At 36.3% G+C, this 72089-nt stretch overlaps 3 protein-coding genes across 3 annotated transcripts; 1 reads left to right on the top strand and 2 right to left on the bottom strand.

The window, feature by feature from the left end:
- Positions 1-23890: 23890 nt before the first annotated feature.
- LOC111894977 (dof zinc finger protein DOF3.1) lies at positions 23891-24697 on the top strand. The gene has a single exon (XM_023891062.1). It carries the CDS (start codon positions 23891-23893, stop codon positions 24695-24697), a length of 807 nt encoding a protein of 268 aa, XP_023746830.1.
- Positions 24698-36821: 12124 nt separating this feature from the next.
- Positions 36822-37960, bottom strand: LOC111895002 (uncharacterized). The gene is made up of 3 exons (XM_023891091.3): positions 37622-37960; positions 37380-37537; positions 36822-37051 (listed from the first exon to the last, which is right to left on the bottom strand). The coding sequence occupies exons 1-3, from the start codon at positions 37697-37699 to the stop codon at positions 36952-36954; spliced, it is 336 nt and encodes a 111-aa protein (XP_023746859.1). The 5' UTR covers positions 37700-37960; the 3' UTR covers positions 36822-36951.
- Positions 37961-40024: 2064 nt separating this feature from the next.
- On the bottom strand, positions 40025-43615 carry LOC111894968 (nonsense-mediated mRNA decay factor SMG7-like). Its single transcript, XM_023891053.3, has 5 exons — positions 43269-43615; positions 42811-42903; positions 42141-42704; positions 41952-42074; positions 40025-41877 (listed from the first exon to the last, which is right to left on the bottom strand). Exons 2-5 carry the CDS (start codon positions 42871-42873, stop codon positions 40171-40173), a joined length of 2457 nt encoding a protein of 818 aa, XP_023746821.2. The 5' UTR covers positions 42874-42903; positions 43269-43615; the 3' UTR covers positions 40025-40170.
- Positions 43616-72089: the final 28474 nt, after the last annotated feature.

A 72089-nucleotide genomic window follows, 5' to 3' on the forward strand; every position in this document is an offset into this window, starting at 1 on the left:
CAATCAATCTATTTAACAATGTAAAGATCATAGACAAACTTAGTATGCATACTTGGTGTATGGCATGACTAGTGTTTAGAAAAACATAGTGTACATGCTTGGAGCATTGGACAACTATTGTTTTAATTCATGTATAAAATTGATAGTTTGAAACAGTATGCAATGAATGATGGGTAATCAATATGGTGATAAATAAAAGTGTGTTTATTTATATTCATAAGTTCTGAGACCATATTGGATTCGATTATTCTTGTGTTTCATTTGCATGTTTTGACTTCCAGAATAATTAGGTCGTTCTTCCTGAATGACTAAGTTATTCAAACCATCCACAGTCGGTCATATGTTGGAAGTAGATATGAATCAAGACTATCATGGGTTGTCTTGTAGTGGTCTAAGATGTTGGACAAAGTGGTGCTACAACACTCATGAGTGCTCATAAGTTCTGAGTATTGGATTCAACCCACGCTCATTGGAATCACTTCGTGGATTTTATCACGAGTGATCATGAGACGATAATATCTTATATTCTTCAAACCTAGAGATATGAGTTGTTACTATGAGTTGGTTGTACATTGATTGCATGAAACCGCATTCGGTAACTCGATGTTATAAAATGTGCCTTTGTGTATGATTCAACAAGTAGTAGAACAAGCCATATGAGTCAAAGTTTATCCATTCCTTTTACCTTTGGGATAAAAGCGATATATGTGGGCCCCTAGATGATTTAATGATGACACATGTGAGTGCTTGGCCAAGCCAGGACTGATGTCATTTGTTCAATCAGTCAGTCGTCTTAAATCGGAAATCGAGAAACAACAAATGGACAGAGAGAATGATTATAATACATGTCTCAGTCCATATGATATCTAGAATGGAGGAATATATGATCCCTTATCTAATGGACACGTCATTGATAAAGGTTAGAGTTCATCGATAAGGTTAGAGTTCGACAATGACTTTTGAGAGCTTCGATTGCCAGTTAGGTTTTGAAGTCATACTCAATAATAGTTTTAGACTTATCCAAGTGGGAGACTGTTGGATTAGTGTCTAAGTCCATAACTATAATTGGTATGTACTTGACCTGACTCGGCATGGTCCATTTGGGTTGCATGGCATCGGAACATTTGGATAAACCATTTGTGAGAAGAGGACATTTGTGACATATTAATATATTATAAGTTCTTATATATTATAATGAAATCATGTTATTTAATTAGTAATTTGGACTTAATTTAGTGATCAAAAGAGACTAATTAAATATATGGGGATTGATTGTGTGAATCATTAATTCTTATATATGTGGGCTTATGATCCAAGATTCCTTATGTTGGGTTTAACCCATGTGTTAACCCATGGATACTCCATGGAGGTTAAAACCCATGGAGCATAAGGAATGGGTAAAGTCATGAGTTACATGGTGTAACCCTAATAGCCACACTATATAAATACCCCATTGGTTGGTGAAATTGGCACTAGTGTATACACAAGAGGGCAAGCCGATTTCTAGAGTTCATGTGTCTTCTTCTCGTGGTTATTCCATGTGTTGGTGATGTTGTGTGAACCATTTGAGGTGTCACATTTGGGGCACTAGGCTCTCAAGCTTGATGGAGTCAAGCTACATTAACAAGGTATGTATTCTATCTATTTTATTACCCAAGTTTCAAAAGATTGTATGCTAGTTAGGGTAATACTTTGGAATATTCATATTTGCATGTATAATAGAGAAAACATAGATCCAAGGTATTTAGGGTTGCATGTACACTTAGGAATGTTAGAATGCTCAAAACCCATCACTTTTCCCTTTTTACCACTGTTTCACTCACAGTCTTTACCATCAATTCTCTTCATTTTCTTTACCTTGAGTTTTGTTGCCTTTTCAGCTTGAGAACATGTAACCTTGTTATGTCCTACCTGCTTGCATACACTACACATAATTTTTTCCCAACCTTTGACACAGTGTGTCTTGCACCCCTTTCACTTGCATCCTCTGTTCTATAAACTTTAGGTCTACCTGGAATTTTTCTCTTTAATGGTGGTAAAGGTGCTATGAATTCAGTAGATGGCCACATATTGCTACCATTCATCTCACGCATTGGATACTTGTAAGTGTTCCTATAAATTGCTCCATAGTACATTAGATCCACATAACTACCAGCATCTCTATTTAGGTATCAGATAGTTGCAACTTAATGCACACATCCATACCATTTAGTTGACACACTCTACATGAACAAGTCTTCTTATCTAGATCCACAACATACTGGTTTAAACTAGTTGGTAAAACCTGCCAATACCTATTTAAATTGTATTGAAGTTAGTATACAGTGTAAGTAATCAATTAATATTAAAAATTAAATTTAATACCTTTGATCTCTTTACAATTGATTTAGTGGGATTGTAATAGCTGAACAAGGTTTATTAGCAGGCCATGAACAACCTTTGATGGTTAGATTGAATTTCCTCTCCATAACATACAATCTAATTTCTTGTAACATTGTATTGGTTTTTTTATTGCATCTCTAATGACATTGTTAGAACATTCAAATAATCCATTTTCAACTACATCACACATCCTGCCCTATTGAAAGAACACTCTACACCATGATTTTGGGTTCTTTTCCATAAGGTAATCAAATGATGTAGGATTAAGGAGTTACATTTCCTTCATGGTTGCATTGAATAAAGGCTCAGTGGATGCCTTGCATGCCTTCCAAAACATCCTCTCATAATGTACACCAATGAATCTTTTCCTAAAGTTGGCAACAATATGCCTTGCACACCGTCTGTGTTCAGCAATAGACAATACCTCCTTCACCGCCTCCAACTACCCCTACACAATTTAAGATCAACTATTAAGATAATACAAATTCATTAAGAAATTACATTAAGTTGTATAGTAAGTTGCATACCTTATGTTAATCTGACATCACGATAAAACCAAAGCCATTTTCCATTTCTAGGTCATCTTTAAGATTCTCCAAAAACTATTTCCAATTTTCTTTGTTTTCCACACAAACAACTGTCTATGCTATTGGGAAAATATGATTGTTAGCATCTCATCCTATGACACATATCAAATCTCCACTACATAACCACTTTAAGAAATAACCATCCATGTTTATTACTTTTCTACAACTGTCTTTCCAACATTGCTTCAGCCCCTCAAAATATATATAAAACATACTAAAATATGTCTTCCCATCAGACATACTGTTGATATCCATTATGACAGCTAATCTTGGATTAGATCTTCTTATCTCCTCACCATATGAGCGAAGTTTGGCATAACGCTCAACTAGTGTGCCTTCAATTAGTTCAATTGCATATTTCATTGCTCTCCTACACCGTTCCATACTCACATCAATTCCAAATTTCTGTTTCACTTCTTCCTTAAGTAGCCTAACACTCATTTTTTTGTTTTTGTAAGAATTGTGATGTGAAATGGCTACCAATCCATGCATAGTTAACAACTGACCCCATTTTCAAATTTCTTGCACAATTATGCTCATCTCTACGAGACTTAAACTGGAAAGAATTTTCTTCACTCATCCATGAAACCCGCAATCTAAACTTGCACTGCCCTGAACAACATTTAACTAAAAGTCTCTTACTATCATTTTTTCTTCTAGCACAATTGATAACCTCTAGCAACAGCATAATTGCACAAGATATGTTTGAACTACTTAGGAATTTCAAATCTCATTCCTAACACAGGCTTTTGCTTTTTCCAATGAAAAATTTCATTAAAATTTGTTACCTCCTCAAGAATTGGTGCATTTTCACCCATCTGATCATATGGATCCTCATGAGGTGAACTGTCTAGAGTTGGTTTCTCCTTGGGGTAGAGCTTGTTCAAAAACACATCATTCAAAGTCTTGTTTATTGGAATGCAATCAACATTTGCAATTTTATCGTCCAAATTACCTTGCACTTGCATTTCATCTAGATCAATGTTACCTTCTATCTTAGTATGCGACTCTTCTATTTGTTCACCTACACCAAAAAAACTTGTCCTTGGGGTGCATACTTCAACTTGCTCATCAAGAATCCATTGATGGACATTGACAGTAACATGATCCATGTAAAGAGAGATTACACAACCACAATCATACCCTACTTAGATCAACTCCTGGTAGTCTTTTTTAGTTGCTATTATCCTCAATCCATCACGGAACTCAATATTGGGAATGAAAAAAGTAAACATTAATGCATGTATCGTTTGCGAATCTTTGAATGAACAAAATAAATTCATTTTTGTCCATTCCAACAAAATCCACATCCTCAAACCTCTGCTCTACTCCATTCTGTCAAAATGAAGATCGATCTTCATGTAGACGGCCATAGCAAGAATCCAATGGAGAGTTTTTGCGAGCAATAATAGAAGAAAATAGAAGAAAGAGACTACACAAGAATGTAGCTTCTAGAGGAGGGGTTACATATCTTATTTAACAAGATAAATTAGGTGGCATCTAATTTGGCGTATGAGTTGGCTTTTTATGACATGTACAACATAATCGGCTGATTGGGAAGGGCGACACCAGGTAACCCCTTCACTTTCAAGAAAATGGCCTTAAAAGTCGATAAAGTAAATTCATACCCTTATAAAGCCAAAAAAATAACACTACGGACCTTTTAAACCAAAATGTGTAAGTTCGTGGGGCTATAGTGACATTTTCCTTAAATCTAAGGTCCAAATAGTATAACCCTTAAAAATGTAAATGTTTTATAAAAAAATCATGACATGATCAAGTATGATGTGACATTGCTATGGACTTTGTCACACCCCCAAACCGGAATAGCGGAAACGTTCGGGGGTGGCTGACGTCATGCGTAGTATCCCAACTATTGTATCATAGAAAGCATAGTAAACACAACCAGACATTGAATACGTATATGAAAAAGGTTTACATTGTTTAATACACACGTGTGTGCAGCCATACACTCGGGTGTGCGCCCACACACTCATGTTTGTAGCCATACACTCGGGTGTGCGGCCACACACTCATGTGTGCAGCCATACACTTGGGTATGCGGCCGCACACTCATGTGTGCAGCCATACACTCGGGTGTGCGGCCACACACTCGTGTGTGCAGCCATACACTCGGGTGTGCGGCCACACACTCATGTGTGCAGCCATACACTCGGGTGTGCGGCCACACACTCATGTGTGTGGCCACACACTCCTTTTGATGGAGTGTTTGGCCTATTTGCAACCCTAAATCTTAAACCAACCCATCCCTAATTCAAACTTTGGTTGTACTCCACCCTTTACATGCTTAAATGAGCCCATAATCAGTGCTAGGAGTTAACAGAAATGAGTTTAACTTAGATTAACTGACTAGATGTACCGGGGAAAAGTTTTCGGGTTGTCACATCATCCCCCCGTTAGAGGGAATTTCGTCCCGAAATTCAAAAATAAGAATATAATTCATGGCCTTGGAAAAGACGGAGGTACTTAAGGTTCATGGGAATTCCAAAAGTCACATCGGACTGAAACTTCTTTAGATACGATACGTGGGAGGCGGAATGGAATTTGCTAAGTTCTTGTGGTAACTGGAGTTCGTACGTTTACTGGACCGACCCTAGCAAGGATCTCTAATGGTCCAATGTATCTTGGATTTAGCTTTCTATGCTTTTCGCAGCGTATATGGGCTTTCCAGGGTGAGATCTTCAACGGACACGCCCACCAATTTCAGGTCTCATGAAGGTGCTATTGGGGTCTTAACTCTTGACTAGATACGTGTCGCCCACCTCAGCCCAGCACAGAGGGGAGCTGTACTTACGACCATAGAGGGCTTCGAACGGTGCAACCTGGATACTGGAAAGGTCACCGTTGCTGCAAGAAAGTTTGATTAGGGGTAGATGTGTATCCCATGACACATCTTCAATTATCCGGATGGTTCTCTTACTTTGTCCTTCTCTTTGTGGATAATACTCTTCGTATGAATACTTTCGAATTTTGAAGAGAGATGAATTCTTTGAAGTTTGCATCTGGTTGTCTTCACGAGCGATGGGAGTTTTGTGATCGAACGATTTAAGACAAAAGGGTTTGGTATAACATAGACTCAGTCGAACTAAACAGGATGACGTCGTAGAATCGCGCGTTAAGGTTGTCTAGGAAGTTCCTTTCGTTAGCACATTGGTGCCTCTAGGTGAATAGCTCTAGTGTTTGTTGTGTTTGATTCAAATTTAACATGTACTACTAACACGAGGGTTCTGATGTCTTGAAACTATGACTTTCATGAAATGGTTCTTACTAGATCTCTCTTTGATCGTTTGGTGTACACAAGCCGTGCATATTTACAACTGAACTTAACGTATTCACTAAATTGTCATAACTTACTCATTAGGGGCTTTAAATCTTATAAGAATGTCATGATTTAATTTGGACGAGGAAATAATCACAATTATGAGCAATTATAGGGGTTTTCGAAAATGTACCAAAACACAACAGGTTTCTTTGATGCCTCCTCATTCCCTGAGGTTAGACTCCTCCTGTTCCTCATTGTTCTTCTCTGTTGGGCAGTCTCTTTTGAAATGCCCCATTTCGCCACATGCACCGCACACTTGAACTATGCTAGCATCGGTAGTGGAAGTGATGTATTGAGTCGGGGACTTCGCGAAGCGAGCTTCCTTGCCATCCTTATCCCTTGGACAATTTCTTTTGAAATGCCCTACACTACCACAGAGGTAACAGGTTAGACTAGCCCCAACATGGGTATTTAGAGTGACGAACTTGACTAGGGTCCTACATCTGCTGGAGGTGTGCCCCTTCCTGTTGCATCTGGTGCAATGCAACACTCGACAGAATCCATGATGATGGTAGCTGCATTTGCTGCAGTGCGGGAGGTTTCCGAAGTAGGGTGTGGTTGGTGTTGGAACAGCAGGGCTGACTGGGGTATTGACTGCCCCAATTCGTTGCCTTTCAGTAGGTCCTTGGGTTGAACAAGTTCCTTTGAACTTTCGTTTCAGGAGGTTAGGTTGGGGATAAAGGGTGTCCTTTCCAGTAGGCACTTGTTGTTGAGGTTGGTTAACACCAAGGTTTGACCTGCCATTAACACTTCTACTCGCATTTGTTTTGTTAGCGTTAAGAACAGCTAGGGCGGCTGCTACGGCTGCTGTGACAGTATCTTGGAACATAGCTGAGTCCATATGGAGGATTGGAGCCTTACCAGTGGGTTGGTTCTGCTTCTTTGGGGGCATGATCTGCTATATGTCAAGAAAAGAGTTTGTGAGCAACAATGGTTGCCTCTGGATGTATCCTAAACGTTTATCTATGCACCAAGATTTGTCGTTTTTTATTCGACCCACATCCCCATGATGTGGTCCTAGCAAGAATAGAAAATGATTTGAACACAATAAGTTCACATATAATAACTTACGAACTCCTTGCTATTCAGCTCATTGCGCTGGTTGGATAACTCTCATATTTTCGTCGACTCTAGATGATATGGAGATTTAGCTATAAGGATAGTTCCGGGGATCGAGTCGATACGGGATTCAACTAGAAACTCGGAAGAAATCCTTTGAATTTCTTTGGGGAAGACATCAGGAAAGTTGCAGACTTCGGAGATGCTCTCGAGGTCCTTAACTTCTTGTGTCTCGTTGTCAACATGAGCCAGGAATGCAGAGCATTCCTTCCACAGCTGCTCCTAGGCTTGACGCAGGAAATGATACAAAGGTTCAAAAAATCTTATCATTGAGGCCAGTGAGGATTTCGTTGAAGGGAAGATTGAGACAAATCGCTTTCTCGAAGAAAAGGATATCAGCACGATTTGAGGCTTAACCAGTTCGTGCCGATTAGGATATCAAAGCTGATACGAAATTGATGGGGAATAGGAATAATCATCTAAATACATCTCATGATTCATGTTTTGAGGACAAAACAGTGATGGGACCTTGATAAATTTGCTTACTTTTCATTCTATCGATCTAAGGTACACTTTTGACAATGAAAATCTTTAACTGGAATATGATAGTTGCCACCATTTTCGATATCAAGATTACATAGAGTTTGAAAATTTTGACCTAGGAGTAGGTCTACCACAACAGAAAGAACTAGCAAATCGGTACTTGCAAGGCAAGAATGTCTACAGAGAAAGGAGCTACTTGGAACATAAATAGGAAATCTATTATTTAGACCAAAAGGAAAGACAAGTAGAATATTTCCTACTAGCGATGGGCACTTCTAGGGCAAAACCTTAGGTTAGTCAACTGGCGCTCCATTTCAAGCAGGCGACTCTCCTATACTGATTGACGTGCTCGAAGCTCTACGACTTCAGCTCGAGTTGCAGCTAGCTCTCGCTGTTGGGCTTCGTTGTCTCTCAAAATCCTCTTATAAGCAACCTTAAGACTGCGAATACGATTTGTGTTGGCATCCGATTCTGCCTCGAGTTCCACAGTTCGTTGAATGGCCACCACGTTCATTTCAACATTGCGGGCCACTCAGCGGACTATGATTGGAAGGGCTCTATCTGCGGAGCCTCCTCCGTCTACATTGTAGAAGTGGCGATCCCCATTATATGGGCGGGGTTGGCCTTGTTCTTGACTCCGCCTATCTAGGCTTCCGTTCCACATAGGCGTTGGGCCTTCGAGTACGAGCTGAGGGTTGGGATTTGGTATTGGGGCTACTGGGGGTAAGTTCTCGACTTCTGGTTCTGAGTCAGTCTCTTCAGGAAATGGTTCGGCAATGCGATCATCAAAAGGGATTTCATGGTTTCCTTTTGGCTCTGGTTCGATCCATCCATCATCTCCTTGGTTAGGAAAGTACGGGTCGCCAGGGAGATGGAATCCGGCCATGCTATCTACACGAGATAAGGGGTAGAGGGATAGTTCTTAGGCATCGAATCTAATAATACTTCCAAGGTATTATAGTTTACATGATTGATTCTCGAGGGATGGATTCTTGGGTAAGTTTTCGGCTTAGTCGTTATAGCATCCTAAAATACTCATATAGTATTTTAATCCTTACGTTTGGCTCTAGAACTCCTCTAGTATATAGGTAAGTTTTAGACTTGCTGTAACACCATAGTCACTCCCAAGCACATGTTGGTCATGTCTCGACTGAATATAGTTGATCAGGCTATATTCACCCTAGATATGATTACATAACTGCCCAGGTTTAACCATGATGTCCAACATCCAAATACTTTTGTTTTGTTCTACTTACGACACGGATTTGATACTCGGGTATGCTTATATAAAAATACTTGTATTTTTTAAAGTATACTTTTAGTTTAGAGCACTTAGGCCCCTTAGTATTTATAGTTGTATTCCAAGTAAGGTTCGGTATACTTAGTTCGCTATAAACAAGGGCTTTGATACCAATCTATCACACCCCCAAACCGGAACGGCGGAAATGTTCGAGGGTGGCTGACGTCATGCGTAGTATCAAAACAATTGTATCATAGCAAGCATAGTAAACACAACCAGACATTAAATACGTATATGAAAAAGGTTTACATTGTTTAATACATAGTTTTGTTCATATCAAAAGTAAAATAGTAAAGACGCGACTCTAATGCTCCGACTTCTCCGAACTCCTGGAAGTACCTGATGATGGGTTTTTAGCATTCTAACACTTCCTAAGTGTACATGCAACCCTAATAAACTGGAATCTATGTTTTCTCTATATACATGCAAATTTCTTTTTCAATGTTATTTCCTAACTAGAATGGCATGAGGAATATATAAAACATAAAACTAGTAGAAATACATACCTTGTTGTTGCTTGGATTCCTTCAAGACTTTGTGAGCCTAGCACCCCAAATGTTGTGCCTCAAATGCTTCACACAACACCACAAAACTTGGAATAACTTGAGAGAATACTTCTTACACTTGAAAATCGGTTATGCCCTTTCTAGGAACTCTCTTAGTGCCGATTTTGCATGCTATAGGGTTTCTTTTATAGTGTGTCATAATTAGGAGTTACAAATGTAAACCCTAATTGTCATGACTCTTCATTTCTCATGACCCATGGTTTTGTAACTCCCATGGACTATCCATAGAGCTCCATATGGTTATAACCAAACCCATAAACCATGGATCATTAATCCACCATAAAAGAATTGATGATTGTCATAATCAACCCTATATATTTAATTAGTCTCACTTTGATTACCAAATTAATACTAGATTAATACTTGATCAATACTAATTAAATAATACTATTATTAATATATTAGAACTTATAATATATTAATAATCACAAGTGTACTTTCTCTCATTTTTTCTATCCAAGTATTGCAATGCCATGCAACCCAAATGGACCATGCCGGGTCGGGTCAAGTACATACCAAATAAAGTTATGGACTTAGACACTATATCCAACAGTCTCCCTATTGGATAAGTCTAATACCTATATTTGCAAATATGACTTCAAAATCCGACTAGCAATCGTAGCTCTTTCAAAGTCTCTCGGAACTGAGATGATGATGATACGCCATTTAAGATAAGTGATCATATAATCCTCTATTCTCATGATATCAGTCGGACAAACACATGGAACATGGTCTTACTTTTTGTCCAACATTTGTTTCTCGATCTCTGATTTGTTTCGACATAGAACTAAATGGAACACATCAATTAGGTTCTAACCGGGCCCGGTACATAGGTCAAAACCAAATCATCGAGGGGCCCAAATATCGCTTCTATTTCTAGAGGGAATAGATAAACTTCGACTGATATGCTTGTACTAACTACTTGTTGAATTATTCACAAAGGCACGTTTTATTACATCGAGTTACCAATGCGTTTTCGTACAAAAAATGAATAACCAACTCATAGTCAATAACTCATATCTCTAGGTTTGAAGATTTATATGATATTACCGTCTCACGATCACTCGAGATAAATTCCATGAAGTGATGCAAGTGAGCGTGGGTTGAATCCAATACTCAGCCCTTATGAGCACTCATGAATGTTGTAGCAACCATTGCATTGTCTAAATCACATTAGACAAATCATACAAGCCAAATTCATGACAGTCTTGATTCATATCTACTTCCAACATATGACTGACTGTGGATGGTTTGAATAATATGATATATACCATAACATAATTATTCTGGAAGTTAAAACATGCAAAGTGAAACAAAAGAATAATACTAATCTTATATGGCCCCAACACTTTGAGTTTAAATAAAAACACCTTTTATTTAAGCACCATATTGATTACTCATTATTTATGTTTCGATTAATCAACTTTATGCTTGAATTAAAACATTAGTTGTCCGATGCTCCAAGCATGTACACTATGTTTTTCCAAACAACAATTATTCCATACTCCAAGTATGCATAATATGTTTACATATGGTCCTCTGTTTGTGAAATAGATCAATTGACAATATTCCAATGATGCTCATTTCACAATTCCAATCCTTGTTGTAAATGCAAGAATACCAAACTCTTGCCATTTACTGTAATCTGTTAGATTCTAAACTTATATGCAATGATCCCCTTGTAATGACTATGCACAGAAGTCACAAAGACTTGGCAACAGACATTACAAAGTATTCCAATGGAAAACAATTCCATGGAAATGAAGTCTCAAATTCAAAGTACATTCCTTTGAACATCGTTCTTAGCATTAAGTTCTTTAATCGTACACAGATTCAAAGAATAACTTCCACCTATGGAGACAATTCCATATTACCATTTTGACCATCACTTCTGAACAAGAGTTGCCTCTTTTTCAAAATATTTCAATATGGTCCTTACTCTATACTTCTAATTGTCCATGAGCAACCAATATTTGGTAAACCTCAGATTGTCCTCGACAACTTTGCTTAATCATTTTAGTCATTTCCAGTTCTATTCCTTTTTCCATCTTAATTCCCTAGGCATTTGGAAAATTTAGAATGGATGAATATTATATCACATGTAATCAAACCTATACCCAAAGCATATGGGACATGATTTATGCTATAAAATTTTTATTTGCCATGTTTTCATAATTCGAACTATGAAGAGGGATGTCGTAATCATAATCGAATTTTGAGAACGCAACATATATAGAATTTCCTTATGTTGAACCATTCCAACATAGCATTCATATATATTATTGACTAAAGTAGATTAAATTCTCAATCTAAGCTTGTAGAATTGGAGTGAAGTATAAAATCTTCTCCCTTAATTATAGCAAAACAACTTTTTCAAGGCGAATTGAAACTTTTGTTTTCTATAATTAATATTGCTAACTTGCAACACTTAACATAATAATCATGCTCCCACTAGCATAATGATTATTATCTTACTAGCATAACACTTATGCTCCCACTAGCTTTGACATGTATCTAGAGATCAGATGGACTTTTAGAAACCAACACTAGATTGACTTTTCTACCAAAGTTCAGATTTCTGATACGCAATTTCTTTAATAAGACTTTATCAAAACCATACACCTTTCCTTAGATAGCTCACTTGTGTGTCTAAACAATTATGAAGAGGGATGTTGTAATTATAATGTTTAGACCTTTTGTCATTCTCACAATTGCTATCTACTCAAAATCTACTTAGTGAAAGAGTTTCCTTACCATCCTTTTCATGAATCGAAGAGAAACCTTATGACACTTAGATTTTTATGGTGTATGTGTTCCTATCCATGTGAATTTGTCATAACCATAATCACAAGACAAGGTTTAGTGACAAATCCAAACTCATATAGACTGAACTTGTTCAATCTTAATTTCTTGCCACCTGGTAGCACAATGCCCACCATTGCTTCCGGGTTGTTATGCAAACAATTGAGAACTCATAAAACTCACAAGCATAATCAACTTTTAACTGGAATAGACACATAAATAAGAATATGTCAACACGATAGGTTACAAACCTCAAGTCGTGGGCTAGTGATTAACAAAACTCTTGATTAGTTCTTAAAATTATTTTAGAATCTTTTAGACTCCCACTGTCCTCTTGACATATAAGACTTCTCTTTGTCAAGAACCATTCCTTGACAATACAAATATTCAAGAGCTAGTGCGGATTCTTATCAAGTTAAACACTTCTCACTATTGGTCTTAGTTGGTCTTTGTTTTATCCAAAACATCAAAACTTACCAATCTCAAATGTACAAGAATAGTAAACATCTTGCTCTACATTTGACAAGTGTTATGAACTTTCTAAAGACTATGTCAATCAAGTTACAATCTTGGAGTATAACTCCAGGATTTGTTTTTGTAACGAAGTATGAATTATCTTTTGATTTAACCATTTCAACAATTCACAATTCCTCTCCTCAGGCAACAAACACACTAAGGTGTCCTTAGAGGATCAATTGTGATATGTTTCCATAATAACTAAGATAACCATAAAACAAAATACACAAGTACTCTCCCATCTCTTCAGATTTGAGAAACTTTTATCTTTCTGCCTTATTTGATTCTTCTTATTCATTCTGCCATACATTGAAACTTTTCCAATGTTTCAGAATTACACTTAAACTTGTAAGCATAACCATATTTACTAAACTTTAGTAAATCATAACGAATAATCTTATCTACCTTTGTGGTGGACCTGACTAGTGCACAACTTAATGTACCCGATCCTTTAGTCCTTCGCTTGACTCACATGCGAATGTGAACAAGGAATCGGTCTTAATTTACCAAAGATGAAATTCTCATTCATCACACAATACAACTTGCATGATTTCAAGTTTCTATCCAACTGAAACTTGGGTGATGAGAATCTTTCCTTATTTGGTAAATTATGACACTACCACTAATGAAAGAATCAAATCCATTTACCTATATTGCTTATCAATGGAAACATATAAGCAACAACCTTTTTCACAAATGCCATTGTAAGGATACTTAAAATTAATAAAATCAAAACCATTTTCTTTTATTTTAAAACTTTTCGGAAAACTTATCCTTACAATCCATATGGAAAACTTGTTGTTATCTATTCCTAAGAAATATATCATAACTCTTAGGTAACAACTCAAAATTCTGATCATCGAACCATGCGATCGAAATCCATCTTCACGATCAGAATCAACATATACTTCCTTTAAGTTTCTTCACTCTTCTTTGATTCTTAAAACATCAATATGTGACCCAGTCAAATCATACAATAAGAATCTCAGAATAGAAACTGAATAAAGTTAGATAATGGACTTTACCTAAAGTAGAGTCAAACATTTGACTTTACTATCCTTATGGACTTTTAGGTAAATTTGGCACCTTCGCAACCAATGCCCTTCCTTTGGCAACAGAAACATATGGACTCTTTGGAAACGGTACACAGACTTAGCCTTTCTCTTTACCATTTGGTCAACCGATTTGACTATGGCCAATCCCTTTCAATTGGGAAGAGAAAGTTTTTCTGGACTTCCAATGTTACCATTGTCAATGTCCATGGAAGTTTGGGAAGTTGATATTCCAATTAAATTTTGCTTTACCAATGCTCCAAATCATTGCTGATTCAGCATCATCAAGCAAATAGGTAAGATCATTAAGGGTCATGTCGTGATCTGTCATCAGGGAGTGACTGAAGAATCAAGTCAACAGCCAACTACCTTGAGACTTCGACACCCGACTCTCCTGACTTGTCAATATGGGACTTAATCTCCAAGACCTAAGCACATATAGACTTTGTTTGCCAATAGGGATTGAGTGACTTAGAACTTATCAGGTCTTGAAACTTGTGGGATAGGGAGATTTATTGGAGGAGGTGGAGGAAGTGAAGTATGATTTCCAGTCCCACTAATGCACAACAAAGGGATTGATCTTTCATCTTGGTTGCCATTTAGGATATCATCTTCATTAGGAAGCTTGTTCCTAAAGATTTGGGAAGACCATAGCTGTCTAAACTAGACATATATAATGGGAGAAATTCAAGTTAGTTGATTTAAAGTCCTTAATATAACACACAATATGAAATATTAAGGCTAGGATCCAACAACCTATTTACAACTGGAAGAGGGATGCCGTAATCCAAGTTATAAAATAGTTGAAGGTAGGTAAATGACGATTTACCAATTTCCACCATAAGAACGAAATATTTTATTAATAGGTTTTATTGGTTTTGAAACTCCTAGTTTTTTTGAGATACATTGAACTTTTCAATGGCATGTTTGAATCTCGATTGTGCCCTCTCAAGTTTGTGACTGGGATGCCGAGGATCACAAACAAGGTGTGAATAACCATACAAATTGACTTGGTACCCTTAACTTTATCACCTAATCGATGTGTCGGTTAGCCACACAGCTCCACCGATCTATATAAATGTCAAGTTACCCCTTGCCACACTTACTAGTTCTTGTTAGTGTGTCGGTTAACCACACACGCTCCACTAACGACTTGGTAAGGTACAAAGTGTAATTTTATGGGTTAGCACCAAATTCACATTTCCTAAAGTAACTAAGATTGGGAATTATTAAGGTATAGTTACTTTATAATTTCATTATACTTTTAATGAGGATTAAGGTCCTATCCTACCTTTTTCGGCTAACGACCATCCACCAGTCAAGGAAGCGGTGGGTGAGAGTGGACACCCATTAAACTGTCATTTTATAGGCAATAACCTTATACCCCCCCCCCCCCCCCCTTATATCGGCTTTGTGAATGAGGCCTACTAATGGTAAGATTGACTTATTCTTATACATATCTATATAATTAAAATTATAATAATAGTATAAGGGTGTATTTCAAACATTTAAAATACTTGGTGGTTTAATCTATTAATTAAACTATACTCTTAATTTAATTAAACTTAAACCATGTATTTATGGAATTATTAACTCTTTTAATTAAACACTTTAATTAATTTAATGAAGTCCATAAAGTTTGAATTTTTTTTAACTTTTAAAAAAAATATTTAATTTGGAATTAAAGTGTAAGACTTTACAAATTCCAAAACTTGAGGGCAAGATTTGAAACTATTCCAAGTCTCTTCAATTTGTAACTTATGAGTTTTAATGGTTCATAAAAATGAAGACTCTTCATTTTATGAAACCTCTTTAGTTCTTTAATCACAATTTAAAGAAGTGACTTTTGGTTATCCATAACTTGAGGACAAGTTATGGACACCATCATTGCCATTAAGATCATGAATTAATCAACCATGCAAGTTACAAAAAATTCCTATGATCTTCTAAAACTCATAAGAACAAATATTCATATCATCAATTTCAAGAATCCTAAATAAACCATATGAAACTTGAAATTTTGATAATAACCATTTATTTGGATGAGAATAAACATTACCATAACATCAAAATCAAGTTTTAAGAACAGAAACACTTTGTGGTAATGATTCTAATCCAAAACAGGCCAAAAACATTTTTTTTTCACTACATAGTCACCACCTCGTGGTAAACTGCCAGATAAAAAAACGATTTTTCTTGCGAATTGCATCAAGTATACAGAAAACAATCCTAGTCTCCAATACCACTGATGGGTTTTGAGCATTCTAACACTTCCTAAGTGTACATGCAACCCTAATAACCTTGAATCTATGTTTTCTCTATATACATGCAAATTTCTTTTTCAAGGTTATTTCCTAACTAGCATGGCATGGGGAATATATAAAACATAAAACTAGTAGAAATACATACCTTGTTGTTGCTTGGATTCCTTCAAGACTTTGTGAGCCTAGCACCCCAAATGTTGTGCCTCAAATGCTTCACACAACACCACAAAACTTGGAATAACTTGAGAAAATACTTCTTACACTTGAAATCGGTTATGCCCTGAACAACATTTAACTAAAAGTCTCTTACTATCATTTTTTCTAGCACAATTGATAACCTCTAGCAACAGCATAATTACACAAGATATGTTTGAACTGTTTAGGACTTTCAAATCTCATTCGTAACACAGGCTTTTTCTTTTTCCAATGAAAATTTTCATTAAAATTTGTTACCTCCTCAAGAATTGGTGCGTTTTCACCCATCTGGAGTTGGTTTCTCCTTGGGGCAAAGCTTGTTCAAAAACACATCATTCAAAGTCTTGTTTATTGGAATGCAATCAACATTTGCAATTTTATCGTCCAAATTACCTTGCACTTGCATTTCATCTAGATCAATGTTACCTTCTATATCAGTATGCAACTCTTCTATTTCTTCACCTACACCAAAAAAAACTTGTCCTTGGGGTGCATACTTCAACTTGCTCATCAAGAATCCATTGATGGACATTGACACAAACATGATCCATGTAAAGAGAGATTACACAACCACAATCATACCCTACTTAGATCAACTCCTGGTAATCTTTTTTAGTTGCTATTATCCTCAATCCATCACAGAACTCAATATTGGGCATGAAAAAGTAAACATTAATGCATGTATCGTTTGCGAATCTTTGAATGAACAACATAAATTCGTTTTTGTCCATTCCAACAAAATCCACATCCTCAAACCTCTGCTCTACTCCATTCTGTCAAAATGAAGATTGATCTTCATGTAGACGGCCATAGCAAGAATCCAATGGAGAGTTTTTGCGAGCAATAATAGAAGTAAATAGAAGAAAGAGACTACACAAGAATGTAGCTTCTAGAGGAAGGGTTACATATCTTATTTAACGAGATACATTAGGTGGCATCTAATTTGGCGTATGAGTTGGCTTTTTATGACATGTACAACATAATCGGCTGATTGGGAAGGGCAACACCAGGTAACCCCTTCACTTTCAAGAAAATGGCCTTAAAAGTCGATAAAATAAATTCATACCCTTATAAAGCCAAAAAAATAACACTACGGACCTTTTAAACCAAAATATGTAAGTTCGTGGGGGCTATAGTGACATTTTCCTTAAATCTAAGGTCCAAATAGTATAACCCTTCAAAACGTAAATGTTTTATAAAAAAATCATGACATGATCTAGTATGATGTGACATTGCTATGGACTTTGTCACACCCCCAAACCGAAACGGCGGAAACGTTCGGGGGTGGTTGACGTCATGCGTAGTATCACAACAATTGTATCATAACAAGCATAGTAAACACAACCAGACATTGAATACGTATATGAAAAAGGTTTACATTGTTTAATACATAGTTTTGTTCATATCAAAAGTAAAATAGTAAAGACGCGACTCTAATGCTCCAACTTCTCCGAACTCCTGGAAGTACCTGACTACTAATTCCTTGAGAATACAATCAGTTTTGAAGAATATCAGCATAAAGCTGGTGAGTTCATAAGCGTTTAGTTTTTTGGTGGAAAGTGTTTCTTGAATCCTTTTGAAAAGTGTTCCTCAAGAAAATCCTATATCTTCTTATGAAAAGTGTGTTTGAAAACTCATTCCTTCCATGACTTCTAGGTTCGTACAGAATATGTACAATCCAATGAGTCGTGGAATGAATATAAATATTCGTTGGTTGTAAAACAATCTGTTTTGAATAGCCGGTTTATCCCGGGAAAATCCTATATTTTCCCTGAAGGTTGAAGGTTGATTATCCGTTTTAAACTGAGGTTTGCAAGTTTCTACCATACTCGTGTTGATAAAAGCATTTTTCTTTTAAAAACCCTGGTTACACCCAGAGAGGTATATTAGCTTTAAAAACTAAATAAAAGAAAATCGTGATGAACTAAGTCCTAAAGATATTATTATTAATACCCTCCAGTAATTAAATCGGTTATTACTTTGAGCTTAGTTCACTTGATTCATTATTACAAAAGTAAATCTCTGCTACCTAGGTTTTGAGTTTCATGACCATAACCGACTGGATATAGCCCGCAAAGGCTTGTATCCTTAATGACTTTGTCACCCGCAGACCTGCCGGTCCGACTGTAGCTAGCAGTGAGGTGCGGGATTGTCAGTCCCGTATAGATCTATTCACAACAGGCACGCTCTCCCTACAAGAGACTCTGGTCATGAGTGCTAGTCCTCCACTCTTTTTCTTGTGATGAGTGTTACCAAGGACGTGTCTCAAACATAGCCTAACAAATTTACAAGTAATAATATCAAAAATCCTGTTTATGATTTGCATGAATCCTTTATAAAATAATACATTTTACTATATGATTCACAAGTTCATTGTTCTAGTTTTGAAAACTGTTTCTACGTGTTGATTTCTTAATCGGTTGGTAAAACTATATTCCATGTTAAAAGCATACTGAAAATATAATTATCTTAAACAAAATAATATATTTTGAGCACAAGTTTCCTTGTACTTTTGCTTGTATTCCCCTCCTAAAAACATGAAAAACTCGGAAAAAGCATAGGGGTATGAACTCACCTTGGGTGATTTGAATGAAGGATCGACACGAAACGCTGGATGTTCAAGTGAATCCTTGAACACGATTTGATCATAAATTACATGCAATGACACATAAAAGAGTCAAATGGAGGTATTTCACCACTAAATGTGATGGAGAACCACTCTAGGAACTTGGGACTACATGTACTAAGTGTTAGAGCCCTAAAGGATTGCATGAGGTGGGTGTATGGCCACCTTTAAGGTGTGTGCGGTTGCACACAAGAGTGTGCGTCCGGACAGAGGGTGTGTGCGGCCAGGGTGTGTGTGCGGCCGTACACTCTTTTTATGCTCCAAACGTCGATTTTCAAGTGTTTCAACGCTCAAACGAAGTCCAACTAAGAGATAGAGGGCCAAAACTCTCACTTTGGAGGTTTTTGAGGTGTGTATGGCCACCTTATGAAGGTGTGCGGCCGTACACCTTCAAGTGATGAAGAACACGAAGAACATGAAGAGTTTCGGGCGTAGATTTAGGTGTTTTACGTGTATAACAAGCTAAATGATGGAATTCTTCACGTTGTTTAGGCCCTTAGAGTGTTCTTGGATGAAGTTTTTAGAGAGAGAAAGTAGAGTGCAGCCCAATGAAAGGAATGAGTGAAGGGGTCACCCTATATAAATAGGGATGAGTGTGCGGCTGGAGGATGGGTGTGCGGCCATACACTCGGGTGTGCGGCCACACACTCGTGTGTGCAACCATACACTCAGGTGTGCGGCCACACACTCGTGTGTGCAACCATAGACTCGGGTGTGCGGCCTCACACTCGTGTGTGCAGCCATACACTCGGGTGTGCGGCCACATACTCGTGTGTGCAGCCATACACTCGGGTGTGCGGCCACACACTCCTTTTGATGGAGTGTTTGGCCTATTTGCAACCCTAAATCTTAAACCAACCCATCCCTAATTCAAACTTTGGTTGTACTCCAGGATTTACATGCTTAAATGAGCCCTTAATCAGTGCTAGGAGTTAACAGAAATGAGTTTAACTTAGATTAACTGAGTAGATGTACAAGGTAGAAGTTTTCGGGTTGTCACAGACTTAGACAACATTTGGTGTATAGGATTGAAATGAGTTAGACAAAATAAATCAGTTTGAAAAGGTTTGGCATGAATGGAACTGGGACAAAATCAGATTTTGACTAAGTCAAATGGGAGGAAATCACTCCATTTTTTCCCACCGGAAATGATAGAACACGTTGGGACAAGATACTAAAATGAAAAAAGAATCCTTCCCTTCTCATCTCTTGTCATTTGTTTCTGCTTCTTTCACCTTCACCACTTCACTTAACCCGTATCCCTTCGTTAGAGATAAGACAAAGACTACCTTTACCACTGTCCATCCAGCTAGAGATGAGATACAGACTGACCAGTTATTATTTTTCTTATTTTTTGAGATATAAAAGAGAATGAATGTTGTTGAAAACGCTACAATGAAGATGATGGAACTGAAAAGCGAATATAAAACCCTTAACCTCTCTCACGCTCAAACGTAAATCAACATCCTTTCTTGATGTCTTGTCATAACTCATTACAAGTTTCACATCTCCCATATACATGATTATTGGTAATTAACTAGAATTTGATATATTAAATTCCCCGTTGTTTTGAAAAAAGATACACACCACAATTTTGATAGTCGGTTGTAAAATTTAATCGATATGCATTTTTTTAATATATGTAGGTCTAGATTGGTTTTTGTGATGTTTAGATAAAAAAAATTAATTGAAGTGTTGCTTAAAAAATTGTGGTTTTCTTTGTAAACAGATCTTTTCATATTAATTGGATGAAAAAAAATAGGGTTCTTGTTTTTAAGTTTTCATAGTTATATTGTTTTTGTGTTTATTATGTAAGGGTAATATGGTAATTTTCGTAGTCTTCTTATTATGTGTGTTAGTGTCACGAAACACCATCATCATATATCATCGGTTTAGTCCAGTTCAATCTAATTATGTCTTATCTTGTCCATCTACCAAACGATACCTTAATTAAGGTCCAACATTGAACAGGCATTAGTATTGAGATTATTGTTGTAATCATTTTCATGTTTTTTTTTCTTTTTTGTTCTTATCTTGCTTATAATATTGATTTTTAGCAACATATGCTCTAGCAACATGTCGTAGGGATTACTATATTGACCTAGGTAACGATACTTGTCGTCACATATCTTTTTGAGAAATTAAATATCCTCAAATTGTTTGTTCTTATTCATTTTTCTTCTTATATAAATTAATTGCATGTGAAATCCATTAATTATATATCTTAATTTAATATATTTATATTGATAATAGAAAAATGTATATGAACAAAAAATAAAAGGATATGTGATATCTTTATTTAATTTTATTTTTTAATACAATTGAAAAATATAACTTTGCCAAAGGGTAAGACCGGTGGGAATTTCAGTATTTTTGTTTCCGAAAAATAACCTGCGAGGGTAATTTTTTTTTTTTCGTCTTGTTCATGTTTAGATAATTTTTTTGTACACATTAGACCATTTAACAAGATACATGGTCAAATGTGTACCTTCTACAACATTTTCAGTCAAAGTATAAATGTACCTTCTACAACATTTTTATGACATTTTTTTTCCTATAGGTTTTTCTAATACAATGTTTTAAACTTGGTTATAATTTTTTTTAAAAACTTTTTTATACTTTCGTATAATTTTAAAACAAGTACCTTTAAACCAAATATTTTATAAATGTTTTAAATTTTTCTTAAAAATTTTCAACTTGTTTTTTTTTTATTTACATTTTCATACAATTTTTTATAAGTTTCATACCTTTATTTATAAACTTTCTTTTACAATATTTTTAAGGTGTTTCATTGATTTTGTATGACAATTTAATATTTTTAATTACTTTCGTTAAATACTAGTTTAAAACGTTGTATTAAAAAAATGTTTATCAACTTCTAATTAAAAAGTTGGAATAATTTTAAAACATGTATATTATATTGATTTTTTTATTTGCTAAGTAATATTTTCTTTTTATTTTTTAAAACACCCACCATACTTATTGTTACATATTTAATTTGTTTAATTTTACTATTAGATACTATTTACTTTAAAAATATTATATATGCTTAAAAATAAAAGAAAATAATTATAAGAGGCTATATAAAATATTTCACAAAATAAAAACATATTTTTTAATTAAAAAGTAAAGTTTAAAATTGAACAATATTTAATTAATATTTAGGAAATTATGGATATTTTAAAAAATAACGTTTGAACAAAAAATAATACAAACAAATATGAAAAATAAAATCACTATTAAAAGTGGAGAAAATGACCTATCAGGGTAATTAATTTTTTGTTTTGTCTTATTTATGCAACTTTATTTTTTGTACACATTTAACCATTTAAGTTGTTAATTTGTTTATATATTATCATTGTCGCCTGCTATAGCTGGTGACAATAACAATATGTGAACACATATAATAAGTTAAATAGTCAAATGTGAACACAAATAAAGAAGTTGTCTAAATGTGAACAAAACGATGATTACCCTGGTAAGTCATCTTCCCTTTTTATTCCAATGTCAATGATAGTTTCTTCATATAAAACTATCATTTGGAAAAGAAAAACTAATAAAAAAAAGAAACAAAAACAAAGAACAAAGAAAATAACAACTTATTTTATATTAATAACATACATCATATTTAATAAGAAAATTGATAACTATAATATAAGTCATAACAATAATAATAGAAGGTACATTTATACTTTGACTGAAACTATCAAATTGGTGTACCATTCACAATCGTTAAATAAGATAATTGTTTTTAACTGAAATAATAAAATGTATAATAATAAATTCGTAATACAAAATGTTGAAGAAAATACAATCTTTTGTTGATATCAGAAATTGTATGATTTAAGTAGTATAATTTAGTTTATAGGTTTACTAGGTGTAAGACCCATGTATTACATGGGTTAACTAAGAAAAATTAAATATAAATGTCTAAATATTTAAAAACTTTGGATTTATAAGAAAATAAGAAAAATAATGAATTATTAAAATTGATTTTTTTTATATTTTAAATTTAAATAAATAAACAAAATAACTAAAGAGCATTAATTTTGGAATTCTAGAATAAGGAAAGTAAGTCCATTAATAAAATTGATATTCATTTATTACTATATTTATTGTAATTATTACATTAAATAATTATGTGGAATTTATTAAAATAGAAAAAACTCATAAAAAGACATGTGGAAAAAAAAATTAATTCAAAATAGCTACAAAATAGCATTTTACTAATTGAATGAGAATGTGATATGTAACAAAAAAAATTAATTCAAAATAAGGTGTGTTTTTAGCCAACCCCTTTTTTTCTACATTTTATTATGATTTTATTAGATTACTAATCCTGAATTAACGTTAACAAAACCCTTCATTAATTTCTCACTCTTCCTTTGACTCGTGCCTGTATACGAGTCAATATTCAACGAAAATGTCTTCTTGCAACCAACTGCTTACGATACATATACACATCAGATAAAGTAAACGGGTCTAAATGACTTAATTAGTTGAAATTTTTGAAAACGTGGAAGACTGTAGATTGTTTTTACACACATTCCTGAACCTGAACTTAACATGGTCAAACCTCACACCTCCCATATAAATAACCCTGATCAAATGACCTCCACATGTTCTCACAAAAAGATTAAGAATTATCAAGCAATATGAGCCAGAAGGAATCAGGAATGCGACCCCAACAGCCGGTGGCTCCTCCTTCATTCCCTCCTCCAAATTGTCCTCGGTGCTACTCTGATCACACAAAGTTTTGTTACTATAACAACTACACCGTGTCCCAGCCGCGCTATTACTGCAAGGATTGCCGCCGCTACTGGACCCATGGCGGAGCCCTTAGGAACATTCCTACTGGTGGAACCAGCCGCAAGCGGAGTAGGACTGATCATACTGCATCAGCGACGTCGCAATTCTTGCTTCCACCACCGACAGCATGCGACTTGGGAGCTCCAGATAACTCTACAGGTGGCTTTGGCTGTCCAAGCATTGGTCGTGGCACATTTCCGCCACCAATCACAGAAACTATGCTATCATTTAATCGCGGTGGTGGTTCCAACCAAACGTCTTTCAGGTTTTCCCCAGGTGGCGATTTAGGTGGTGTGAACGCTGCATTGGGTGCTTTTAATGTAGGGTTTGGTGGTGGAGCTCTTCCGCCAGCAGCTCGATCAAACCCATTATTGCGTCACCTTTCCTCGATGGATGGTTTTCGTGACTATGGCTTTCCTGTTCTTCAACGACAACAGCACCACCCACCACCGCCGAGTGTATGGACAGCAGGTCATAACATGGCCCTTAACAGCACCGGCAGTACCATACTCTCCAACCCCATTAATTTCCTGTCCATTGCTAGTCACCCCGCTACACCTGCAAACGTAGTCAGCATCAGTGAGTGGTCTGAACTCAATGATATAGACTATGAGGGTGATCATCTCCAAAGTTACAAGCAACCATCACCATGATATTACATATTGGTTTCAGAACTAGACATCCTTGCATATTGGGTAGATAATAATTAATAGGTTAGATTATAGGGGAAAAAGGGAGATAAATTTTGTTTCTTATAATTACATATACAACTTCTTCTATAACTTTCATGTCTAATTTTGTTTCTTAGATTAACGAGGGTTTTATCAGTGCAGTAAGCTACCTCTTTCCTATATCATATACCAGTTGTGAGACCCGTATATTATACGGGTTGATTAAAATATAATGTTAAATGAGAGTGATTAAATGAGAAGTTTATTTGAATTTGAAATATGAAATAAGTGAAAACTATGACAAATAAAAAACATGCAAAAAATAAATTAATTAAAATTATGTGTTTAATTGTCAGACCCGTATACTAAACATGTTATTATAAAAAAATGTTAAATACAAAGGTTAAAGTGTATAATTGAAATTGAAATTTCAAATTTCAAATTTGAAATTAATAGTCATTATGGTAGTTTTAATTTATGGAAACTAATTATTGATATATTGGAAATGAATAATGAAGTAATAACAAGTGGAAAATTAATATATGTCAAAATTATGACAAAATGACATGTGGCCAATTAAATGAGAGAATGACAAGTGGCAATAACATTTTCATTTATTATGGTAGATTTACCTTTTTATTTAAATATTTTATATCTTTTTTTATCGAGTTATGTAGTAACAACATTTAGAAGTATTGAAAGAATTTGATGATTTTATAATGATATACTACTGCGTCGGACACAACAATGTGTCCCTTAAATTGGAAGCGCTAGCTATCATTCTAAATTTCGCATACTCTTGGCTTGTTAGGCAACATGGTAAACGAACTATCATGTTCATAGTAATCTTTATGAAAAATTATTGATGTTCTAAGGTTAAATCCAACAAGTGGTATCATGGTCTTTAGTTTAAAAATGAAGGTACGTGCAGAAAACAAAAAAATAAAGAATTAGATGGCTTCACAAAACACATCTTCTAGCCTCTACTTCCACATTAAATCGATGGAACTATCACCATTGGAGTATTCAATTGAAGGTGCTATCCAAATCACAAGAATTATAGGGAATTGATGAGTGGGATTACTGAACCTAGAGATCATATCAAACAAACTTAATTAAACCTACAAATGATTCTAAGAGAGTCGAAGAAGAAGGATAGAAGTGTGTTGTTCCCCATTTATAGGGACATAGATGAAGCTATCTTCAAAAGAATCTCACCATCAACATATTCAAAGGAAAAATGAGATATGCTCAATATACTTATATTGGTAAGGAAAGAGTTAAGCTTTCCAGGTTACAAAGATGCGAATGTAGAAAATATAAAAGAGGAACAAGGATTGGCAACTATTCAAACTTGTTTATCTAGGGTTGACCTAGTCAATGAAGTAGAGGTTTCATCAAAGAAGTTTATTGGAAATGATGTCAAATAGTAGAACTAAGAATCACGAGGAACTATTTTAGCCATATGTCGAAAGTATGAGAGTATCTAGTGGGTGTGCTTTCTATTTGAAAGAGAAAAAAACGATTTGAATGAAGAGAGCGCTCATTTGTGATTTTGGTGTGCTTGAATGAACATGTTAGCATGGTTTTATTAGTTTGTATCATCTTTTTAATATTGTTAGCCCATGTGTGCTTTGGCTTGTTTTCTATACATTTGTATTCATTGTATATATATTGATTAACTGAATGGGAGAAAGGGTTACGGAATATAATCACAATTACATGGTATCAGAGCAATATCGCCTGATTACCCTTAAACACTAGTCGACATCATCTATTTGCAAACTGTTCGATCTTTCTCCCATTATTTTGTTTCCTACCTTCTCTGCTTCTCTTTCTCTTTTTCTTCTCTGCTTCTTCTCTGTTTCTCAGCATGTCTATCCCCATGAATGCCAAGCCATCATCCACAATCAATATCAAGCATGTGGTTCCTTTTGTACTAGAATTGCATCAAATAAATTATGATATTTGGAGGGAGTTATTTGAAATTCACTGTATTGGGTATGGAACAGATGACCGTCTCAAGCCTCGTATTACTGCAACAAGCGACAAAGACAAAGAAAAAGCTATTGCAAAATTTGTTGCTGCGAAGGATAATTGGCTTCGTGTTGACTCCATTGTGAAATCATGGTTATATGGCACTCTCTCCATATCTCTTCTCCACATGATTTTTAAGAAGTAGACAACAGCTTATGAAGTTTGGGAAAATCTTGAAAAGGTTTTTCATGATAACAAAGCATCCAAGGTTATTCAGTTGGATCGTGAACTCAGAAACATCACGTTTGGTAATTCTTCCATCACATAGTACTGTAGTAAAATCAAATCTATTGCTGATCGATTGGAACACATGGATGCTAAAGTCCCTGAAACCACTCTTGTTGCATACATGATTAGTGGTCTGTCTTCAAAATTTTGCTACATTGTAATCAATATCAGGCATCGCCGCATCGAGACCCACCTTCATCTCTCTGGGTGCAAGATCCATACTTATATGTGAAGAACAACAGATGATACAAGATGAAAAACATGACTCTATCATTACTTATGTCGACAGTTCTTCTTCCCCCATGCTCTTACTATTCAAAATCCTAGCTACATATAGTTCACCTTCCTGGCAACAAAATAATAACGGTGGTAGAGGAGGCTACCGTGGGATCATCATGGTTGCCGAGGTGGCCGGGGAGGAGGACGTTTCGGCCAAAGATACCATGACATTAAATGACAGTTCGCTTCCCAATCCTTACCGTACCTTAACTCTTCAAAACGTTTTAATTGCTCCTAATATTATTAAAAATCTTTTTTATGTTTGTCGTTTTATCGTGAAAATGATTGCTCTATTGAAGTTGACACTTTTGGTTTTTCTGTGAAGGGCTATCGCATCAAACAAACTCTCATCCGATGTGATAGCACCGATGATCTTTGTCCTATCACTTCTCTAAAAACTTAAGCCTTCGTTTCCGTTGCTCCGTCTGTTTGGCACCAACGTCTTGGTCATCTTGGTCAACACATCCTCAAACAACTTGTCCAAAATCGTTTTATTTCATGTTCTTCTACTAAAGATTCAACTTTGTGTCATGCATGTCAATTGGGCAAACATGTTAAATTGTCATTTAGTACTGCTACTTTTGTTTCTCAATTTCCACTTTGAATTAATTCATTCTGATGTATGGACATCCCCTATTGAAAGTTTGAATGACATTAAATATTATGTCATATTCTTAGATGATTTTTTTCATTATGTTTGGGTTTACTCTATTCGTGTCAAATCTGATGTGTTTGAAAAATTCGTGCACTTTAAAAAAAAAATTCCACAACCAATTTAAGATGGACATCATGTATTTTCAATGTGATAATGGTGGTGAGTATGACAATCATAAATTTCATGCTCTTTTTTCTCAGAAGGGCATTCATTTCCGTTTTTCATGTCCTTACACCTCTCAACAAAATGAGAAATCCGAACGCATGTTACACACCTTGAATAATGCCATTCGCACCCTTTTGTTTCATGCTTGGCTTCCTCCAACATTCTAGACTGAATCTCTTCATATGGCTGCTCACCTTCTTCATATCCTTCCTTCTATCGCTCTTCACAATGTCTCCCCTTCTACAAAATCTATAATCAACACCCAACCTATGACCATCTTCATGTGTTTGGTTGCCTCTATTACCCTTATATCAAGGCTTCTCATAAACTTGACTTTAGATCAACACCATACATCTTCCTTGGGTATCCTATGAATCATAGAGGATACCGTTGTCTTAACCTTGATACAAATAATATCATCATCTCTAGACACGCTGTTTTTTATCAAACCATTTTTCCTTTTGGGTCGATGACACCAAACAAAGCTCCTTCCTACACCTTTTTAGAGAGTTATGAGTCTACACGTCCTCTTCTTACTACCTTAACCCCACACCTACCTACCCATCATAATATTTCTACCGAGAATGTTATCCCTACTCAAAATTCATTACTGACTTCGTCTACCACCCCTCAAACCCCCCTCTCACCCTCCTGTCTTGTCCAACTGCCTATATTCGGTTCAACAAACCAACCATTTGCCCGCTCATTACATTCAACCCTTACACCTGACCCTTCTCAGCCTTCTACCTTCACTCGTTTAGAGCCCAGGTCACTGTCATCTACCAACTCAAATGACACCCTATCTCCTATACCTTAAAATCTGCACCCACTTCTTACTCATGCCAAGCAAAGGATTTTCAAATGCGTAAGTTAAAATTCATTACCGACTTCATTTCCTAAGGAACAAACTAGGGTTTGAAGCTAGAGATTCATCCTCAAGCTTAGAAGGTAACAATTCTCCTATTTTGTCTTGGAAATTATTCTTCAATTTGGGGATGAACTTACCATCCAATATTTATGATTTAGTTAGGTTTTATTAATTAGTTGATTTAACTAATATTTCTAGCATATAGACTCATAAACACCATAAGATCTAACCCTATTTGATTATTTTAGTGTTTAGTAAGGATTTGAAGCTCCATATATAGTGAAATCATGTGTGATTTAGTTTAAATGATTTTGATGACTGAATTGACCTTTTTTCAATGCTTTAGAAACAAATCTTAAGTAGTATATTCATTAATCACCATTTGGATACACTAATTGAGTACAAACTTGATATTGGGTTTCATTGAAATTTATGAGATTTTGAAGATGATTAAAATGAATCATTATTCACTAATTGTTGTAAATTTATATGAACCGGAGAACTAGATCAAGTGGAAGTTTGGATTATTGATGATTGGTTTTTAGGAAAATAGATATGAAACTTGCTTGAAGTTAAATGATGTGAATCAAGTTTTGAGTTGTCTCAACTCTTGAATCACCCATTCCAAACCATGAATCCAATGGAATTGAGTATTTCAATGTTTATTAGTTTCTTAATGTGTTTTAATTGATTGGAAAAATTGTAGTGAACTAAGAGCTATTAAAAGATTATTGACTAATAAAGGCGTTTGATGTCTACATGAGCTTTCCTTGAACTCTTTGGTGCTTCAATGTCTTATTCACTAAGTCATGAAAATATTGGACTTAATTGAGATGTAATAATGATGTTAGGACTTGTTATGTCACAAATGGCTATTTGTGAAGTTTGGTAGAGTTTGAAAGCCATATGAGCAAACTACACTGATGCTATGAGGGAAAAATAATCATATTTTGGAACGATAGGCTGAGCATGGGAGAGGCAGAGCCTTGGATAAAATCCAAAACTATTTTTACTTCGATTTTGGGCTTGTCCAATTAACCTCTTGTTCTTTACATATCTCTAGAGTAAAAATGAGTATTTAAGACCTAGTGTGAGCTAGTAAACTTATGGCATTTTGGTCTTTTTGTAATTAGTTAATTATGATAAATAGGTGGTGATTAAGAAGTAAGATAGCTTGGAAGAAAGTGAAATAACTTACAAGGTTGTTGGGATGAGTAACTATCAAATATATGTCTTTATTATAACAAATGATGAATTTTATGAAATAAAGTATGATCAATTGTTTACCAACTTGCTTGCTATGTGAAGTATAATATGCATATATCTGTGCATTCGTGAAATGATATTTTCTAAAATTAAGTTTCGAAGACTAAATGGATACGATGATTTACAAATGGTTTTTCCGTTACACATTTAAGCGAGTATGGGAATGACTTGACTTTGTCAAACCTAAAATCCATGATAAAATACTTTCAATGACGTTTAATGACTAGTTATTATACTCTATACAATATCTCACTTGCATGCAAGACTAGCTATACTGCATATGATTTGTGACTGACGCATCCTCACTATGAATTAAGAGTTCCATTTGCAATGTTCGGCATATGAGCCTTTTTCCTTAGACACTCCCCCACAATGATGATGTCAGACACTTCCCACATTATAACTTATGAGGTTGTACATATGAGATTGAATTAGAAGGTTTAGAAGCATATTTTATTGTATCTACTCTACTATGACCGTAATGATGCTATATTTTAACTTCAGTATTATTAAATGATAGATAATGACTAATGATTTTTTTTAAATAACATGTGGTTTACCAATAACTAAGGACATACGAGTTTTCAGTGAGCTAAATACTATGTATGTTTAAGGACTTATTTTATCAAGAGTTTTTCAAATGATTTTGGGGATTTCTCATTAGTTAAAGGATATACCAATTCATATGACTTCAAAGGTATGAAATCATGGTATTGCTCACTTGGCATTTCTAATGCCTAACCCATATATTGATATGTATTCAAGTGAAAGTAGTGAATGAAGATTAGAAGACGATGGTTATTTAAGAAGGGGAAAATTTATATAGCGATTATGTACTTTATTTAATAATATCATGATTGTTTACGCTCTCTTAAACTCTTTTGAAAACTGTGAATGTTTTGTGAATTAAAGATTATCGGACTGTATTTCCGCAAACAAATGCATTTGAGCAATTAAATACTTTTAAATTGTTTTAAATTATCAAATAAAAATATGGTTGTTTCAGTTTAGCGAGCTCCCAATCCTATATCAATTCGCGATCGAATGAAAAGAGACAAGTTTTACTTCAATAACTAGCTTGATGGAGCTTTTCACCTCGTTGAATATATAATGTAGCATCCCAAAAATCATGAAAAAAAATTTCATTTTTAAAACCATCTCAAAATCCATAATTCATACAAAACATAGTTTCCAAAACCATAAGTATAATCAGAGTATCCCAAAAATCATAAGTCCAATAAATATCAAGGATGATGTGCACAATCACGCCTTCACCTTATCCTTGTCCTATGATGTACCTAAAACCATAAAAATCAAACTGTAAGACAAAACTTAGTGAGTTCCCCCAAAGTACCACACACAGCAACATAATACAATGTATGCAACCAAACCTGCCGCACTGGGTTGAACCACCATCAAGCCTTCAGCTAGTAACTAGACTGCTCCCGAGCCTACAACATAATTTGTGTTCATAATCATATTGTGTTTGAATTATTTTTTCTTCGTCTTTTTACCTGTGAAAGATCTAAATGATCTGAGATTTATTCTCATCAGTATCATATCATGATAACTAGTAATTTAATGAATTGGTAATCAATATAATTTATCCACTAGATATCAACCATAAGGAGGGGGAATTCGGAACTAAACGTAAGTACTCTTTAAACTAAAATTAAAATTTGTTTTTCTTTGCTTGCTTAATTTTAATAGTTGTTTAATTGGTAATTGTTTGAATTAAGTTACTGAACTTGCAAATCAGTAAAAACCCTCATTTTAAGTATATTTTTTAGTTTAATTATTAGTAGTTATTTTCTTAATTGAACCCTCGTTCCTTATGATCGACACCCTACTTGCCTAAACTATCCTATAAATTAACTAGGTACACTGCTTATGTGCAATTAGTTAGTTAAGTAGGTTAGGTTTATAAATTTAGAACTGATAGTATACAAATTGCACATCAAAACTCTAGGGGAACAGGTACGATTTGGTTTAGAAAATCTAATTATTAATTAAAGTAAAAAAAAAACAAACAAAGTAAAAGGAGAATTGTGTTTCACAAACTAGATTAAGATGAAAAAAAAACAATCAAAACAAATACAACTAGAAATTGGATTTAGTAACAATAATTATAAATATAATTTCACTTAAATTCAATTACGCCTTTCAGTTATGATGTATTTCTACGAAGTACAATGGGTATTAGTAATAACTCATTGATTCCTAGATTGGTTATGCTTCTTGGTCTGATTCTAAGGAATTTAAATCATAGTGATCATGCAGATTAACATTCCCCATTATCAGTATTTTAGTTCGTATCATGCACGATTTTATCTTTATTGATCTCAATGGTCATGAAAAACAAATAATTACACAGGATGGTCATCATACGCAATGAACACATTAAAGTTCATTACTTTATTAGTCTAACCTTAGGATTTGATCCATTTCTAGTTATAATTGCCAATGGTCATGAATTTAAATGATTCAAGCTAACAAAGTCAGATTGGTCATCTAGACTATATTAACTCAGCAATAGGTAATAAATATAGAAACTTTAACACATGAATCTTTGATCAAACAAACATGATAAATTAAATAACTCAAAATATTTGAATCACATAAATCACACCAAAACTTAAGATTTCATGTACTCCTAATGAAAGCAAAGGGTTGTTAGCCTATAACGAGATAGTAAGAACATAACGAAATCATCAAAAGTATGCTAAACAAGTTAAACAAACTAATTGAAGTCCTATTTATCCGGCTCCTGATTCTTCATATCCTTGCTCCAAATTGCATTTATAGCTTCAAAATTTCCTTGGAATAGCTTCTAGTGGCCCAAAAAACTGTTTCTTTCTTGTTGGATCCCTTTAATGTTGAAGATAACCCTATATTTATACTTTTCAGAACTGGCCCAATTATGAGGCTCATAGGTAAATGATTTTTTGTATAACTCAAACTCTTCTATGTTGCGTGTATAGAAGATGTATGATGCACGATCTGCTTAATTTGCCCCCTTTTGCCTTTTCATTTCACCTCAGTTTCGATTCCTTTTTGCTCAGTAACGTATTTTGTTTGCAAAATGTAATTTCCAAGTATTATGAAAATATAATTCGAAACATTAAGATATCGCATGAAATGTATATATAAATATAGCGATATCATGCTTATATCTACACTTGGTTCGAAATTTCTTTTAAGTAATTAGGATCACTACACCATTTTCTAAGTATTTAAGTCATTTCTCATAGCTCTAAAATTTCCCAATGTCTCATAAGCAATACATTGATGGTATTTTGCACCAAGCCATAATGTCATATATAATAAACTTATCTATTCTTCGAAAAGGTTTCTTTGTGGATTAGGTGGATGTGAAACTTAAAATTACTATCATACTCTTTTAACTTATTTTTTATATTTTTAACATTAATTATAATATTTTCATCATACTTTTATAATTATAATATAAAGGCCCCCACCCTACCCTCCTTTTGAAATACAAATGAAATAGACAAAACTTCAAAAATGGTCCCTGTGTTTTCTCAAAATCTTAAGTTTGGTCCCTAATTTACAAAAACCTCACGGATGGTCCCTGTGGTTTCAAAACTTTTAATGTTTAGTCATTCCGCCTAACTTCCTCAGCTTTCTACCGTTAAGTGAAGAGCATTTTCGTCATTTCAATACTCAGGGACCATTTATGAGGTTCTCTCTCTCTCTCTCTCTCTCTCTCTCTCTCTCTCTATATATATATATATATATATATATATATATATATATATATATATATATATAAAGGGCCCTACCCTCTCTCTCTCTGCCTCTGTCTCTCTCTCTCCGAATCGAATAATCGATCAAATGAAGGAAATGAAAGCGAAAAATGAATACGATCGAAACAAATGTGCGCCTCCGGTGGTTCATCTTTTGTGCAAAAGGGAAGTAGGAACTAGAGGTCCAATCAGATGGATCCGTGGAGGGATTTAATCGCAAAGAGGAGGTAACACCTCCCTTGCTCAGTTGGTCCGAAGAAAAGAGAATGGACGAAGCAGCGAGGCTTCTCTCTTTCTACCTCGGAAAGGAATGCGAAAGCGGAGGGGAAAAGTGGTCTGGTGGGGCGACACAATCGGCAGCAGGTAAGGGGTTTTGTTTTGGCTTTTTGGGGAATCAGTGAAAAAAAGGAAAACAAGATGGGATGTTGCCCTGTGACTTCGCTGGAGAATCTCAACTGAAACTCGATGGATGAAGCAGGATATGGTGAGGGATATGCTTGGGATTCAAAAACAAAAGGAAACAGGAGGGAAGTCAGAGGTTCTCAGCTAACTTTCTTCTCTGGTGAACAAAACTTACTACCTTGTCCTAACTGCTGAAACAAATCACAAGTCGTCTTCTTCACTATTGTTACATAATCATTCACAGGAGGTTTACAAAATCGAATTAAACAAAGTATAGGCGAAACAAAGCATGATTTGAATCAAATGTTGTCTGTTGTCATGTACCAATTTAGTCAATGGGTGGTGCAGAGCAGGTACGAACTGGTTAGATAACTCATGCACACGATGTGTTTGTTGAAATGCGTAAGCATAAATCAAACCTAGTGCATATAAAGATTTTTTACTTAGACAAGAAATCATTTTCCTGACTGATTTAAACTTAGTTCCCCTGTTTTTGTTACTGTAATCATGGATTCATATAAATATTTTTGGAGATGATGTTTCGTCATTCTCTTCTTGATGAACATTCTTTTGCTGATGAAATTGTAACCGTGGGTTTAAACAAAGATTCATTGTGTTAAATCGGTGGCTTTGTGAAGGTCTGTCAAGTGTGTATGTTTGTGAAAGATGCAGGTGAACACAACGAAGGAGACCATAGGGATAAGATGGAGAGAGAGAGAGAGAGAGAGAGGGTGGGGCCCTTTAATTATATATATATATATATATATATATATATATATATATATATATAGAGAGAGAGAGAGAGAGAGAGAGAGAGAAAACCTCATAAATGGTCCCTGAGTATTGAAATGACGAAAATGTCCCCCACTTAACGGTAGAAAGCTGACAGAGTTAGGCAGAAGGAATACACATTAAAAGTTTTGAAACCACAGGGACCATCCGTGAGGTTTTTATAAATTAGCGACCAAACTTCAGATTTTATGAAACCACATGGACCATTTTTGAAAGTTTTGTCAATGAAATATTATCTTGAAATCTATTTCAATTAATGATGTAAAAATGGTGCAAATATTATTTTATTTCCAACTCTACTTTATTTTTATACCTTTTTTACATCAATAAATATATTCCTTAACATATTATTTCTTTAAATTTATATAGATTATCAAAGCACTCTTCATTATATTTTTTGCTGTAATAACTTTAAAAAATATATTGTTATACAATATAATCAAATAAATTATTTGCATATTGTGAATTGATATTAATTTAATATATAACACATTATTATAATTCATAATTATTACATTTATAAAATACTTAATCATATTTTATAAACTATAAATAAATGAACATGATACTTGGGATTAAATTTGGCACTTGAAAGTTTCACACTATGTTGTTGTAAAAGAATAATATAAGACCAAAATTGGTGATATACTATTGTGTGACACCAAAATGGTGGGTGAAGATGGGTTTACAATAATTTGGTGTAAAAAAATAGGATTTGCAGTAGGGTTGAAGATGACCTTACGGTTAGATTTTGACGATCTTATCGCAGCTCCTCTAACCATCGACCGATGTCATTGTACTCTCTCTTTTACTTCTACTTTCCCTACCACTCTCCTCGTTTTTAGTTTGGGTCTCTTATCACCTATTGTCGGCGGTTTCCTTCTCCCTTTTCCTCTAGCCAGAACCCTCGTAACCTTTCACCAACACCCTACACACCACCTCCATCTGACGGTGTGAAAGATAGTTCTTGGTTCATTTTCAGATGAAAGATTTTTGCAAGCACATTTATGGGTTTCTAGGAATCAAGCACTTCGATTTCTCCAAGAAGATTTATGGGTTGTATTTGTTTTTGTTCATGGATTATTTTGTCCCGGGTGGTGTTCAAACTTCTACTCAATTATTCTTTTGGGTCAGATATACCTCCTTCTAGTGGAAATCAGAAAACCGTGACTAGCCTTGTTCACTAGAGATGATGTTTTGCCTTAGAATGCCTATAGAACCACCTACGCTTAGTCTTGTAAGATGTTGGCTATTCAGTCACTTAGGTGCTAAGTCGATTGATCAGCATTACGTTATGTTGTAGCAAATAACACCAATCAAGGTTAAATTTGCTCAAAGTCGAAGTCTACTTATAATCTTTTGCATCTGAATTGGAAGAGTAATCTACTCAAAGTCGATGTAAAGATCAAAGTCAAACTCAATGTCTGCTTAAAGTCTACTACTTCTGATCTTATTTATCATTGGTGGACAGTTTAGGTGTTCGTGGTTTCATAACCTCACTTCCAGCATTAGTTTTACAGTTTGGTTTCTGTGGTTTGTTGCGTTTAGGATTCCCATCTCCACTCTTACATTTAACATCCCTTTATACTTTACTTCTCTTTTTATTATATAGTCTCTCTATGGGTTTTACATTATGTGCATGTAACATTAATCAAGCAAATTACACATCATATTATCAAAGAAGAATCACAAAATCAAAAGAATGATTTTCAAAATTTTCTATAAGAACAATTAAGGTCTTAAATAAGAAGGTATGATTAGCCAAAAGTTTTCTTCTTTATTTGTTCTTTTCACTTGTTTTGTCAGCTTGACTGGGTGCTAAGCCTATCTCCTGCATTTGATGTTCAACAGTAACCAAGCCAGTCTGCGCAAGAAAGCTGCAGAAACACCATTAAAAGATCATTAGGAAACTCTAAAGTAACCACATAGAACCATTAATGATCATTAGTATATCACTGACATAAGTAATCTAATGTAGTTTTGTAGATCATTAAAGATTCAAGAGTTTGTGATCTTGTAAACAGATCATATATCAACTGAAAACCAAAAAAAGATTCAACTAGCTTCCTACTTCCCTCTTAATAATTAAGACTTATTTGGACACAAATCAATTATCAATTCAAAAAGTCATAGATCATCAATGCATATTATCATATATCAATCGTAATAATTTACCAAAAATAAATGCAAATTTAAGAACGTTACCCGCTGAGAAGAAAGAATAGGATGCCGGTGATAAGAACAAGGAAGGTAACATGAAGCACCATTGCAGAGTCGCTAGAAGAGAAAGCTAAGCCCAACATAGCACAAAGACAAACACCCAACATGAAGAATGCTCCTTTTAATGCATTCCAGGTTGGACCCTGATATCAAAACAAGAGAAAGATTAGTAATTGATCAATAAAATGGAGAAAATTAATACTTGGCGATTTGAAAAGTCTACGAACGTTAACACCAGGGGCTAAGGCTCCGAGAAAGACGGCTGTTGCTGATGACACATCTTCTACAGATTGTTTTCCTTCCATTCTGGGTAGCTTGATCTGGAAATTAGGGTTCAATTCTGAGTTGTACGGATGGGCGATTCTTACTCCAAATATATATGAAGAGGGTTTTAACTTCCTTGAGGATATGGAGGGAAAATTAAGATTAAGATCACGCAATCTAGCAAATAAGTGATTGCAGCAAGTCGATTCTGCAAGCGATTTAGTTGATTTTGACCAAAAAATCAGATCGCATCTACACTTTCATCTCAATTTGGAAATTTTGGCGGACTGTTTTCAGCGTGGATTCTCAAATCACAGTCGCAGATATGATTAATTGGCCCATGGCTCATGGCCCAATAACCCAATAGCATCACAGTGTCTCAAATCATTTAATTTTTTCTTTATTATCCTGTTGTATCAGTATCATTAATTATTTTATTTGAAGAAAAAAAAAAGGCTCCCAAAGTCACGTCCAATACTACTGGTTTTTGGGAAGTTATTTTACTTTTAATTAATTAGATTTTTATGATTTTAAAGAACAATTTATTTCAAGGTTGAAGTTTAAGAGACCGAATATAAACTACCCTTTTTTTTTTGAAGTGTTAAATCACATATATTAGATTTCTATTAAAATTTAGTATACTAAATGGCAGTGTCAAACTCGGCTTCTTCGTTCAAATACTTGGAATCGAGTTAGGGCTGATAATTCTCGATACGACACGCGACACGATACGAAATAAATGGGTTTGGGTTGAGTTTTTCAACCCGCCAACCCGTCAACCCGTTTATTAAACGGGTCATATATGGGTTTCTCAAAAAATAAACGGGTTGACCCGCCAACCCGTTTATATTCTTGATAAAAAAATTATTATATTTTTAAATGTATTTATGTATCAAGTATTAATATTTAATAAGTATTATATAATATATACAATTTATTCATAGACCATTTGATTGTTTTGACATTATTACTCGTGGTGGATGGTCTAAGGTCATAAGTCGTAACCTATAAGACTAAGTCTGTAACATGTTTCTATGAATGTTTTTAATTTTCATTTGGATGTTTAAGACTTAAATATCTAAAATTTAGACCCACGAACCCAAATCCGACCCACGAACCCGCCAACTTGTGAACCCGTATAAATAAATGGGTTGATGGGTCATATATGGGTTTAAGTTCCAAACCCGCCAACCCGTGACATGTATATTTAAATGGGTCGTGTTTGGGTTGGCATATTTTGACCCGCCAACCCGCGACACGTCAACCCGAACACGACACGATTGCTAGACCTAAATCGAGTAAATCACAATAACCTCATCAGGAATTGTATTTGTAGTTTCGTAAGTTAGTACCCCATGCATACATGTCTTAAATATCATATATGATGAATATATTTGAAATATATTCAAAAATTATACCTAACAATAGCATATTCGAAACTCATAGACACTACATGTTTGAAAGTCATAGGATGAACATGCTCGAAATTTATAACTAGTTTTTTTTAGAAAAATAGGTTTGAAACTTATAAAAATAGTACGAAATTTAAGAAAAATAAATTATATAACTTGTTTTCTGTAAAAGAAAATCACATTTTAAGGTATTTCGTCTATTCAATTTTTAACTAACAAATGTATAATCATGACGTAGTTTCTTGTAATTCTCAGCTTTTGTTATGAACAGTGTTGTAAAAATCGGTCTAGGCGGCCGATTAATCGGGGATTAATCGCTAGACGGTCTTCAATTGAATAGGATTAAGGATAATCGATCGGCCTAATCGGTTTTGGTCAAAGGGGGTCAAAGTCGGAGCTAGACGGTTCTAATCGGTCCTAGGCAGCCTAATCGGCCAAATTTTCAAATTTTCAATAATTTAAATATTAAACCAAAATTTTCAAAATTTCAAAAGCTCGTAGTATCTCAATATTCAACTAATATATAAAAAAAAATTAAAAATTAAATTTTAAAGTTTTTCTCCAAAATTTTCAAAATTTATATATTTTGAAATATATAATACACAAATTTACTTCTTTTCTTAAAATATATTAAAATTTGAATAACTGTTCTTATTAATTGGATGATAAATTGTTGTGTTTGTTAAACTTATTATTAAACTTTTATGCTTATTTATTTATATTCTTACGATTAAAGTTATATTTACAAATTTTCGAATAATTTTCTTAATAATTAATGGTTCTCGATTAATTCCGCCTAGCCGATTAATCCCTAGACCTCAGTCCACGGTCTAGCTAACGTCTAACGTTTTCTGCAACCTTGGTTATGAACTTATAATGTAGTAAAACAAAACTTAATTCATATAGTTGTTGCAATTTAATATTCATCAATCAACAAAGAAAACATTAGCACCCTTTCTTCCAAAATCACTCTATATTCACTAAAAATTACAATGTACAGATCTTCGATACAAGCCTCAAACAAAGGAGACAAAATACACAAAACATTACAAATACAATACAGAAGTTTATATTAACATAATCATAAAAAAATAAATATTTCAATTCCCCATGTACGGATTACCTCTAAACAGAGACTCGTTCGGCAGCTGCCATTCCCTCTCTTTCACATGCTGCAAAACTGGTGGCTGTTCACCACCACCGCCGCCGCCGCCGCCGCCACCACCAAACAAAAACCTCTCCCTTGGGTTCTCCAAATACACCATCCGGTTCGTAAGCAATGGGTTTCCCCACCTATCAACAACGTCATATCTCGAACCACCACCATATCCATGGAAGTTTCCGGCGATAGTTCCGGCAGGGTTGTTTCCCGAAACCGGCCAATGAGGGTTGGGATTCGGAAGATTTCCATTGCCTCGCTCCAGACTCAGGTTGTTTGTATACCGGTAAAGCCATTCCGAAGAACTTAATCCAAATACCGGTGGCCGGAATCCATCCTCAAAGCCCGGAACTCCAGAACTAAAATCGTCCGGTAACAATGGGGCTGAAGGAATCGGAGCTACATAAGATGATGTCGGCATTTCAGAAATGGGAGACAACTCTCTCTGGTTTGGACTTCGTGATCCTCTTTCTCTTTCTAGGTTTAAGCTTTCTCTATTAAGAACCCAGCCACTTAGGGAAGGAGGTCCTGCAGCATTTTGTGCACCGATTAGAGATGAAGATCGTCGAAGATGTTCTTGATCAGAAGTTTCAGTTTCAGTCTGAATCGGTTCAGAGTTGTATCTCGTGAGAGGTTTGAAGAGAATCACCTCCTCCTCTTCAACGACACTCGATTCTTCTTCCTCGATAATCTCTTTCTCGTTTTTCTTTGAAAACTTCCTTGAAGATCGATCATAAATGATCGATCCACACTGCAATTTCTCGGCTACTTTAATGGAAGCATGAAGAACGCGATTGACACGGATCGAATTCGAATTCCCGAAGTCGAATCTCCGTCTATTTTCGGAATTACAGAAGTCTAGAAGCTCGTTTGATTGGGAAACAGGTTTGAATCCTCTCAACTCATAGTCTTCCCACAAAGCAATTCGATTCGAGAAATTAGGGTTTTCATCAAATCCGCTCACAAGATCAACCAAAGCACCAAGGAAATACGATTTAGCATTACAAACCTTTTCATCTTCATCATAACTTCCTGCAAAATCAATCACACCAACATACCATTCCAGGAACACGAGCACCGCAGGCAACAACGAGCAGCAGTTCTGTCGATCGGATCCGGCGGTGGTAAGGCTGAGACACCGCTGGATAAAATGACCCAAACAAGTAAACATACACGTCCAGGCCCATGAGCTACATGCTGAAAGCTGTTCGTCTTTTTGGCCTTTTAGTTCTTTAAGTTCCGGAGTTTTCATCAGATTATGGATTACAAAGATGAGAATGGCGACAGATTGAAGAGCTCGATAAGGTCCTTTCCTTGATGAATCGAACTGATCATACGGTTCTAACGATGAATTCAATTCCATTTCGTTTAATGCCAATACTGCTTCCAACTCCTTCATTGTTGATGCGAAAGTGTGAGGTAAATCCTCAAAACTCGGTTTAACCAGAAAGAAACTCATCATCCTCACAAAAAGAGGCCAAAGATCTGTTTTCACAGGAAAAACATGCTCATTCCCATTACCTCCTAATTTAATATTCGTAGAATCCATGCTTGAATGCGACTTAATCTGCGATGAAAGCCTCTTCAATGGCTTTGAGAAATCAATATGGGCATTGGTAGAAAGCGATTCTAATTGCGATGATTTGTTCTGCAAATTAACATCAAATTAGGGTTTTTCAGCTTCTTCATATAAATCAAAAAATGAAAATATCAACTTGTTACCTTCTCAAAAAGCAACATAATATTATCTCGAGCATCTGGAAAAGGCTCTTTCACAGCCAAACTTCTTATACAATGATATAACGCAAGAAAATCATCACCAATATATGTTGCCAATAATGCCAACTTCAAAAAATTTCATCAATTATTTTCACATCATAAATAATAAACAATGTCAAAACAATTTTATACCTGATTTTGAGGGTTTCCACTATGAGGCCAAACTGTTGTTGCTTCTAAGTAATAAGTAGCTGCCACCCCCCATTTTTGAACCTCGGGCTTTTTACAAAGCTCAACATATCTTGAAAGATCACCTAAACAAACTAAAAACCTATGACATACATAATGGCATTTTTGTAATATTGTGTTTTCATTAGAAACAGGGTCTCCATTTCCATTCTTTTTCAACAATGTTTCTTCAGATACAAAAGTTTTTCTGAATTTTGCAATTAGGTCCTTGTAGAACTCGGCAACTTTAGAGAGAAACAATTTGAATCCTTCCACGTGGCTATTAAGGTTGTTTGTGCTTTCTGTTCCCGATGACACTTTCTTGATTTTCTTACGATATTCATCAATGTGTTTGTAGTGAAGCTTCCATAGAGAATATTCAACTTCTTGAAGATCGACTTGTTTGTAATCATTAAGGATGATTTTCTCATAACCAGATCGCACTCTGAGATAAAGATCTTGAACCTCTAAATGCTGTATGCCTTTATGTTGAATTGTTGCCCATAATAGCTTTTCAGTATTAACAACCTGAACATAACATAAAGAAAGGTAAATCATAAATGATCTTTCTTTATATATATATATATAGAAAGTATCAATTTTGGTATAAATGGTTGTGAATCTTGTAATTGACCTCAAGAAATGAAGTCTGCTTTTCTCTCTGATCTCTAAGTGTTGAAGGCTGGTTTCCATTCATGACTATTGTGGAACGATTTGAAGATCGAATCTATAGTTTATGCACAAATGAACTTCATTCATAAGAAATTCAAAGATTTCATTTCTTAGATACAATCAACGCTTTACAAATGTATAGAAAAAGAAGGAAAACTGAAAGGAAAAACATAAGAATAAATCAGCTACTCCTACACTCAGTAATATGATAATTCTGTAAGAGGTCGAATCAGTCAGTCAAATTATCAAACACTTGAAGTGCATAATTCAATACAGATTGACGATGCGATTAACAAGAAATTTGAACACAAAATTGAAAACCCATGTGGAATAACACTTCAGATTATCAATAAAAGTTGCTATAATTACAAAAATCGAAAAAGAAAAAAACTAAATTTTGGATATGAAGAAGCACGTTACCTGAAGAAGATTCTGCAACGGGTGTAGAAGAATAAGATGAATAACTCCTCAGATTAACAAGAAACGCTAAATCATATCGACTTCTGGAGAAAAAAGACAGCGAAACATATAGAAGGTGTTGGGATTATAGCAAGATGAAGTGAATTTGGTCGGGAGTGGGCAAACTGTTATGATGTTATTGGTTTGTCTTTTAGAACAATGATCCTTGCGTCTGAGATTTACCCAGAAGAAAAGGCAGCTACTTCTAGTCTGCTGCTCTTAAATGACGATCATACCCTCGCTTTGCTTTTCTTTCATCCTAATCATATACTTGAAAATTCTCTACGTATCCTTTGAAAAATATTTAATAAAAGCGATCTGGACGAGAATGACCTTATTCACAAAATAGATATAACAATGGGATTTTTGTTTGTTTATTTAGTTAGTTTCTATTTATTTATTTTTTATTCCTTTTTAAATTGTAAGAAAAATCTTCAATTTTAAAACGTAGTTAAACTCTATTATCGGTTTCAAAATCAATTATTGTGGTCTTTATATAATGTTTATCAAAGTCGACACTCATCTATATAGTGCTCTTTGTTTTTATTTCGAAACTATGCATGATGCAGACATATATGAAAAAAAAGGTGTTTTTCGAGATGTTTATCGAATATTTGGCATTAATGAGTTCAAAACTTTTTTCTTTTCTTTTCCCTTTTTTTTTAAGTTATGAAAATAGTTTTATATATTGCTTAGTAAGTTCAAAACTCTTAGTTTTTTTTTTTTTTTTTTTTAGATTGAGAATAGTTTTATATATATTTTTTTGTAAGTTTTATATATATATATATATATATATATATATATATATATATATATATATATATATATATATATATATATATATATATATTAGAAACAACAAATTTTATTAAGAAGCCACAAGCCTAGCAAGTGACTAGGAAGGGGCAGAAAAGGAACAAAAGAGGTGGGTTACAACGGAGACAAGGGAGAAGAGTTCCAACCCAACCAACTACCAACATCACATTTTCCCGACAGTTGAGCCAATGATATGATAGTGACTTGATTTTATCGATACCAGATGTTGATAATAATGCACCTTGAAACAGTCTTTCATCCTGCACTTCCGGTTCATCCATAGCATCCTATAACATATGACTGTTATTCTCTTCCTTAATTTGGGGCATCTTCCCCATGAAGTCGCGAATTGAAGAAGATCACTACTTTTGTTTATACCATGTTGGTTAATTCTACACCAGGTAAAAATTCTTTCTCTTATGAGTCCAACAAAAGGGAAGTTAAACAATATGTAGTCCGCATCTTCTTCTTTCAAATACAATTCGAGCATGTAGTGATGTTAATGGTGACTCCTCTTTGTTGTAATGTTGTAGCGGCAAGGATACTACCTTGAGCTACACGCCATATGAAACACAACACCTTGAGTGGGACAATTTTACACCAACTGATTCTAGGAAGTGTTGCAGATTGCAGTGCAAAAAAGTCTATTCTACCCCTGAGAGTCCTTACCATTAAATATCCATATGGAGCAAGTAAGCACTGCCATCGATCCGGGCCATCACCCAAGTGGCACGAGACTGTTTCATTACTTAAGTTTTGTAATTCAGTGGATAACCCAGCAGATATAAGACACGACTTCCAATTCCAAAAGTTGACTCACTCTATCTGCTACAGTGCATCTTTTGTTGGATTCCAACTCATAGAGTGACAAATATTTTGATTTTAATCGTTCGTGTCCCAACCAAGTATCTTGCCAAAATAGGGTTTGTTCTCCAGAGATTGTTACGTGCTTGAATACATCATTTAGTATTAACCGTGTGCTTCAATGTCTTTTACCATCCCAACAATATTTTTCCAGACCCCCGTGATAGATTTCTTACATAGGTAATCATGTGGTTTTTGTGGAGATTGTGTATGCCCGTAACCGTTTGTTCCCATAAAGATGTTGTATCATTCTTGAAACGCCACTACCATTTGATCATAAGACCAATATTTAATGCTCGAATCAATCCAACTCTAAGACCACCTAATTCTTTGGGTGTGGTAACTTGTTTCCATGATACCTAGTGTATTTTCCTCTTCCCTTCATTTGTACCCCACAAAAACGATCTTCTAATTTTCTCAATTGATTCCAACAACACCCCATTAGGGCTTTGAACAAGGATAGGTAATATGTAGGTAAGTTGCCTAGAACTGATGTGATTAATGTCACTTGGCCACCAAATGAGAGTGTCTTTGTTTTCCAATTGAACAGTCTAGCTTGAATCTTGCTAATTATTGGACTCCAATTGTTGGCCAAATTCATATTGGCACCAACCGGGACTCCAAGGTAGGTGAAGGGTAGAGTGTCCGCCTTGCATCAAAGCAAACTCGCCCAGTTAGAAGTCTCTGCATGCATTGCACCAATGTCAAATACCTTGGACTTGAAAAAATTGACTTGTAGACCTGAAGATGCGTATAAGCATTTGAGAATACGAGGCAGGTTCTTCAGGTTAGACCAGGACCACTCACCCAAGAACAATGCATCATCCGTGTAGAATAAATGGGAGATTGCTAGTCCACTTCCTGGGATTTCGATACCTTTATACAATCCTTTTTCTACCGCTGATTTGAGGGCAACGTTTAGTCCTTCCATGACTATGATGAACAAAAATGGTGAGAGAGGGTGACATGTGGCAAAAAAACCTTCATCTAATTCAAAATAACCATAAAATGACATTTCGAAACTCTTTTTGTCACTTAGAACAAATTCAAAATATATACAAAAGATTTAAAGCTTTTTTTTGAAATCATAAAAAAAATTTACAAGGTTTTTATGCCTAGTTGTCTCTAAACCGAGAAGAAGAAGAAGAACACCAAAGCGATGAGTGAGTATAAGGTATTGGTGTTCCTTAAAGCGTGGTGCTAATCTAATGGAAGGATATATACCAATTAGGAATTTCAATATGAGGGTAAACACATAATCACAATTCAAAATCGAATTTGCCCAAAATTGCTTTGTATTTAGGGACTAAATGTTTCTGCAACAAAGTTCACACTTAGGGACGGTGTCATTATAAAAAAGAAACTTGGACTGAAATTGTAACATTTTTCCAACCATATTTGGAATGTGAATCAACTGCTAGATCAAGGATTACAACAATCAAACTTAGATTCAAGGTATATGTTAATAGTACATTTTGTTTTTGGAAATTTAAGAAAATTAATTTTTAATGATTTTTCAAATTATAAAATTTGGACTTGCATGTTTGAATTGTGGATTGATACAAAATTATCGGTCATTGTATACACTAAACATTTTGTGAATAACATGAAATGGTGAACCCAGAAAAATGGTCTAGTAAATTTTGAGCATACTTATATAAATTAAAAATAAATTTAGGGTTAATAAATAAGCTAAATAAGTAAAAAGGATTATTCATATAATTTAGAAAGGTTAATTAATAATATAAATATATGAAAATAATAGGAAATATTAATAATATTAATAAATAAAATGAAATTTTTTTAATAAAACTAATTACAAATAACTATTTACTATATAAAGAGTTCAAATGCAGTGATATACTAAAAGGGTTAAAGTTAGAAACTTAAATTGTTAAGACATTTGACCTTAGGGAATGTTTTTGTTAAAATGGAAAATTTGAGGGGTTGAAGTGAAAATATAGGGCTAAAGCCTATAGACCACTTGATAATAGATAAACAACCCTTTCACCTAATAGGCCAAAACCCTAGCCACTCATCTTGCTACATAACCAGTTGTGAGGTGAAGAAAATGGGGAGGAATATCGAGAGAAGAAGGAGACAGGGAAATGAGGTGTTCGTCAGAGATTCAACATGGAAGATGGTTGGATATAGGAGAGAGATGATGGAAGAAGATGGTGGTGATGCTAGCATCCCTTGATTGGTAATTTAATTCATCTAATTCTTCTTTTCTTTCAAAATGACCAAACACCATCGCCACAAGTCACCACCGTCGTTAGTGGTGGTAGTTGTCGGAGGTCACTTCATCGCCATCATAGACCAGCGTGAGGTGGTTGTGGGTTGTTCTTTTCAATCACATTAATGTTCATTAGAAGTTTAGTCAATCAAATCTTATGTGGCCTTTGATTTTAATGTTCATGTGTGAGGATTTTAACCACCATTTCATGGTGGTCGAGTGGTGCTTCTTCTTTTTCTACTCAAAATCAGGGATTAAGTGCTTAATGGGTTTGGATTGAAATCCAAACCCAATATTCCTTCTAGGGATCATCTTATGTGAAAAGTGTGGTTAATATGTTGATTTCAAGCATAAATCTTAATCCATTAAGAAGTTTATTTTATTCATAAAAATTATATGCTTTGGGCTTTCTTTTCACTGAAGTCAATAGTCATTGGCTTATCCATTAAGTACTTAATGGGTGGGGTGAAAAGTAGACTTAAACATGTCAATGTGTGAATTCATGAAATATGTATCCTATCTTTCAAAAATCATATAAAATCAATGGAGTATACCATTTATATGAAATTTATATCCTTGAAAAGGTATGGATGTCTAGTTTCTTCCATCCAAAGGGTTTGATCTGTTTTCAAATACAAATGTGGTAGTTACTGCATTCAATGTAGGCTGGTCTAGGAAACCCATTAGTCACATTAGCTATCTTGTAAAATTCATAATTAAATCTAGGGAACTCCCATTTGCATAAAGTTATGTTCTTGTGCTTTGAAAGAATGTATAGTTTCATCACTCCAAATGAATTTATACTAATTCCATTCCCAAGTTTGGTGGAAATTACATTCTCTACAGTCTGGTATGTGAAGATGGTTGATTGTAGTAGCTATTTTGTAAAACGCATAATTAATTCAACAAAATTCTAAATGGAATAAGGCCATGAATTATAATTAGATAAGGTAGTCTAATTAGCGAAGTAATGATCTTCACTCCTCCTAGGGTGATGATGACCATCTTTCCATATTAGTCCAAAATGTTGGCATATTTTTATAGCCAATTTGTAAAATTTATAGAAAATGTAGTAAAATTGTTAGAAGTTTTACTTTATATCCTAAGAAAGTTAAGAGAGTATTCTATTATAATAAATAAAAACATTTAAAAAAGAATGGAGATAAGAGGGGTAAATCACTCAACAAAAAGGCAGTTTTACCAAAAGTAAAAGTAAAATAAAGTAGGATATAAGTACTATAAAGTAATAATATGGAATGTGGTCTAAGTAAAGGTTATTGGTATCATAATATAGGTTTTTATAGAGGGGGACTTCATCCTAGCTCACTTCAATAGTATAACTCAGACGACTTGTTATTTAGGTGAGTTACACTAACTTACTTATTATGCTGACTTTGCATATGTATGTGTAATATTATACATGGATATCCTTTGGAGAAGAGATGGATGAGGAATGTAATAGATTGTATGTTTCTTGTTTATGTAAGGGGGGACAAGTCATATATCTTTTTTCCTTGAAGGGGGAATAAGAGGTTGTATGAACCAAATCGTCAACGATTAATGAGGTTAGCCTTTCATTAAGTTCTTTTCTTAAACTAACTTTTTCATTGTTTAAAGTTGAGTTATGAGGACCAAAGTGTAATAAAATGAACATTGAACATGTACATGGGTTTAGGGGTTATTTTGTTATACTTTGTGGGCCTAAATTGTAACTTTTGGGCTATTTAAGCTAAGTTAACCCTAAAATTCAGGATTCTCACCCTATTTGCAACCAACATCATCTAGATAGAGTGGGTACTTGATATTGCTATATTTATACATATATTTAGGCATTATTTTAATACATTTTAAACTATAATTTGGTTAAAAGAAAAGATATTTGGAACTTACTGAATTGAATTACATTTTACAGCCAAATAAGACATTCTTGAAGGAAAAGGACCAAAACTAACAAATATTAGAACTGGAAAGACTGGAGCTAAAGTTGGGAGCTAAACGGAGCTTAAAAGGAAGAAACCATGAAAATATGAATCCCACGACGTGGCTTCAGAGCCCCATGGCATGACGAGAGGAAAAATCTCGACAATATGCATAATAACTAAGATCACGAGGTGAGTAATTATAATCTCACGTCGTGAGGAGGATTCTTCCAGAAGATAACTACGTAGAATGTAGTTTCCTTGCCAGACACGAATTGATCTAAGATCACAATGTGAGACCTTAATTCTCACGATGCGAGACATGATTTTATGGAAACTATAAATACTCCTTCATATATTCATCTTTAGGAGGTTGGATCTGATTTTTTAGAAGGATAGTCGATTTTAGAGGCCAGAGAGCTGCGAAAAAAAAACCTTTTGGAAGAGAGAACGCTTGGAGTTTGAAGATTTGAAAATTACACATAGCATTTGGTTTGCATTAGATTAACTATGTCGAATTCTTATGTTTTTGTGTGCTTATTTTCTGCTATGTGCAACTAATCGTTAGGCTTTTCGTTTAGTGTAGATGGACCCTAATAATATGTGCTAGTTTCTTATATTTGGATTTTATGAAGTTGGTTAATGCATGTGTTTGATTAACATTATGTAGCATGTTAAAGTTTACATTTTTGTTGCTTTGATTCAAGTTAAGTGTAGTTTAATGACCAATTGAATTGCATGAACTTGTTTACCTAATAGTTTATGATCATTAAATAACTAGAGATAGGATTAATCACATCTTAGATTGAGTAATAAAGGCAAAAACTTTAACTGTGTTGGAGAACATAAATTTGATCATAATTGTGTTTGGCAATTTGTCTTGAGCCTAGATGATTATCTAGATATATCTTACATAATCCAATTATTATTAACAATCAATTATGTGTTTGCTTGTGTATGATCATTACATAGTATTTCATGAAATGGTGAAAATATTAGGAGATCGGATCAAGAATGCTAATTATATTTATATTGGTAACCAACTGAACAAATCCATACTTAGAACCTACACATAGGAAAAAGGGGTATTCGAAGCTAAACAGAAGTTTCATCTTAATTTTGTTTACAATTGTTTTAGTTGAGTGTTGAGTTTTAAGTTAATCTGAACTTGCAAAATCAAATAAAACCCCTTCTTTACTTATTGTTTTTAGATTAATTTTTAGTAATTATGTTATTATCTAAATTCGTTCCCTGAGTTCGATACCCAACTTACCTAAACTATTCTATAAGTTTGACTGGGTACACTGCTTAAGTGCAATTGGTTAGTTAAGTAGTTTAGGATTATAAATTTAAAACTAGGTAGTATATAAATTACACATCAGGTTTTTGGCGCCATTTCCACAGAACGACTATTTCAGTTGTTAATGTAATTGTTTTAGGTTAATCGATCCTTTTTGTGGGGTAAAACCCGCTAAAAGTTAATTTTTTGCAAAATTTTTATTTTTTATGTTTGTTCAGTTCTCACGACGTGAGTTCAGTACTTTACAGTTTTTCGTTTATTTTCTTCCTAGTTAATTTTTACGTGTTTTTATTTTGTTTTATTTCAGTGCTTTATGACCCGAGGATCCATAACTCCAATAATTCTACCCCTCAAAAATCTAGAATCAGTTTTCCACAATAAGAAAGACAAGAAGGTCGACGATTCAAGTAGCACTTTTCAATCCGACAAATTTAAGCTTTTTGAGAAGACTTTAAGCAAGAAAGAAGTAGGATACGAACTAGAAACTTCTACCGAGGAAGATTCACAAGAAGAAATAATAAGCGAGGTCGAAGAAATGGCAGACGTATCAGATATATGATGGAGAAGTACATGAAAAGGGTGTGTAACAACAACGAGCCAAGTCTGGCACTGCCCGAAATTCCAACAACCGCAAACTTTGAACTTAAGGTGCATATTTTAGCCATGCTTAAAGATATCCCGTTCTTTGGGAAGGACCACGAAGATGCCTTCAAGCACATCGATGAAGTCTTGTACATTGCTAACTATTTCAATGTTCTAAATGTCAATAGAGATGAAGTTTTGCTAAGGATGCTTCCAGTAACGCTTACTGGAGATGCAAAATTTTAGTTGAAGTCACCCGCACCTGGAGCTATTCGAACATGGGACAATCTTAAAGAGGCATTTATTAGACTCTTAAGGGGAGAGTAGTAGCGTAGTCCCTTCCTACTTAATAATATAGTAATTATAAACTCTTCCAATATTCAAAAAAATATGTCCCAAACACCTGCAACAATGGTTCTGGAGGGGTAGGTGGCAATCAAAACGACATAAAATGTGACAACTAGGAAAATATGTCACCACCCGCTGATAAGAATAGTGGAATACATAAATGTAATAGGGTAAAGTTGTAACATATACGTTATGTTAATAAAAAACAATTTCATAACTACATACTCGTGAATACGCTACCAACTAGGAGGTAAAGCCAAGAATTAGAAGCACAAAATTCATAACACCATACGAATTGGATAACATATTTGGAAAGTTCGTGGGGACACGATTCTGAAAAAATAAATTTATAAAAATCCAACTTCGTATGGAGGAGATATGATTTTTATATAATATAAAAATCAACCGCGCATAAAAAGTAACAAAGTAGAAAGCTACGAAGAGAACAATCGACATTTAGCTAAGGTCACCAAAAGGAAATCGTAGTACTTCTTGAAATAAAAAATTTAAGACAAAGAATGCCAAACACGAGTCATGTATGAGGGACTATAATTTTTATAAAATCATCGTAGGTATATAAACATAGGCTAAAAATGAAAGTTGGAATTAGCCAAAACAACCTAAAAGAAAGTTATAGTACACATCGAGACCTTCATGTGGGTATAAGAAACGCTGAAAACGGAGCTCATATATAGGAGATACGAAATTTAAAAAATCAATTTACACCACGTGCGAACGCCCACGCTCACACATGACACATATCTAATGCCTCGATTTGTCAGGATATGGATGATGTGGCACACTAAGAGGACACATGGCAGCTCCCTAATGGAGCCACACGCACATGCATGTCGCGCGGTGCGTAACACGTGCTTCAAAACTTCCTATAAATAGGAGTTGCGACAAACCATTCTTGCACACCTAAAAACTTCCAATTCTCTCTCTAAGCGAGTTCTCAAAACTTTGTGGTTAACATCTTGTGTACATTCAATCATATGTGGTTAACATATATTATGAATAATCTGTGTTTATTTATCAAAACTTTGTCCAATGACAAATGATCTTCTATTAATAATAATGTGTGAAACATCATAGAAACAAGAAATTTAACCACATGTGAACATAACACATTATTTTTTAATCAAATGTAATTACCATCTTATATATGATCAATCACATGTGATCAAGATCTATTAGTAACAATTTATGATTTATTATAATAATATTGTTTTGTCGATTGTGATTTATATCTATAGTTATACACATTACTTAAAAACTTGTTCCTTCAATGACATGTGATTATCACAGGTATTGAAAAATATATGTTTATTTATTAACTATTTGTTTAATCATTTTTTATTTACTTATTATGACTTCATAACAGCTTTTATTGGACCAGAGAAGAAAAAAGAATAAAAAAAACGAAGATTCAGATTCTGATTCTGAATCAAAAGAGATTAAAAAAAAAAAGATGACTATAAATAAGCATTTCGATACAATAAGAAACATGTATAACTTTGATAAATAACAATTTTTATAATTTCTGTGAATAAAGTCTGTCTTAAATCAAATATGATTAACATATGTTATATATTAATAAAGTAATATGTAATTTAAAACAACTCTTTGAAATAAACCACATATGATTATATAAATAAACATAACAAAGGTTGGAATAATCACTTGTGATTATATTTTCTGTGTTTTTTAGTTAAATCAACTGTGATTAAAATCATATCAGATTTTAAATACAACTTTTAGTAATCAATAACATATAATTTTACTAATATATGATTTGAAATTTTTTTGATTAATGTAAGGTCCTAAAAACAGGATCTTAACCAGTGATCAAGCAATCTAACAATCAAATAAGATGAGAATTGAGTAGAAGAAGAATAAATCAAAGCTTGCACACGTTTGAATTCAAAAAACGTCTGGTACAACTCTGATAATGACCGTAAACTCTATGGATCATCAAAAACTACTAACAGACACAGACTGATCCTATATATAGGGGAGAAAACATGACCGTAAACACACTCTTGACCGTAAACACACCAAAAACACTTTTATTACAAGACTCCAAATACAAATGACCTATACATCCAAAAGCCTAGTCCAAACCATAACATGGACCCTTCAATCTCCCCCTTGGTTTGGGGCTAGCAGATCAGTCTTTTTCAATTATAAGCACGTCAAAACCCCCCATTGCCCCTTGCCACATTCCTTTTGCAATAATCTCGGCAAACATTGTTGTGTACTCTTTCGCAGCAGGCTTAAAAATATCTTCAGCTACCTTGATCTGATGTAGGGCCAGTTGATGAATATCCCACTTCCCAAATTGAAGTAGGTCTTGTTTGTCGAATAGGCGAAAGCAGCGATCTTGGAATTTTATGACAACAGACGCAGTTGTTTCATCATAGACCTAGTAAAGCATTTTAGCAAGAGATCCATCACTAAAGTTCTGCAGCACTGGAATCTGTCTAACTTGATTGGTTGGAGGCCAAATAACAGTCTGAAAAAGCTTATTTGTCTTGGGATCCAGTACTTTAGGGAAGCTTTTAATAAAAGACTCAGCAGTCTTCATGCAAGAGAATCCATTCTTTACTTGGTCCTCCAAGAGGAGCTTGAAATGAGTTGCCTTTGGGTCTCCAGAAGGATTTTCAAAAGGAGCACTTGCAAGTTCTGAAGGATCAACCCTAGTCCAGGAACTGAAATCATGGAAGTCTTTGTAATACTCCACGTTCTTGCTTTTGCGTCTTACTAACCATATGTTTAGCTCGTCGTGAAAGCCCCATGAAATAATTCCAGATCTGTCACCGTACTCATGTACAAAGTTCTTCTTTTCAAGATCAGTGACAGTGATTTTAGTTTGATCTTCAGGAGCATTCTGATCAGAGGATTTCTTGAAAAGAAGTTGCTTTTTCTTGTCAGAAGCTGCTGGCTTGGCGCACTTGAGAGAAACAACATTTGGTGCTTGAGCAGGTTCATTGTTGAAGCGATCGACAATATTAGTTCTTCTTTGAGTGGGCGGGTCAACAGGGGGTTCTTGAACTTGTTGATCAGCAGACTGGCCAGCATTTAAATGTTGAACTGAAGACTTGAATTTGTCGCCAAATTCTTCTGCCAGCTTCTTCTTAAGATCAAAATAACTTGCTGTCAAGGCTCCTAGAAGGGTTTGCAGATCCGAAATTTGCTGAGTTTTTAGGGTTTTATTTGCTTCAAGATCTGCAACCTGAATTTTAAGTTGGACCTTTTTCGCTTCAAGATCAGCCACCCGTATATTAAGCTCAATATTCTTCTGATTAAGCACGCCGATTTCCTTTTGAAGTCCAGTTATGGTGGGATCAGCCTCTTTTGAGTGGCCTTCCTCAATAAAAATTCCCTTAGCTCGGAAGGGAGGCACTGAGCTTTGTTCGTGGGCCAAATGTAGAGCAAGCATGTCAGAGGCAACATCATGATAGGGCCTAAGAGGATATGATCCCGAAGGAACTGAGGAACCACTAGCTTCATAAAATGTGCTCGGTCCTTCATTGGATGGAATAGGTGGAGTAGTAACAGAAGTAGTAATTGGTGGAGTTGACAGGCCATGAGATAGTCCAGCTACAAAAACACCCGGTCTAGTATCAAGTCTTCTCCTCTTCAATGAAGGCAAGGAGGTCTGAGTTGTCAGAGGTTCACTCAGTGTTGGCTCAATAGTAGGAGGAACATTCTCAGAGGGAGGAATCTCTGAAGATGTCTCCATTGGAGTTGAAGTTTTAGCCAATTGTTTTGGAGAAGGAGGCGTAGTCTCAAGAACGTCTTCTGAATCCCTTATCTCCGTTGCTAGATGAGAAACATCATGGACAGTGTCAAAGAAAGAGTCAAGATCCTCATTTGACAAGAGTTCTGCATTTCCTCCAAGATTCAAAGTAATATCATCCTTGTCAAATCCCGAAAGATCCAAATCCTCAAGTGAATCATTTTCTTCACTGAAATCACTCTCAACCTGTACAGAGTGAAGGCCATGCTCTTCAGCTACAATGGCAGCAGGAGTAGCTTCATCTTCGTGATCGGAAACCGGAATGACATCGTATTTTGAAAGGATGTCATCTTCAGAGGTCACATGATCAGATGAAACATGAGAATCAGATGCCTCACTAGAATCGGCAAACAAGCCAAACTTCACCAAGGGAAACTTTCCTTGAAAAGTTATTTTTACCTTTCGGTTTTTCTTTATTAAACCGACGGTGTGTGGCCCTAAAGACTCCATGTCGATAATTTCTCCATATTTGGCCATTTCAGGAAATTGTTCATCAATGAAGACTTGAATGAACCTAGGGTATAACAAGAACCTGTCTGTAGTCTTCCTGTTGATGTTTGCAATTAATTCTTCGAGAATGAACTTGGAGAAGTTGTAGTCCAATCCCGCAGCCAGAGAGATGATAGCCCCAGTGTTTATTAGAGAAATCTCATCAGTTCCAGACTTTCTTCCATAAATGCAGCTCACGAAGACATGAGCTAAGAATCTCCAAAATGGTGGAAGCAGCTTCTTCATGGTTGGAGGGAAAACACCTTCATATCCCATTTTGACAAGAAATTCTTCAATTTGGGAAATCTCGATCTCAGGGGAGAAGGATGATTGCTCGTCAATTTTTAGAGTACTTCTGATGAACTGTTCATTGATGATAATCTTGCAGTTTTTGACTATTGCTTCAATAGAAACAGTTCCATCACTTCCTTTCTCCACTGATGTTGACTTCCAGAATTCCTTAATCAATCCTTGATAGATATCTGGATCGACAATCAAAGCAGTAGACAAGCAACACTCTCGCAGTCCATGCATCATGGATTTGAATTCTCCGTGAGCAGCCGGAGGATCAGCCAAGATGATATCCAGGTTGTGACTGTCAGCAAACTTGAGCTTTGCCATTTCAATCTGCATTCAAACAAGCCAAATGAGAAAACAACATATTTAAACATTTAAAATTTATGTTCTACTCACGTTGCAGTTTAATTAGGCCTTTAAGTGAAACAAAAGATGAAAAGTCAAAGTTGGGTTGACCAAAACTGAGTTTACGGTCAAAAGGGAGTTTACGGCTGTAAACTCGTGGCTGTAAACACCCGGCCGTAAACTCAGGCCGTAAACACCGAAGATGAAATTTATTTGATTAACTCCTCAAAACATGTCGATTTGGTGTGTGAACAGCTTATTGATGATTAGAATTAGGATACCTCTAGTTTCAACAGATCAATTTCACAAAAATCAACAAAAGTTTTTAGAGAGAGAGAGAGAGAGGGTGATTAGAGTTTGCTGCCGAAAACGTGAGAATGAGGGTTTGTAAGGTTTTCGGCTGGAAACAATCCTTATATACCCGGTCCAAAGGCTATGAGCCGCAATCCACAATGCATAAAATAAAGTCCAACAAATTATTAAAAATAAAATATTTTGAGGACAAAAATAAAGAAGAAAATAAAATTAAAAATAAAAATAAAAATAATTTTTAAAGCTAAACTAAATTTTTTTATCTAAAAGAAAAATAAAAATAAAAATTAACAAAGAAATGAAATTGAAATTAAAGAGAATTAAAACTAATTTCACTTCAATTAATACTAATAATATTTTTGTGATATTGGGATCAAAATTGTTAGACAGCCTTAATCCACTTTCACTACTTCTGCCTTCATGTCCATGTCTGGTCTATCGCCGATATTGTGGTCCACTTAAACACGGAAAGTTGTGACAAATTTAGGTCATACTATAAGTGAAAAGACATTAGATCTTATGAACTTAGATAATATTCCTAAAAGACCATTCAGCTGACGACGACCAAGGGTATTGTTGTCCACATTAATTAAGCAGCGAGATCTACATACAACCTCTTAGATGGTTCAATTTTAGTTGCACTAGAATGAGTTTCCCGTTTCCTGGTATACTCCAATAATCAAGAACTTCCAGAATACTCCTTAATTCAGGTGAGCAGACAATTATTAAGGAGGAAAATAGATTTAGAATGCATATGTTTTACACTCAGGTCGGATCTCTTCTAATCACGCAAAGAGTGAAACATATGACTGACTAGATTTTAGAAGGATTGAGAAGTAGAAGGTTGCATATATTGTGTACCAGGTCGGATTGTTGATCACGCAAAGGAGATAGTATATGACTAACATATAGAAAGAATAACATAAAGGAAGGTGCAAAGAGACAGAGTTGCATATGTTGTAGTCCAGGTCGGATCTTTTGATCACACAGAGGAGGTAACATATGACTGACAATAAGAAATAAAGAAAATAACTTTCTACAGAACTAATTTATCGGAATTCCCCAGTCGCCCCGTCAATACCGGAATTAAGGACAAAGTCTGCACATCAAGGAAAAATTAATCCACAGTTCTAGATACAGATTATTTAATGTATCAACATATTCCCATATTTATCTCTCTGCTCAACCTACCCAAGCGTCGTATTGTCAGGCTAAATGGAACTATCTAGGTCATTGATTTGTTAGGTGTCTAGATTCCTTAAGTTCATATGATCCTAGTCAAGTCCATTTTAAAACCCTTCGTGCCTACCAGCATATTGAACACAGAGCACAAACAATTCGACTTTGGCACCTTACACAGATTTATATTGTCTGTTATCACATGATTATATCACTTCCCAGCACATTACTTACAAACAAAAACTATTGACAACATATTTTTTTTGTAAATTTTCTGATTTTCTAATTTTTTTTATATTATTTCTCCCCCTAAATTTGTGCATGGGTGAGAATGAAATGTAAAATGCGCAAATTTAAACTATCCTAAAACAAAAATTAGTCCTCAAAACAAATCATTTTCAAAAGACTCACAAGCACATCAAATCGAGCTTTGTTGAACGACTTTGTGAACAGACTTGCCACATTATTAGAAGTGGGGACCTATTCTAGCCGAATGAGCGAACGCTCATAACAATCTCTGATGAAATGAATTTTGATGTCAATGTGCTTGGTTTTCGAGTGCTGGACTGGGTTTTTAGCAATTTGAATTGCAGCCTCATTATCACAAAATATAGGGGTTTCTAAATAATTCAAACCGTAATCCAACATCCGATGTTGGATCCCCATAACTTCAGAGCAACAAGTAGAGGCAGCAACATATTTGGCTTCTGCTGTTAAGGTTGAGACAGTGTGCTATTTCTTGCACTGCCAAGACACCAGACGGTTACCAAGGAATTGACACCCTCTTGATGTAGATTTCCTGCCAAGCTCACAGCCTCCATAATTACTGTCAGTAAAAGCATATAGACCAATTCAGAATTTTTCGGATACCAAAGACCCAAATTTGGGTTGCCTTTGAGATACTGAAAGATTCTTTTGACAGCAATAAGATGTCAAAGTTTAGGATTAGCCTGATAGCAAGCGCATTGACAAACTGCAAACATGACGTCTGGACGACTTGCAGTTAGATACATCAACGAACCGATCATCGATCTGTAGTGAGTTTGATCTATGGATTCGCCATTAGTATCTAGAGCCAGCAGGGGTCTCTCAGCCATTGGCGTCAAGGCAGGTTTTGCGTCTTGAAACCCGAACTTCTCAAGTATATCGACCACATACTTTGCTTGATGGATGAGAATTCCGGTTGATCTTTGTTGGACCTGAAGCCCCAAAAACATGGTCATTTCGCCTAACGAACTCATCTCAAACCTCTTTTTCATCACTCCTTCTAACTCTGTGCAAAGCTGTGGACTTGTAGACCCGAAGATAATGTCGTCAACATAGATCTGTACTAGAATCTGATAATTACCCACATGCTTGATGAACAAAATTTGATTGATAGTGTCGCAAGAATATCCATGTTCGAGCAAGTGCTTTGTGAGAGTTGCATACCACGCTCGAGGAGCTTGGTGTAACCCATACAACGCCTTGTCCAACTTGTAGACATGATTGGGAAACTTCGAGTTAATAAACCCTGGAGGTTGATCAACATAGATTTCTTCCTTCACTTTGCCATACAAGAAGGCTGTCTTGACATCCATCTGATAAACAGTGAAGTTCATGTAGGAAGCGTATGCAAGGAAGATACGGATAGCCTCCAAGCAAGCCACCGAAGCATAAACCTCAGTGTAGTCAAGACCCTCGATCTGTCTAAACCCATGAACCACCAATCTTGCCTTATTGCTACTATGACTCTAGAATCATCCTGCTTATTGCGGTATACCCAGCGTGTGTCAAGAGACTTTTTGCCCTGAGGAAGTTCAACCAGCGTCCAAACCCCATGTTTTTCAAATTGATTTAACTCTTCGTGCATAGCATCTACCCAACTGGGCTCATTCAAATCCATTTCAACTTTCTTTGGCTCTATTTGAGACATAAAGCAATAATAGAGACATTGACTAACATCTCCACTCTGGCTTCTTGTTCTAGCACCATTACCGAGCTGGCCAATGACATTATTGATTGGATGATCGCGTTGAATGCGTGTAGGTATCTCTTGGCTGATGTCATTGAGTGAAACAGGAAGATTGTGAATGTTTATAACTCCATCATTTGCCAAATGATCCACTTCAGACGAACCGGCCTCATTAGTTGGATATGCCACAAACTCATTTGCGATTTGCTTAGGAAAGAGAAGTTCCATAAAAGTTTGAGTAACAACGGAAGCATCTCTGGACATGAACTCTCTTTCATCAGGAGTTAGAGGTGTAGTATCAGCATCTGGAGCATTTTTTTTGAGTTGGAGATTCTGGACAAGTAATTGGAATGGATAACTCCACCGCAGGAATTGCAGAAGACACTATCGGCGGTCTGTAAACAACTTCTTCGTCTTCATCTTCAAGTACAGTCTTCGAACCAGAAGTAGAACCAGATAAACTATCTAAACACGCATTGAACTATTTGAACAATGACGTGTAGTCAAACATCCAATCAGGACCCATTCTAGCATCCGTTTCATTCTCCTCCAGCCAGCGCACATCGAAGGATTCTAAGATTTGCTTTGTTCTTTTGTTGTAAACCCGGTACGCAGTGCAAGCAGCATACCCCACAAAATAGCAGTCATCAGCTTTGGCATTAAACTTCGGGTTGGACTCAAGGTGAAAGAAGGGTACGGTACAAGGACAGCCAAATACGCAGAAATGGCTGACATATGGCTTGTGACTATATAGAATTTCATATGGAGTCTTCATTTGGGCTTTGTTGATCATAACACGATTCTGAACATAACATGCGGTGTTGATCGCCTCAGCCCAAAAGAAAACAGGTAATTTGGAATCACACAACATCGTCCTTGCAGCGTCTTGTAGTGTGACAACCCGAAATTTTCCATCCAATTCAGTCAAACACTTCATTGAAAGTCAAACTCATTGCTGTTATCTTTTAGATCAATTAGGAGTTTATTTGAGCATTCTGACCCTTGTACACTTAAGGAATAAGTGTCGAGGTTTATCAGCTGAGGTTACAGCTCAAAGAAATGACCTTAAACACCCCTGCAAGGAGTTCACGGCCAACACATGGGAGTTTACGGCCATAAACTCCATGTGGGCCATAAACTCTTGCTTATATGTTGAAGAGGTGGTCATTTGTTCATTCCTCCCTTCCATTTGGCCTAAATCCTCTCAAGTATCATCCCGATCTTCGTCCCCGATCTTCAAATATCGTAAGCTTATTGTCTTAACTAGTTGATATCTTGCATGAACTAGTAATCTTACATGATTTCATCCGTGAAATCATTCCATTTTGTAGATCTTCAAGTTTCACCAAGAACACCAAGAACACACACTAGTGTTCTTGGCCAAAACCGACCATTCAGGCTCCTAGATTGTAACTACCCTTGATCCAACTCATTGTACACTAGGTTTATCATATTTAGAGCTTAGAAAACATAAGAAATCATGGGATTCAAGGAGTTACGGCCAAGACATGTTCTTGGGCCGTAAACCTCTTTTAAGGGTGCAAATGACACCCTAACACCTTAGTAAGCCTTGGTTAGTGACATAGAACCTTACACCATTGACCTAAGGACCAAAATTCACGAAATGGTACTTCTTACCATGAGTTTATGGCCGCAAACTCATGGGGAAGTGGTTCCAGGGCCGTAAACACCATACAAGGTCATTTTAGGACCTTAAACCCACCCAAACTCTTGTTTAACGCTTTGGAGCACTTAACCACTTAAGCCCTTAGAGTTTTAAGCCCTTTTTGGTGACCAATTGAGAGTTTACAGCCAGGAGTAAACTCCCCTGGGCCGTAAACTCCAACAAAGATGGTCATTGGACCATAAACTCCCGTATGAGGCCTTGCACTCCTTTGTTGCAACCCGATAGCCTCCTAGCACTTGACCAAAGTGTTTTCCTCGCAATAGGATGTTTATACATGTTTAATTAGTGTTATAATCACTAATTATATATATATATATATATATATATATATATATATATATATATATGTCTTCATATGTTATTAGGATCATTGTGTGTGTCTAAGTCTTCACCTGACACCAAGCACTTGTCCGACACTTCTTTCCGATCCACTCACTGCATGTGAGTTCATACCCCTTGAATTAACCTTTTAAATGTTTTTAAATGTTTATAAATGCTTTATGGGGGGATACAAGTTGAATCGTGTTTAGTTATTATATCAATAACATGTGATTAATAATTAACATGCAAATGGATTTACTATATGTTAACTGTTTTACCAAACAGATTTCTTCAAATGTGTATCTTAAATGTTTTTATATGTTTAAAACTCTTTATTAAACTGTTTATTATACACTGTATGTTTCATTTCAAACTCTTTCACAATTGTGTTTCAAACAAAGGTTTCTTTATACTTAAACTGTTCTTCTCAAACAAATACTTTCAAACCGTTTTATAAACTGACATCAAGTCGATCTTTTCTTAGATATTAATCTTTTTCAAAGGTTTTACAAAACTTCTTTTATGCTGTTATATTGTCAAATGCATGCCCATATATGTATAGTTATATAAGTAATGTTTAAAGGACTTAGGAAGGTTAACTCACTCTATTTCCTTTTCCTCATTGGGATGTGGCTATGGGGTATCGGTTATCCGTCCGAATGTCGTCTGAATATTAGTTATATATCATGTATACATATGTAGACATAAAAGTTTTCCTCAGTCAGTTCAGTACCTTTGAGTAGCAAAGGTATACTTCAGGTTATACACGTACATTGTTAATAACTATTATAGGTATAGTTAAGAGATACTACTTGCCATTCCAAGTACAAGGAATCACACAAGAGTCAGTTCATTCACGAGTCTATACTAATACATTACATGTTACATGAGTACGTTTACATTGATACGCTTACATGAGTACGTTTACATAGATACGCTTACATGAGTACGTTTACATAGATACTCTTACATGGATACTTTTACGTAGATAATATATGATGAGTTACTATTACATATTATATGTGTAGATACTATTATATAATTCTCCTTCTTATCTTTATTTTGTGATACATTCACATAACCAATGAGATAGATTGGACTTAATATCCTAGTACCAAAGGATACTTTGTGGGACTAACCAATCCTATCACCGATGTTAGCTACAGAGGTAAATGCACATCTACGAATGTCTATGGTTGATACCATTATAGGTATACTTTAAGGGACTAACTATTCCTACACCCAGCTGTTAGCTACAGAGGAAAATGTACATCTACGGATGTCTACAGTCAACACTGTTAGTTATCCTAGTACAAAAGGATACTACTTAATTAATTTATATTATTACCTTTATCTTGTGACACATTCACATAACCGATGAGGTGAATTATATTTGAGTATCCTAGTACCTAAGGATACAATTTCTTATATTAATAATAATAGTAGTACAGTCGAGTCTTGGTAGAAGACTACTTTCAAAACAGTCGGGTCTTGGTAGAAGACTACTTTCAAAACAGTTAAGTCTTGGTAGAAGATTTCTTTTATAGGGATCATAGGGATTTCTAGGGCTTTCCAAACGCTTTCAACTACTTACAAACATTTACATACTTATACGAAATTTCTTTTAAAACAATATCAAGTATTTCATTACAAGTTTTACAAATCAAAGACACATTAATACTTATGAATTCACCAACTTTTTGGCTGATACTCGCTTTCAAAATAACTTGTTTTCTCAGGTCACAAATAGACAGGTACGACGACCAAGTTTTGTGAAGACAGAGCAGTTCAGAATCGTCTTTTATTTTGGATTATTCATTATGTTCTCTTATATTATGAAATATTACACTTGTAAATAAAATTATACTATTAATCCAATGGATGATGTTGTTGCTTGTTTACTACTTTACATTGTTGTGATACTTTACATGACGTCCTCCGCCCCAGAACGTTTCCGCCGTTCTTGGTTTTGAGGTGTGACATGTAGCGTTCGATTCCTCCGTTCAACAGCACCGTTTTGCTGAGGCGTGCAAACTGAACTGAATTGACGCATGATACCCTTTTCTACGCAAAAGTGATCAAGAACCACGTTCTTGAATTCTGTTCCATTATCAGTTTGAAGCGCCTTCACCTGGTTATTTGTTTGGTTCTCTATCAATATGATGAACTTCTTGATCAAATTAGATACCCCAACTTTGTTGGATAAGAAGAAAACCCACGTGGAACGCGAGAAGTCATCAATCAAAACTAGACAATATGAATTTCTATTGATGCTTAGGACATTGACCAAACCAAATAAATCCATGTGCATAAATTGGAGCACCTTGCTGATTGAATTAATTTGTTTTGGTAGGTGTGGTTTCCCATGATGCTTTCCTTGGGTATATGTGTAACATCCGGATTCCCAGGTATTTTATTTTAACCTTTTATTTTGAGTTAACGAGAGGGACTCGACGAGTTGACGCCTAGACTCGTCGAGTAGGATCGCGATTCGCTGACTGGATTAATGAATGGACTCGACGTGTCGGCTAGGTGACTCGATTAGACTGTGCTGGCGGCAGAAACCCTAAATCTTTGGGCCTATGCCCTATTTAAAGGCCTTTATGGCCTTCATTTGCGGCCACTACACCCCTGAGAAACCCTAGAGAGCAGAGAGAAAGCTTGTAGAGAAGGAGGAGGGTTAATTCATCATTCCTTGGTGTGTTTTAGCAAAGGGAAGGAAGGATTTCGAGCTAGGATGACTTGTGGGACTCAAATCTTCCATCATTTCGTTCAGAGCTGTTGTGGGAGGTAAGGATTCATGTCTATCTTCAGTTGAGTAATAGATTTCATGAATTTAGGGTTTCTTCTCTTCCCTTTTGATAAGAGATCTAGTGTGTGTGATGTCTCCTTGTGACAATATTATCAGATCTGGACCTTGAGAGGTCCAAAGAGTCCTTATTCTTCAGCTTCATGCAATCCTTTATGAGTTATGCAATCATTTGCGGCCACTACACCCCTGAAAAACCCTAGATAGCAGAGAGAAAGCTTGTAGGGAAGCTGGACGACTAATTCATCATTCCTTGTTGTGTTTTAGCAAAGGGAAGGAAGGATTTTGAGCTAGGATGACTTGTGGGACTCAAATCTTCCATCATTTCGTTTAGAGCTACTGTGGGAGGTAAGGATTCATGTCTATCTTCATTTGAGTAATAGATTTCATGAATCTAGGGTTTCTTCTCTTCACTTTTGATAAGAGATCTAGTGTGTGTGATGTCCCCTTGTGACAATATTATCAGATCTAGACCTTGAGAGGTCTAGAAAGTCCCTATTCTTCAGCTTTATGCAATCCTTTATGAGTTATGGGGCCTAGGTTATCATATTAAGGGTTATTTTGGCATATAGAGATAATAGTGTGATGCATGGGCCTAAAGTTCGAACCTTTACGTGACTTTTGAGTGCTAGAAGGTTAGATCTACTTGTTGGAGAAGCAGATCTAACCTCAGAAGGTTGTTTGAGTGTTGCTATGGAAGGAACTCGCTGATTCCATAAGGGGACTCGATGAGTCGAGTCGGGTTTCCCCACGATTCATGACCAGTGGTAACCCGTCGAGTGGAGGGTTCGCTCGACGAGTCGAGTGAGGTTTAGATAGACCCAAAGGATGCGTGTGGACTCGCCGAGTCACCTATGTGCACTCGACGAGCCTGGTCAAAGTTAACCGTTGACTTTTAGGGTCTAGTCAATGTTTAGACTTTTGAGCCATTGGAGGGGTAAAATGGTCTTTTACCCTCCTGATGGGACATAGAGAGGGAATGGCCAAGCCTTTGAGAATCATATTGATTAGAGTAATTATTTTATGTGATTAGGTAGAGGCTAGATCAGTATTTCCGAGTTCGAGATTTACCGAGTTACCCGAGGTGAGTCTTCTCACTATACGTTACCTAGAGTGGTAATTACAGTATGCGACAGAGTATGTTGTATGCTAATATATGATGTGATATCTATGTGATTCTGTGCTATGTATGATTATGAGATTACTGAGTTAGGACCGGAAGGTCCACAGAGTTAGGGCCAGAGGGTCCACAGAGATATGGGACTGAAGGGTCCCACTGAGACACTTTGACCAAAAGGTCTTACAGAGTTATAGCCTTGAGTGGCTAATATGTGTTGTATCTGGTATTTTGGGGAACTCACTAAGCATTCATGCTTACAGTGTTATGTGTTATGTGTTTCAGGTATTAGTGACGATCGCGGGAAGGCGCCGACATGATCCGTACACACTGACCGAGGATTTTATTTGTGATCTTGGGATATGTGTTATTTGATGAAAGTTGTCTAACATGAGATTAGTAACACCCCGTTTATAAAATAAATAAAGAAAGGTATAGAAGCCCTAAAATGAATAATAATTGAGCGAGGCGTTAGTTTCGAGGAGTTAAAAGTCATAATTACAGAAGTCAAGGTGCGCTTGGTAATTAATGGATTTAAATTGAAAAGGTTTATTGGAGTCAGGGACTAAAAGTTTAAGTGTTGGATTCAAATTAAGAATAAATTGTGGAGGAGGAGATGATTTGTAATTTTTGGACTCCTTTGAAGAGGTTTTAATTGGCTGGGGGCTAAAAGGTAACATTTGGGATTAGATTTGAATGGATTTCATGGGAAGGGACCATAAATGCAATTATGGGAAAGTAATTAGTTTGGACGGGTATAAAAGCCTCTTATCGGCCAAAACCCTAACCCTAGGGAGTGTATACCCAACCGACAACTTCTCCACCCTCATGCCTTCTTCCAGCCGCCACCATTGATACTCCATGCAATCGCCGCCTCCCTATTCTATTGTGCCTCTTCGATCAAGCAAGCCACCGGAGAACCTTTGCTGCCGGCGAGGTCATTCCTCGATGTTGCCTCCGCTGCCATCAAGACAGCCACCGCGAAGCTTTGTGTTGATGTTACAGACCCTCGAGGAAGCTGTGGCGCCATTGTCACCTCGTCGTTCCTCCTTCTTCTTCGTTATCTGTACCTATTCGCAGCCACATTCGGCTGTTGGCGGTACTGTTCTGATCGCTTTGGAGCTCGTCACTCGACCGCCGCCACTGCTGCCGGTTGCTTGCGAGGCGGTTGCTGCAGTTAGAGATGCCGATGTCGCCGGCGGTGTTGCTGCTGCCATCACTGTGCACCACCGGAGGTGGTTTCGTCGAGATTTTGTGAAAGGCTTGTTAGGGGTATTGCTGTTTGGCGGGGAACTGAAAGAAGCCGCCGCCACCACCGTAAGGTGGTGGCTGCCATCCGAAAACCCTTTGCTGACACCGCCTTGAGCCATCAGGTGGGTGGCTGGAGTATAGTATAAGATTTGTAGTATAAGTGTGTGTGTTTTGTCTAGCCGGAAAGTCGAGAATAGCCACCGCGGTGGTGGCTGCCGCCACGAGCCACCGTCGGCCACCATGGTGTGGCTGTGTGTGTGTGTTAGTTAGTGTGTTAGTGTGTGTGTGGTTATGTTTTGATCAAACATTGTAATTGTAATTAATTTGGTTAATAATAAAAATAATAGAAACCACCACTGTAAGGTGGTGGCCGCCGCCATGAGCCTCCATCGACCACCACTACCCGAGGTGGTAGTGGGTGGTGCCCCGCTAGCAAACCCTAATGGGCCTAGAAATTAGTTTTGGGCTTATTGGGCCATGTTTTGGTGGAAAACCCTAATTATGAGTGTTGGGCCTTAGACTTATTGGGCCCACTTGTGGGCCATTGGGATTCGATTGTGAATTAAGCCCAAATTATTCCATGCCATTTATCTAGTAGGGTAAAGGAATTAATGGATTAAGTCCTTAATGGGATAATTGAGAAAATCCTAATATTTGAGAAATTATCAGGACACACACGAGAATTATTTAATAAGTGAAATATTAAATAATAATCATTGGCAGGATTAATCTAAGCAATAAATGACTTAATGGATTAAGTCCTAACGAATTAAGTCCTTAGTGGGATAAGCCCTTAATGGGTTAAGTGAGAAACACTTAACCCTAATCGTCATTTTATGAGAAACCCTAATTTCACTTGGGTATATTATTGGGCCGTAGTTTGGGCCTAGAGAGTTGTATGATATTGGGCCCAATTTGGAAAGTTGGGCCATATGTTGGGCTTTGATCCCTAGTTGACTTTGGGCCTATGGATTGGGCCTTGGGCTTGGGTAAGCCAAGCTAGGGGTAATGTAGTAATTGCCCAAAGTATGTATTTATAGTTATGTGTTAGAACCCAATTATTAATTGGGTGTTATTTTGGTGTTGACGGTTCCGGAATCTGTCATCTAACAGCTGGGGTTGAGTCTGTGGGACTTCAGCAGTGTGGGATTGTGTCTACGGGACTTCAACAGTGTGAGGTGAGTTTCCTCCCAGTAGGAATGGGTCTACGGCCACATTGCCGGCCCGTTTAGTTAGCAGTAGTTCCGGACTACAGTCTGATGCAATAGTTCATTATGCTTGGTGTCTTTGTGATACATATAAGTTATGTGTTCCGGACTATGGTCTGATGCAGTATGCAGTATATGTGTTTATATTATATGCTATGGTTATGTTATGCTATGTTCAGTTAGTTTCGGACCTCGGTCCGATGCAGTAGCTAGAGTGCTTGATGTCTTTGTGATTCAAGCATGTTTTGTGTTATGTGTTCCGAACTTTGTTCCGATGCAGTATGCAGCATATGTATTCATGCTAGTTGATATGTTACGATATGCTATGTTCAGTCAGTTCCGGACTTCGGTCCGATGCAGTCAGTTCCGAACTTCGGTTCGATGCAGTTAGTTCCGGACTTCGGTCCGATGCAGGGGACGGGGTCCCAGTTAGTTCCGGACTTCGGTCCGATGCAGTTCTGGACTTCGGTCCGATGCAGTGGGAAAGGCCCAATATGTGTTTATATGTTATTGTATGGTATGTGGTAGTTTGGGGGAGCTCACTAAGCTTCGTGCTTACAGTTTCAGTTTTGGTTTCAGGTACTTAGTTTTCAAAAGAGGAGCTCGTGAAGATTGCAGTGCACACACCATTTGTTCAGCTTGGGATGTTTATACTCTGATATACTTGACAGTTTTTATGATATTTTGAGATACATTGCTTATGATTTTTATATGAGGTTTATCTACTATGGTTTTTATTATTAAATTAAATGAAATTTTCAGACTGTGTTTTTTGGGATGTTACAAGATTTGAGAATGTTTAATTGATAATTATGTTGTTCGAAAAATGAAAAAATTGTTTTGAAAATTTAAGTCGTTACAAGTTGGTATCAGAGCCTTGGTTTGAGGGATTCGGACGCACCTTCGGGCGTATCTGAACTCAAGCTGAGGATTTGAGGAATTTTTCGCAATAAAACAATTTTTCTAAAAAGAGTTAAAGGTTTTGAGACCAGCAGAACAGAGCAATGTGTACGGTCAACCAACGCCGGAACGGTGATTTCCCAAAATACCCTTACATTATGTGTTATGAGATACGTTATGATATGTTATGCATGCTAGAGTAGGCTAGGTACTAATTTTAGGACTAGAGTGGCCTGATTTGTGATGCCTTAGCCTAGGAGATTTCTGTTGCTATGAGATGCTTGAGAGTGAATAGGTAGCAGCGAGGAGCGTATGAGAGGTCTGCTAGAGATTAGCCTATGCGTAGCAAGTTTAGAGTGCTTGTGATCTGGGATCCTAGGAGGAGGACTTGGGGTGAATACTGATGCGGTGTGGACGGTAGTATAAGGGCTCGTACTACTGGAAACACCGGATCAGTGCACAGTCAAAGTAAGAATCCTTAGGGTACTGAAGAGAAAGTAGGGTTGAGTTATCGTGTGTGAGTATGCTTGAGCGGGTCTCTGATATTTTTTTATGTTGTATTTCAGAGAGACATCATGGCTGGGACACGCCGCACACCTGAGAGTAGCGGTGTTAGTGATGAGGAGATCCGCAGGTTGATTCATGAGGAGGTGGCTGCGGCCATCCGGGCTGAGATTCCGGAGATGTTTGGGTCTATCAAGACCATGCTGATCGAGACTTTCGATGAGCAGTACACCGCTCTTACCGATGCTGCTGTTGCTGCAGCCACCGCAGTCGTTGTTGCTGCCAGGCCGCAGGGGGGTGACTCATTGCTGTTCCGAGAGTTCAACAACACGAAGCCACCAGAGTTTGATGGGACTCAGGATCCGATAGCTACGATGAGATGGATCTATGACATTGATGGGTGCTTCTACACATGTTCGTGTCCGAAGCATCTGAGAGTACAGTTCGTACTGAACCAGCTTCGCTTGGGAGCGAAGGACTGGTGGAAGTTCATGACAATGCACTTCACTTCTGGAGATCTTGTCGCGGTGACCTGGGAGAGGTTCACCGCTATGTTCCGAGATGAGTATGTTCCCCCAGTGGAAAGGGAACAGTTGGACCACGAGTTCTTGACCCTCAAGCAGGGTACTGAGTCTGTTACTACGATCTCCAGGATGTTTCACGAGAGGGCGATGTTTTGCCCGGAGCATGTGTCTACGGAGCAGGAACGCATGAGTCGATATCTGAGTATTCTGAGGAGAGACATTCGCGAGTTCGTGGCGAACTCGACGTACCGGACATTTGCCGAGCTTCAGGAAAATGCTCGGAAGACAGAGATTGAGCTCGAGACTCAGGCCAGGGAGGAGGCGGAGTCTCAAGGCAGGGATCGGCGACCGGCACAGTCTCAGCCGACAGCCAAGTGGGCAAAGCCCGCCGACTCCAGATCAGGGAACCAGAAGGGCCGCACTTGTGGCAAGTGTGGTAAGAGCCACGAGGGGATTTGTCGAGCAGGGTCTTGCTACAAGTGTGGAAAGGAGGGGCGTATGGCTAAGGATTGCCCCAAGGGATTTGTGGTGTGCTTCCACTGCAACCAGACTGGCCATCGGAAGACCGGATGTCTACAACTGCGGGGGTCGCAACAGGGAGCACTGCAGGGATCTGCCCCTGCTGCCATACGAGCTACTGAGAGTCGGCCAGTGAAGACCGAGGCGCCAAAGGCTCGCGGGAGAGCCTTCCAGTTGACAGCGGAGGAGGTCCACGCAAATCCCGATGTTGTGGCTGGTATGTATTGCTTCATCTATTTATTTTGAGTTTGAGATATTGTGATTATATTATGATATGCATAGGTACTTTTCTTGTGAGTTTTGTACCTGCTTTGGTGTTATTTGACTCGGGTGTGAGTCAATATTTTGTGTCGTTAGCCTTTAGCCACTAGATCGGTATCTGTCGAGAGGCGTTGAATGGACCTCTACGAGTATCCATAGCTGATGAGCGAGCGGTATATGCTACTGAGGTGATTCGAGGATGTGTACTCGAGATCTTCGGTGTTGAGTTCCTGATAGATCTGGTCCCGATTGCAATGGGGGATGTATGTGTTATCGTGGGCATGGACTGGTTGAGTAGATTTGGAGCGGTCATCGACTACGAGTGAAAACTGGTGACCACACGAGACCCTAGTGGGGGAGTGCTAACGGTGTACGACGAGGGTACCCGTTCCAGGTCAGCATTTTGTTCGGATGGTAGAGCGAGACAGAGTCTACAGCAGGGCTGTAGTGGGTTTGTAGCCTATGTAATGGACACCCGAGTGGCCACGGAGAGGCCGAGTTCGGTCGATGATGTACCAATAGTCCAAGAGTTCCCGGACGTTTTCCCCGAGGAGTTGTCGGGCATGCCTCCTGAGAGGCAGGTGGAGTTTCGCATCGATTTAGTTCTGGGAGCGGCGCCTATTGCCAATGCACCTTATCACCTTGCGCCGCCAAAGATGCAGGAGTTATCCTCGCAAGTTTAGGAGTTGCTAGGGAAGGGGTTTATTCGACCGGGTAGCTCACCATGGGGAGCGTCGATCCTTTTTGTCAAGAAAAAGGATGGTTCACACCGGATGTGCATTGATTACCGGGAGTTGAACAAGTTGACGGTCAAGAACCGTTATCCCTTATGGAGGATCGATGATCTGTTTGATCATTTGCAGGGAGCGTCTTGGTTCTCCAAGATTGATTTGAGATTTGGATATCATCAGACGAGGGTGCGGGACGAGGATATCCAGAAGAAGGCGTTCAGGACTCGTTATGGGCATTACGAGTTTGTGGTGATGCCTTTTGGGCTCACCAATGCACCGGCAGCGTTCATGGATCTCATGAACCGGGTGTGCAGGCCGATGTTGGAACGGTCGGTGATCGTGTTCATCGACGATATATTTGTGTACTCTAGATCCAAAGAGCAGCATGAGGAGCATTTGAGAGAGATTCTTGGAGTCTTGATATCGGAGAGGCTTTACGCCAAATTCTCTAAATCAGAGTGGGATATTGGTCGACCCGGCCAAGATTGAGGCGGTGATGAATTGGGA

This window comes from Lactuca sativa, chromosome 4 (assembly GCF_002870075.4).
Source record: "Lactuca sativa cultivar Salinas chromosome 4, Lsat_Salinas_v11, whole genome shotgun sequence".
NCBI lineage: Eukaryota > Viridiplantae > Streptophyta > Magnoliopsida > Asterales > Asteraceae > Lactuca > Lactuca sativa.

Coding starts and splice junctions, on each gene's coding strand:
- LOC111894968 (XM_023891053.3), bottom strand. CDS start 42,873: ATGAATGGAAACCAGCCTTCAACACTTAGAGATCAGAGAGAAAAGCAG. Junction 42,705..42,810: donor AGCAGACTTCATTTCTTGAG/GTCAATTACAAG, acceptor TGTTATGTTCAG/GTTGTTAATACTGAAAAGCT. Junction 41,878..41,951: donor TTATGTTGCTTTTTGAGAAG/GTAACAAGTTGA, acceptor GTTAATTTGCAG/AACAAATCATCGCAATTAGA.
- LOC111895002 (XM_023891091.3), bottom strand. CDS start 37,699: ATGGAAGGAAAACAATCTGTAGAAGATGTGTCATCAGCAACAGCCGTC. Junction 37,538..37,621: donor CCTTAGCCCCTGGTGTTAAC/GTTCGTAGACTT, acceptor TTTTGATATCAG/GGTCCAACCTGGAATGCATT. Junction 37,052..37,379: donor CTATTCTTTCTTCTCAGCGG/GTAACGTTCTTA, acceptor GTGTTTCTGCAG/CTTTCTTGCGCAGACTGGCT.
- LOC111894977 (XM_023891062.1), top strand. CDS start 23,891: ATGAGCCAGAAGGAATCAGGAATGCGACCCCAACAGCCGGTGGCTCCT.